The 72089-nt window shown below is 40.1% G+C and overlaps 1 protein-coding gene across 1 annotated transcript; it reads right to left on the bottom strand.

Annotated features, from left to right (window-relative positions):
• Nucleotides 1-33929: 33929 nt before the first annotated feature.
• LOC110726021 lies at nucleotides 33930-34415 on the bottom strand. Its single transcript, XM_021905491.1, has one exon. The coding sequence runs from the start codon at nucleotides 34413-34415 to the stop codon at nucleotides 33930-33932; it is 486 nt and encodes a 161-aa protein (XP_021761183.1).
• Nucleotides 34416-72089: the final 37674 nt, after the last annotated feature.

Below are 72089 nucleotides of genomic sequence, written 5' to 3' on the forward strand. Positions count from 1 at the left end.
AGTTAGTAATCAAGTCCCTAAGGACATCTACCTTTTCGATGTAATGATTTCCGAATTCAATAATATATCTTCTTCTGCTTACTCCTCGTGTTTTTCTTTAACCCAAGATGTCGAGAATTGCTTACCTAACAATGAAAATGACAAAGAAATTATTAAAGCAATGGAAACACTTGAAAAGAAAACACCAATAATTGAGGAAACTGAGACGGTTGATATCTCATATCATTCAACCATTAAAAGAGAAGTTAAAATTGGATTAACACTTAATGAACAAGAAAGAACCGATTTAATTAATCTACTTACAGAATTTATCGATGTATTTGGTTGGTCATATGAAGATATGCCAGGTATTAATAGAGAAATAGCTCAACACACTATACCACTAATTCCAGGAATGAAACCTGTAAAACAAAAGTTGTGCCGAACAAAACCCGACGTAGCTCTTAAAATAAAAGAAGAAGTTTAAAAACAAATAACAACAGGTTTTATCAGGGTATCCAAATACCCCGAATGGGTGGCCAACGTCGTCCTAGTTCCAAAGAAGGATGGAACGGTAAGAATGTGTGTCAACTATCGAGACTTAAATAAGGCAAGTCCAAAGGACGACTTCCCTTTACCACACATCCATACTCTGGTAGATAATACAACAAATCATGCACTTCTCTCGTTCATGGATGGATACGCGGGATACAATCAGATTCTCATGGCAGAAGAAGACATGGAGAAAACAACCTTCATAACACCATGGGATACTTACTACTACAAGGTAATGCCATTCGGGTTGAAAAACGCGGGTGCTACTTACCAACAAGCAGCGACCGCCTTACTCCATGACATGATGCACAAAGAAGTTGAAGTATACGTGGACGATATGATTGTGAAATCAAAAGATCGCCCAGGCCATCAAGTAGCCTTGAGAAAATTCTTTGAAAGGCTAAGGAAATACAACATGAGGTTGGGTCCATCCAAGTGTGCTTTATCACCTCAGGAAAGCTTTTGGGTTATGTCATAAGCTCTAGAGGAATAGAGATAGACCCAACCAAGATCAAGGCAATCATGTCAATGCCATCGCCCAAAACCGAAAACAAATTCGAGGATTTATTGGCCGATTGCAATATATAATTAGGTTCATATCAAAATTAACAACAATATGTGAACCAATATTCAAGAAGCTTAAAAAGAATGTACCAGTAATATGGGACAATGAGTGTCAAAAATCCTTTGAAAAGATCAAAGCCTATCTCTCAAATCCTCTAGTATTAGCACCAGTACTTCTAGGAATACCTCTTAAGTTGTACCTAACAGTCACCAAGGACACAATGGGAGACATGCTTGCACAAGAAGTAGAAGGTAAAGAAAATGCAATCTACTATACAAAAAGATGCTCTAGTATGAAGTACGATGTACACCGCTTGGGAAATTGTGCCTCGCATTGGTGTGGGCCACAACTAAGTTAAGACATTACATACTCGTGCAAAGAGTCTTTGTAGTTTCCCGAATGGATCCATTTAAGTATTCATTCGAGAAGTCTACACTCAATGGGCGCATATCAAGATGGATAGTCAACTTAGCCTAGTTCGACGTAAGATTCATGCCTCAAAAGGCTATCAAAGGATTTGTGGTCTCAGATTTCCTAGCAGATTTTCCAATAGAAGATTCAACGCCAATACACGATAATGAATTTCCAGACGAAGACTTGATGGTCACAGAAGATGATACTTGGACTTTATACTTCGATGGAGCCTCAAACCAAAAGGGATGTGGCGTTGGAGTATTATTAGTATCACCTAAAGAAGAGCATGTTCCAATCTCCATAAAGCTAGATTTCGACGTTACCAACAACGTTGCTGAATACGAAGCATGCGTGGTAGGCCTTGAAACAGCTTTGGCATTGGGAGTGAAGAAATTACGAATATTTGGGGACTCTTCATTGATCATCAACCAAATTTCTAAAAGAGGGAAAGTAAGGAGCGAAAATCTAGCCCCTTATCAAACATACCTGGAAACTCTTATCAATCAGTTAGAAAAGGTAGAATACACATATCTACCTAGAGAGGAAAATCAATTTGTTGATGCCTTGGAAAGACTAGCCTCAATGTTTAGGATTCCTACGGAAATCGAGCAAATGCCTCTAACTATAAAGAAAAGGCACAAACCGGCTTATATTAAGGCTATAGACGATGATGAAGTAATCCAAGATGAAGAAGAAGAAGAAGAACCGTGGTACACAGATATACTTAAATATGTAACCAAAGGAGAATACCCTCCTCATGCTGACAAAAGAGCAAAACGAGCGTTAAGACTCTTGGCTTCCCAATACGTACTCATAGACAACGAGTTGCATAAAAGGGTACCTAAGGGTCGAGCTCTCTTATGTGTAAGGAAAAAGGATGCTCAAAGAGCTATGAGGATAGTCCACGAAGGCATTTGTGGAAACCATGTTAATGGCAAAGTGCTAGTCCAAAAGATAATGCGAGAAGGATACTATTGGACTACCATGAATAGGGATTGCCATCAATATTTAAAAAGATGCCCTAAGTTTCAAATCTATGCCAATTTACAACATGTTCCTCCATCTCTACTCTACACCTACACTTCACCATGACCATTCTCTACATGCGGAATTGATATTATTGGTAAAATTACTCTTCCAGGAAAAGGCGGTCATGAATACATCCTAATAGCAATTTATTATTTCACAAAGTGGGTTGAAGCACAATCATATGCTAAACTCACTGCAAAACATGTAGCACTCTTTATTGAAATGAATATTATTTGTTGATATGAAGGCCAACATGAAATGATAAGTGACAATGGAACTCACTTTCAAGCTGAGTGTGAAGATTTGTTACAAAAATACGGCATTCAACACCATCATTCTTCTCCTTATAGACCTCAAGCAAATGGAGCAGTTGAAGCAGCTAATAAAAATCTAAAGACTATCATCGAGAAAATGAGAAAATTACAAGGATTGGCCTAACAAACTCCATTTCGCACTTTGGGGTTATCGCACGTCAACAGGACATACACCATTCTCCCTTGTTTATGGAATTGATGTTGTACAACCTGTAGAGCTAGAGATACCATCTCTACGCATTGCACTAGAGAGTAAAATTGATGAAATTGAATGGACTAAAGTGAGATATGAAGAGCTAGTTCTACTTGATGAAAAGTGAATAGAAGCTCTACATCATACTCAATGCTATCAAACTCTTATGGCTAGGCATTTTAATAAGAAGGTCAAGACAAGAAATATCAAAGTAGGAGACTTGGTGTTAAAAGCATTAAGGAAAAATGTTTTGAATCCAAAAGGCAAATTTAGGCCTAATTGGTCTGGACCCTATATTGTCAAAACAATACTATAAGGAGGTGCAGCAAAATTATCTGATATGGATGGCAACGAGTTCTCGAACATGACAAATCTTGACCAACTTAAAAAGTACTACCCATAATTACTTAAGTAGGGTACTCAAGAGAGCTACGTTTGGCCTAATTCCCTAAGGAAGGATACGTAGGCAACCCTTTACGGGTGCGACGTCACAGAAATTCAACAAACCTCGCATCCCAGATATAAAAAGAAATTCAACAGAAATTCGACGAAGCATCGGTGTCACAGAAAAAAGCTTGTCGCCGGTCGATGTACAACAGCGCCAGGCGACATCTTCAATCGCTAGACGCTAGACGGCTGCATCCAGCGCCAGTCATAAAGAAGCAGTGCCGTTTTTTCTAGGAATACCTAGGTATATTTCGGTGTTTTTCGAAAAAATATTCAGCTTCTGTACTCGAAAAAAATTTGGAAAATTAAATTTTATGTTTTTTTAATTTATTTAATAAATTAAATTTAAAGGAGATGATTAATTAAAAAGCTGAAATTTCATTAATGAAATAAACTAAGAAATTACATTATTGATAGAATTTAAATAAATCTTATAAAACAAAGGCAAATTTGTTAAAAAAAACCTTTTAAATACACCATTTTGCAAAAAAAACCCTTTTACAAGCTTTTTGGCAAAAGAAAACCCGAAGTTCAAATTTTTTTGTTGAAAACAACCCGATGCCTCTAATCCACATAGTTAACCTCTAATTCACTTAATTAATCTCTCATTTTTTCTAATTAACCTCTAACTCGATCTCACTTAACCATTTAATTATTAAATTAATTTATAAAAAAGAAAAAAGCAAAAACCACCACCCCCTACCACCAGCCAGCCACCTAATTTCTTTCCTCCTCCCCTGGCAGCAACCCCCCCAACTGAGCCGCCGCGTAGAATCCGCAACCCCCGACGACTCAACTCCACCGCCGACCGAGACCCGCGTTTCACAAAAACTAGAGACCTCAAAAACACTCAACAATAGTGTCCACTTCTATCAACATTTTCTCTCTCCTTTATTTCTCTCTCCTCATTCCTCAACTCACCTCCATTTTCGGCTTAAATTCCATGTCTCTAACCTCCCCTTTCGTCATAACCCCTCATCTCTTCCAATTCCATTTTTACCCTCGCTTCCATTCCTTCGTTGACCTTCAATCTCTTATGGCGCTCAATTCCATTTTGCCTTCCGATTTCGATGATGATGACGTTCAAGCTCCACAACTTCCCTGTTTTCGATGATGGGAAAAAGAGGTGGGTCGCCGGGGTTAGGGGATTCAAAGCGGTAGGTCGCCGGGGTAGGGAATTTAGAGCAGTGGCTCGGTTGAGGGATAGTGGATGCTGCCATGGGAGAAGGAAAGGGAGGGGGCGCGGCTTGCTTGTGGTAACAGTGGTGGTTTTTGATTTTTTTTGTTTTTATTTATAAATTAATTTAATAATTAAATGATTAAGTGAGAGTTAGAGATTAATTAGAAGAAATGAGAGATTGATTAAGTGAATTAGAGGTTAATTATGTTGATTAGAGGCATCGGGTAGTCTTCAACAAAAAAAATTTAATTTCATGTTTTCTTTTGCCAAAAAGCTTTTAAAAGTTTATTTTTCGCAAAATGGTGTATTTAAAAGGTTTTTTTTTTGACAAATTTGCCAAAAAGAAATTAACTTTAAATTTAAAATTAAATCTAATAAATTGAAAGTTAAGAAATACTTCAATCTTTCTTCTCTTTCTTTGATTTCTTCCAATTTTTATCTGAATTCTCTTCATCGTCCATGGCTTCAGCTAGTAGGCATCCTTTAAAGGACCTACATTTAATTTTGGAGTAAATAGTTTCTCCTTGTAGACACCCGTTTGTGTCTCTCCAAAACCAAACCCAGTGATGAGTACCTTTCGCGTCGAATCATAATCGAATGAAACGAAAGTGTGGAAAGTCTAGTGTTGTGGATAGTTTTTAATTTTGTTCTCTTCTCTCTGTTTTTTGAAAACCTATTTTAAGAGAACAGCCAATCTAGTTTGTTTTGGTCCATAGAAAGGGTACAATAATGGTATAGTTGGATGGGGTTTGAAAAGAGCTTTCCAACGATATATTATAAGCCCAATTCCGATGAATAATGAGGAAGTTATGGCCAAATTACTAAATTGGGCCTCGTTTGACACTTATATGCGGCCCAATGATCTAGAGGAGGGCCTAATATTGATTTATCACTCCTAATGTAATTAGAATTGATTTTAGTCTTCTAGATTCTTCTAAAAGGTTCTTTTCATTCCTAATTCAATTAGCATTGATAAATTGTCTTTGGTTGACTTTTTGGGGTTTTAATCAGAATAAAAGAGTGTTTTTAAGGAAAATACGATTTTGCCCTTCTGTACGGCTAAATTTTATCATAGTTGAAAAAACGCGTGAAAATAATAGTTAGCGCCTGACGAAAGGGATTAGCGCCTGGCGCTAATGCTTGGCGCCTAGCGCTACTGTTCAACGTCTGTGTAGACACCCATTTGTGTCTCCCCAAAACCAAACCCAGTGATGAGTACCTTTCACGTTGAATCATAATCAAATGAAACGAAAGTGTGGAAAGGTCTGGTGTTGCGGAAAGTTTTATTTCTTTTCTTTTCTCCCTGTTTTTGAAAACTTTATTTTAAGAAAACAACCAATCTAGTTTGGTTGGTCCATGATATGGGTCCAATAGTGGTGTAGTTAGATGGGGTTTGCAAAGACCTTTCCAACGATATATTATAAGACCAATTCCGATGAATATTGAGGAAGTTATGGCCAATTTACTAAACTGGGCCCGGTTTGAGTTTTAAGTACGGCCCAATGATCTAGGGGAGAGCCTAATATGATTTATCATTCCTAATGCAATTAGGAATGGTTTTAGTCTTCTAGAACATTCCAGAAGGTCTTATCATTCTTAATTCAATTAGGACTCTTCAGAGTTTTGATTAGATCAAATAGTATTTTCGACTGAAATTATATTATTTTATCTTCCAGTACGGGAATTTATCAGATTTTCGAAAACGCGTTGAAATCCAATTTGGCGTTCAACCTCAGGCCTTGGCGCCTGGAATCAGGATTGGCGCCAGACGCCAGCCATTGGCGCCTGGCGCTATCCACTGGTCCTGGCGCCAATGAGCCAGGGCTGGCGCCAATGTGTTTTTGTGGTCTTCAGACTCTATTTTGATAAATTATCTTTTTTGGCTGATTTTCTCTATAAATATCGTATCAAAAACTCCGGTTTAAAACATCAACAATAACTTTATCAATTACCAATAATTAACTCTCTCCATTCATTAATTCTCTTCATTCATCATCTACATCATTCATTCATCAATTTTCAATAACATTAATCCTTTAGTATTCTTTCTACTTTGCTTTTTAATACAAAATTCCGCATTCGCAAGATCTAGAAACACCTAGTCATATTCGAAGTTGTCTTCGCCCTAGACGTGAAAGGTTTTAATTTCTGAGGGTTTGGTCCCAAATCTCTCTTTCAATTATTTAGTGTAATTGTTTTGTTTATTATTTTCCTTGAAGTTACTAACGCGTGTATTTTGTAATTAGAAAGAGGTACGAGGCATCCAAGTAAGTACTTTAATGGTTTAATTGATATTATGATGTAGAAATCATGCTTAGATTGTTATTTTGATTCTTAGTATCATGTCTAGGGTATTTTTAATATCAAGTATGATTAAAAGTATGATGCTTCCTATATTCTCCCTAATATTTATGATTATTATGATTATGATTATTATTGATTATGTTGCTTGATACATTATTTATTCTTTATTGCTTGATCACACCTTTTTATGCATGTTTAAAGGGAATTGGTATTTGCAATCACGCTTAATAAGATAATTAATAATCTTGTTAGGTTAATTGTGATTATAATTCAAGTGATCGCCAATAATAGTTTATTTGTGCATTAAATTCAACCAACATAGATTAAACAGGTTTAGGGTTAATCCTATTGATTGTATGTTAGTCAGAAAGCGCACATGAATACGAGCTGAATAAAGTACAGGCCTATTATTAGGGCAGGTTCAATCTCTTATAGGTTGGATTTGTACCATCATCCCCAGACCCTTATTTGGTTCATGACCTTATGGATTTGACGATCTCTTGGATCGTTAAGGGGTGTAACCTTCATCCTATGAACGGTTTACAAGTTCCTTAAAAACTTGTTGGCGACTCTTTTGCTCTATCTTCTTCCCTTTTGGACGCCACCGTACTTTAGTGTATGATCACAGTGGGGTTCAAGCTAGTGGGATTTTTAAAGGCTTGAAATTATTCCCTACATTTTTTGGCGACTCCACTAGGGAGGATTTCTATTTTAATTCCTGAATTTGTTTCGGCAATGATTTAGAATGAGTGGATGAGACTCGAAAAGTTCTAAGTATTTCATGTGCGTAATTTTGATTAACATTGTGTCATATGCATAATAAGGTTCTCATTGGAAAGACCATCCGTAATGAGTCAAAAACATAAGGATTTTACACGTAGGAAATTTGAGAAATGTCTTTCACAACTAGGACTGAAATAACACCGCGCGGAACTGGATGATTTTATTGAGCACAGAAAGCTGCTGAGGCATGTGGGAAGTAGTGTCAGGGGCCAGAGCTTGGCGCCACACTTTTAGCCGTAGCGGCAGACGGCAGTATAGTTAAAAGTTGGCGCCAGTCTCTGTTTGCTGGCGCCAATTTCCCCCAATACCGAGCCAGAAATATGCGTTCTAATTTCGACCGGTTTTTCGTATTGTTTGCTCGATCCTGCTTCCTGATTGAATTTTTTCTCACTTTTCTGAAACCCATATGTGTTCTACATATGGACATAACCCTCTGGGAATTCATGCTCTATCTACCCGATTGAACGCTCCTGGAAACAAAGGGTACATCTGAGAGATTGAATTCACCAAACCATGGAAGTGAGTTTTTTCTAAAAAAAAACTCGCGGTGTTCTATCCACACGCGTTAACCCTTCACAATTAACCATGGACCCTATTTGACTAAACGATATCCCGAACTTTAGAGAACTAGAGCCATGGTTAGGTTGCGAACTCATTGCATCATATTGTGCTTACTTGACTAATTGTGCATTATTTGTTGTGCATATATATTCTATGCTCTTCCTGACCGTTTGTTGATTTGTGTTGAGATTATAATTAATGACTAAAAGAACTTTGCCTAATTAATTAATTAATTAATTAATTCGAGTCAATAAAGTTTTTTCTTCTTTTAATCGGAATTGACCTAATACGACTTTAGGTATACCCCAGTTGACTAATAATATCGAAAACAGTCCCAGACCGAGGCTCCAATATTGGTGCCAAAATCTGAGCTGTAGCGCCACTGTATGGTGTGTAGCGCCAGACATTTACTAAAAAGTCTGGCGCCAACCACCATATTGTGACGCCAGTCCTGTCGCTTGGCCGATTGTTCAGATTATTTGTCGAGTCATCACCTAATGTCTAATTAATTAGTTTCCTGTTTAATTCGGTTAATTTTGCTGGCAATAATGCTTAATTGAATTAATATTCGAGTTTAGGAACTAAGTCCCATGGTCTTACACAAGAGTCCAAGCATGTCACTTACACTCAATACACACGCCAAAACACATTCTTGACCATGATTAAGGGAGTCTTGTGTGCGCGCGTCATTTTTCGTCATTTTTTAGGGGGGTAAGTCGGGTATTAATCCTCCAATAAATAATAGTACTTAAGTTCCCTAAACACATGTACATAATTGCTCTCTAAAAATATGCATACTTTTTTTTTAAAATAAAAGCCATAAAATCAAACTGGTTCGAGTCAAGTAATTAAAACGCAAACTGGCTTAATCTACAGCGCATGGTTAAGAAAGGAAGGACGATTAATCAAAGATAACCTCTTCGTACAAGTCCAACTTTTCCAAAAACCTATAGCTCGCAAGAGGAAAGCAAGAGTCATAATGGCAACTCAGGAAGAAGTTAACGATCTCAAGAACTAACTGGCTACTGTAACTGAGACACTGAAGCTTCTCACACTTAAGATCAAGGATCCCGCGAAGCAACAACAAATGGACCTCATGCAAGAAAGCCTAAGCAAGTTGTCCAGCGACTACAAGTTTCAAGAACTCACATCCCAAGGGGTCTCGGTGGAAAAGGATCTTCTTCCGCAGAAGTTCAGTGCCAACGACATCCCAAAGTTTAGGGTAATCGACAACCCCTACTTCCATATAAGGGCATTTGAAACAATAATGAGTATCAAGGGTATCGATAAGAAAGTTTTCCCTTCTCTGTTCTCGCTATCTCTCGAGACCGTTTGCCAACAATGGTTCTTTTCTCTTGAAAAAGAAAAGACCTCTACCTGGGAATCCATAGAAAACGCTTTCGTCGATAGGTACAAGTGCAATGTTTAAGTCGAAACTGACCATAGAGAACTTGAAATTCTCAAACAGAAGGAGAATGAAGGCTTCACATCTTTCTTTAACAAGTGGAGAGAAACCTCAGCTAAAATGATTGAGGTACCAAGTGAAAAAGAGTCCGTGAGATTGTTCATTAAAAACCTCAAAGAAAAATATTCAAAACATCTTAAATATCAAAATAACCTTTATACCTTTAAGGCTGTTTATGATATAGGGATTAATATCGAAGATGACTTGGCTAAATCTAAAGCTGCCAACAATAACTCCAACAGTGGTTGGAAAGGAAAGAAGAACGACAATCCTTCTTCTTCCAAAACCGCCCACTCAAATAATGTTAGCACCTTTACTCTAGGAGAAGTCCTCGCCATGAACAATCAGGGACAAAAGAAACCCTTTAGGAGAAACTTCACTCCTATTGGCATGAGTTATGACACCGCGTTTGATCGACTAAATGCACAATGTCTTATAACTCCCATTGGACCATTTGGAGATCCACCAGTCGAGAAGAGGTCGCCTAATTGGAACCCCAATGCGCATTGCAAATATCATCAAGGTAGGGGCCATTCTACTGAAAGCTGTTGGAAGCTTAAGGAAGATATACAAGACCTAATTGACAGTAACAAGCTGCCGTTGCCCCCTGCCAGTAAGAAACCGAGTATTGACAATGCACCTCTAGCTCACACATTGGCTATCTCCAATGAAGAAAGTGAAGTTGACCCCTCACCTCTCATTAAACCTGTCAAAACAACCAACGTCAAAGAGGAAGAAGAAGAGACCTTTTTCGATGTCGAAGATAATCTTCCAGAACTAGCAAATGAGGTAGAGATACGAATACTCACACTGTATTTGAGGGAGACATCACAACTGTTACATGAAACTCTCAAAATTTTGAATGAACTTCACAAGGAATATGATGAAGAACCTAAGAGAGAATTCACACCAGTAAAAACGACTTATGAGGCAAAACACTTTCCCTTACAAGTCACTGAAAGACCCAAGAAGAGCAATAAAGTTTATACTCCAATTGGGATCCCGTATGCACAAATGTTTAAAATGCTCTCTGAGAGTGGTAAGGTCAAACCTCTCGAACCGAGACCATTTGAATCATTAAAAAGAACAGATAGATATTACTGTCAATACCATCAGTCAGGAGGACACACCCTAGAAAACTGCTTCAAGTTCAAGGATTTGGTGCAGAAAATGATTGATAGAAAGGAATTAGTCCAAGTTCAACAAGAAGAGGATAAAAATGTTAATGGAGTATGGGACAGTGATGAAGAAGATTTCTATCTAAAAGACATATTAGGACCTTCACCTTCTGTATCATACACCACGGATGACATTTGGGCTGAAGAAGATTCATCAATAGACGTTCTCACAAGAACCGGGAGAATACAACCTCCCGTTTCAACACAACCTATGCCTACTGTACAACAAATTCCCATACCTTCTGGCAACATCTCGAGAACATAGGTTAGCTGTGATGAATGCCTTGGACAAAATCGGGATAGATTCTGACACCACTCCTGAGGGACTAGCTAACTTCCTCACAAGTGATCTCCCTAGTCCAATTAATCTAATCACCTTCTCCGATAAAGATTTACCCCCGGAAGGTGACAAACACTACAAGGCGTTAAACCTCACGGTAGTCTGCAAAAGGATGAATGTTCCCATGACTCTTGTAGATAATGGATCGGCTATTAATGTCTGTCCACTTAGGACTGCAAGGATGCTTGGCATAAAGAATGAGGATTTAACTCCGTCCACACAAGGAATAAGAGCTTACGATAATACTCGACGTCAAGCTCTTGGCAAAATAACCCTAAATGTGACGGTAGGAGCAATAGAACATGCTACTACTTTTCAAGTGGTAGACATCAAAGCCTCATTCAATCTGTTGTTAGGAAGCCCTTGGCTCCATGATCTAAAGGCCATCCCTTCATCTCTCCACCAACAAGTGAAAGCCATAGTTGGAGGAATCCCCATCACCATTGATGCTTCACCAATGAGGATCAAATCAATAAAGAATCCAATCATCAACGTGGAGCATGACGAAGATGATAAAGACCTATGGGGCTTTAACGAAGAAGTCTCCTTAATCCAAGAGGATGAAAGGACATCTCTTTGCCACGACTCCCATTCCAACATGATTATCAACACTATGCTAAAGAAACAAGGACACTTCCCTGGGATGACCTTAGGAAAGAAGAAGGGGATAGCAAAATCAATAGAGTCACCTGGCCTCCCTAAACTAGATACTTTCGGACTTGGTTTCGAACCGACTCGGAAAGATCTCAAGCGAGCCCAGGACAAGTTGAAAGCACGTAGAGACGCTCGCATTCAAAAGAAAGCAATTCCAATGGTTCAGTACCCTCTTACGCTTAATGGATAGTTTATAAAACAAGGGGAGGCCTATCCATGCCATGAATTTCCCGAACCATTTGTTGTAAATGGCATACGACAACCAGGATTTGAGATTTTCTTGGATTGCTACTTCATTGACGAAATCCCAACTCCCGTCCATAAGGAGAAAGCACCTCCATGCTTTGACTTTAACGTCATGGGATTACTGTTTGGGCGAGAAAAGAATGAGCCAGTTTATGAGGAAGATAACTCCTCACTCATTCAAACGGTCCTACAAAGCGAAAACTTCGACCCCTCAAAGCTAATTACTCCAGCTGAAGGATCACTGCAAGGGTGGCGCAAGACTATCAAGGTGACTACTCCGAGTGGAAGGAAGATATCGATCACGACAGGGCGAGGGCCAATGTTTGAAGAATCGTCAGAGTCAGAGTCAGAGTCAGAGTCTGAGTCAGAGTCTTTCCCCACAGAATCTTCTAAGTCTTTAGCTATAGCACCTTCCCTTTCTATTTCTTCTCCGAGGATAGTTAGTGATCCAGTCCCTGAGGACATATCACTCTTTGATGTAATGATCTCAGAGTATAATAATATCGCTCATTCTCCTTACTTCTCGTGTTCTTCCCTAACCCAAGATGACGAACATTGCTTAGCTAACGATGAAAAAGATAAAGAAATTATTAAAGCAATGGAAACACTTGAAAAGAAAACGCCAGTAATTGAAGAGACTGAAACAGTGAACATCTCAAATGATTCAACTTATAAAAGAGAAGTTAAAATTAAACTACCATTGAATAAACAAGAAAGAACCGATTTAATCGATTTGCTTAAAGAATTTATCGATGTATTTGCTTGGTCATATGAAGATATGTCAGGCATTAACAGAGAAATAGCTCAACACACTATACCATTAATACCAGGAATGAAACCTGTAAAACAAAAGTTGCGTCGAATGAAACCCGCCGTAGCACTTAAAATAAAAGAAGAAGTTCAAAAATAAATAACTGCAGGTTTCATCAAGGTATCCAAATACCCCGAATGGGTCGCCAACGTCGTCCCAGTTCCAAAGAAAGATGGAAGGGTAAGGATGTGTGTCGACTATCGAGATCTAAATAAGGCAAGTCCAAAGGACGACTTCCCTTTACCACACATCGATATTCTGGTGGACAACACAGCAAATCACGCGCTTCTCTCATTCATGGACGGATACGCAGGGTACAATCATGTTCTCATGGCGGAAGAAGACATGGAGAAGATAACTTTTATCACACCATGGGGCACTTAATGTTACATGGTAATGCCATTTGGGTTGAAAAACGCAGGTGCTACTTACCAACGTGCAGCAACTGCCTTGCTCCATGACATGATGCACAAAGAAGTTGAAGTATATGTCGACGACTGGATTGTGAAATCAAAGGACCGTCTAGGCCATCAAGTAGCCTTAAGGAAATTTTTCGAAAGGCTAAGAAAATACAATATGAGGTTGAATCCATCAAAATGTGCTTTTGGAGTCACCTCAGGCAAGCTCTTGGGGTACGTCATAAGCTCCAGAGGAATAGAGATAGATCCAACCAAGATTAAAGCAATCATGTCGATGCCACCGCCCAAGACCGAGAAACAGATTCGAGGATTCATTGGCCGGTTGCAATACATAAGCAGGTTCATATCAAAACTAATAACGATATGTGAACCAATCTTCAAAAAGCTCAAGAAGAATGTACCAGTAAGATGGGATGACGAATGTCAAGAAGCCTTTGACCGGATCAAAGCCTATCTCGCAAATCCTCCCGTATTAGCGCCAGCACTTCCCGGAATACCTCTTAGGTTATATTTGACGGTTACCAAAGAGAGAATGGGAGCCATGCTAGCACAAGAGGTAGAAAAAAAAGAGAATGCAATCTATTACTTAAGTAAGAAGATGCTCGAATACAAAACACGCTATACACCACTCGAGAAATTGTGCCTCGCTTTGGTGTGGGCCACAATTAAGTTGAGACATTACATGTTGGTGCATATCGTTTTCGTGGTATCTTGATTAGATCCACTCAAATACTTGTTCGAGAAATCAACGCTCAATGGACGTATTTCAAGATGGATAGTCAACTTAGCCCAGTTCGATGTGCGGTTTATGCCACAAAAAGCTATTAAAGGATCCGTGGTGTCAGACTTTCTGGCAGATTTTCCATTAGAAGACTCGACACCAATACAGGACAACGAATTTCCAGATGAATATTTGATGGTCACCGAAGATGATACTTGGACCTTGTATTTCGACGGAGCCTCAAACCAAAAGGGATGTGGTGTCGGAGTGCTACTAGTATCACCTAAAGAAGAACACGTTCCAATCTCAATAAAGCTTGATTTCGACGTTACCAACAATGCTGCTGAATATGAAGCATGTGTGGTAGGCCTTGAAACAGCTCTGGCATTGGGAGTAAAGAAGTTAAGGATATTCGGAGATTCCTCTCTAATCATCAATCAAATATCTAAAAGGTGGAAAGTAAGGAGCGAAAGCCTAGCCCCTTACCAAACTTATCTGGAAACTCTTACCGATCAGTTAGAGAAGGTAGAATACACATATCTACCTAGAGAAGAAAATCAATTTGCTGATGCCTTGGCAAGATTAGCTTCAATGGTTAGGATTCCCACGGATATCGAGCAAATGCCTCTAACTATCGGAAAAAGGCACAAACCGGCATATATACAGGCTATAGAAGATGACGACCCAGTCCATGATGAAGATAAAGAACAAGAAGAAGAACCATGGTACACAGACATTCTCAACTACGTCACCAATAGAGAATACCCTCCTCATGCGGACAAAAGAGCAAAATGAGCCTTGAGACTTTTGGCTTCTCAATAATTACTCATAGACAACGAGCTACATAAAAGGGTACCTAAAGGTCGAGGCCTCCTATGTGTAGGGAAGGTGGATGCACAAAGAATAATGAGAATGGTCCACGAAGGAATCTGTGGAACTCATATAAATGGCAAAATGTTAGTCTAGAAAATAATGCGAGAAGGGTATTATTGGACTACCATGAATAGGGACTGCCACCAATATGTGAAAAGATGCCCTAAGTGTCAAATTTACGCCAATTTACAGCACGTTCCTCCATCTTTGCTCTACACCTACACATCACCATGGCCATTCTCTACATGGGGAATCGACATAATTGGCAAGATCGCTCCTCCAGGGACAGGAGGCCATGAATTTATTCTAGTAGCAATTGATTACTTTACGAAGTGGGTTGAAGCGCAATCATACTCTAAACTCACTGCAAAACATGTAGCACTTTTTATCGAGAGAAATATCATTTGTCGATATGGAGTCCCACATGAAATGATAAGTGACAATGGAACTCACTTTCAAGCCGCATGTGAAGAATTGCTACATAAATATGGTATCCATCATCATCATTCGTCCCCTTATAGACCTCAAGAAAACGGAGCAGTTGAGGCAGCTAATAAGAATTTAAAGACTATCATCGAGAAAATGACAGAAAATTATAAGGATTGGCTTGACAAACTTCACTTTGCATTATGGGGTTATCGCACGTCAATCCGTACGTCAACAGGAAATACACCATTTTCTTTGGTATATGGAATGGATGTCGTACAACCTGTCGAACTAGAAATACCATCTCTACGTATTGCGCTAGAGAGTAAACTCGATGAAGTCGAATGGACTAGGGCACAATATGAAGAATTGATCCTAATCGACGGAAAACGACTAGAAGCTCTATATCACACTCAGTGCTATCAAACTCGTATGGCTAGACATTTTAATAAGAAGGTCAAGACAAGAAATATCAAAATAGGAGATTTGGCATTAAAAGCGATAAGGAAAAATGTTTTAGATCCAAGGGGAAAGTTTAGACCTAATTGGTCCGGCCCCTACATTGTCAAAACAATCCTGTCAGGTGGTGCAGCAAAATTAACTGACATGGATGGCAATGAATTCTCAAACATGACCAATCTTGACCAACTTAAAAAATACTACCCATAATTACTTGAGTAGGACACTCAAGAGAGCTACGTTCGGCCTGATTCCTTAGGAAAGGATACGTAGGCAGCCCATTACCGGTGCGACCACTTTATTTTTCGACATCTCCGCGTTCCAGAATCAACAAAAAGTCAACAAAAGTCGGAAAAGCAACTGGCATCACAGAAAAGAGTCTGGCGCCAACCAAAAGCCATTAGCGCCAGACGATGGAATTGGCGCTTGGCGCCAGACCTCAATAGCTGGGGCCAATCTGCAATTATTGACGCCAATTCAGTCGTAAAAATCAGGGCGAATTTCGGTGTTTTTCGGAAAATTTTCGACTTCCGTACTCGAAAGATTTCCGAAAATTAATTTTTTTCGGTTTTTCATTGCTTTAATAAAATAAATTTAAAGTAACAATTTAATTGAAAGCTGAAATTTCATTAATGAAATAAAATTGCATTGTTAATGGAATTTAAATAAGGCTGAAATAAATTAACTTTAAATAAAAATTAAGAATCTAATAAATCTAAAGCTAAGCAATGTTCTAGTCTTTCTTCTCCTTCTTTGCTCTTTTCCAATTCTTTTCCGCCTCCTCCTCTTCGTCCATTACTTTAGCCAGTAGGCATCCTTTAGAGGACCTACATTCAATTTTAGAATAGATTGTTTCTCCTTCAGCTAGCAACCCATGTTTCTTTTCCACCCAAGCCTTCTTGTCTGTAGCTTTCCTTTTCTCCTTGTCTTTAGTATTATTCTTCTTCTTAGGCATTATAGGTGTTTTGAACTCAATTCTTGCACCTAAGCGTTCCTTGGCCGGTGTCACCCTTTCACCTAGACGATTCTTCACATCGGTTCTACCTTGATCAATTGAAGACTTCTTCAGCAACCACTTCTTTACATAATTAGGTAAAGAAGGGGGAACCTTTTGGGTAATCACTTCCCATAAAGGTCTAGCGCTCAGTAAGTGTCAAATTTATCTACTTCTTGAGATATGGGATACTCATAGGGAGGACGAAGATCCCCGGAAGGAATATTTTGAAGCAAGCCATATTGTCTCTTTACTCTGCAGGGGTAATAATATGTCATGCGAGACAAGCTTGGAAGACGGCAGAAAGGTTGCTTGTTAACACCGACCATCCTTTTTATTTTCCACCATGGGATGACCCACTTGATAGCGAAATCACGTGATTCAAAGACTTTCTTCCACCCATGGCGCCCAATTTTAGGGATGCCCAATTTAGATGGATATAACCTTCAATCGCAGTTGAAAGGTTTGGAATCTTGAGTCTCGGTCAAGAAACACTAAGCAACACGAGCTTAAAACCTAAACTAGTCCAAGAATACACAAGCACAAGCTTACGTAAAACTTTATAAATTTCAAATCAATCAATCATACTTTTCGTTAAACACCATCACGTATTTATAAGCTAAATAATTAGCCTAAAAATCGATAAAACAAATTCTAATCTAACTAGGAAACTAACTCTAACTTGTAAAGATAATATTTTGCAAATATGATCTTTAAAGTTAAGCTTATCTGATACTAACCGAATTAAACTAACAAAAATATCCTAGTAAATTCGGTCATCTAATAATAAACTAAAAATAACAATAAAAATAATTGTAATAACAATATTGATGCCTTGGAACCGCATCAGGCTAGTGAGTAGATTGCTTGCTAGGGTAATGGTGAAGCATGTATGAGTAATGGATTAATGCTAATTGGGGAAAATTGATGGAGTTGATGTTGTGATTAAATTGGTTGATGACCATGTGCATGTGTGTGATTAATTAAAGAGTAGCTAACATTGATTGTTGCACTAGATTGCATTGTAAGTTCACATTGATACGGACCATTGATTTGTGGCTTGCATTTAACGATTGAGGTGTCTTGTGACGTTCCTAGCTAGAGTTTATCGTAGTTGGCGCTAGTTAGACGTCTAGGAAAATAGCTTGATATGCTCTTTTGGTTGCATGATTGGTCTTCCCTCACATTGCTTGACTTAGTCACTTTGACCTCCCAATTAGTTGAATTCGTTACAATTACATGTGGATCCTAGCCTTAGAGTTTTACATACTTGATTTCAATTCGTTGTTTAGTCATCCTTGTCCTAGTTTACATACCTACACCCTACCATTTCGGAGTAGCTTGACTTAGGCAATAGATAATTGCCCAGCGTTCCTTAGTGGTTCGACCCTTAACTTACCATTATACTTGTGTAAGGGTGTGTTGAGAGATTACAAATTTTGTTTGGCCTTGGGTAGGGGGTAGTTTCAACGACCTAGTTCCGTCCCACGTCAAAATGGCGTCGTTGCCGGGGAATGGTGTTGTGATTGTGTATTGTTGTTGAGTCTATTCCATCTTATTCAAAAAGATTTTTCTTCTTTCTTTTAGGCTACACTTGTAGCCGCATTACTAACAATTTCTTTTGAGTTTTTGCATGCATAGTAGAACTCGTGATAGGTCCTTAATTCCTTTGGATCCGAAAATTGAAAGAACTCTTTCACGAAGAAGCATAGCCAACCGATATTTGAATCTAAGTTCCTCAAGTGAAGAAGAGTTTGAGGAAGAAGAAGAGCAAGTCATGGGTGAGAATCCAAGATTAGCTTTGAAGGAGTTGGGAATTCCCGGTGCTTATAGGTTTGAGAGCGGCATTGCTCCACCTACAACACCGGCGAACGATTTTAAAATAAGACCGGCCATTATTACTTTGATTGAACGGAAGAAATTTAGTGGAGCTAAGAGTGAGAGCCCGTTGAATCACCTAAAGTAATTTGAGAAGTATTGTAATACTATCAAGGTGAACGACATTTCTCATTTGATTCAGCTAAAGTTGTTTCCCTTTTCTCTTATTGGTCGTGCCTTAGAGTGGTTGGATAAGGAGGTTAAGCCCAATTCCCTTAGGATGTACGATGAAGTTAAAAAAGGCTTTCTTGTCTCGCTTTCACCTATAAAAGAAGACGGCGGAGGCTAGAGCCTTGATCTAAGGATTCAAACAAAGGCCTAATCAGAATCTCTATGAAGCATGGGAGAGGTACAGGGAGTATCAAAGAGAGTTCCCACATCATGGAATTCCTACCTATCAAGTGATACAAATTTTCTATGGAGGCTTGAGTTCCCAAGGCAAGTCATGCCTAGATGGAGGAGTCGGAGGTCCTATAATGAATAGGACGGAAGAAGAGGTAGTTGACATAATTGAGGATGTGGTGAGATACTATAGAGATTGGAAAGAAGTAGAGAGGGAGTCTACGAGCAAGAGTGGCTCGACGAATTATTCGGTGGATCATCTCAACGCGATTAACAACTTGTCCTCCCAAATTTCAAATCTAGGGAAGGAAGTGACATCGATCAAAGCAAAGCTTGAGAGTGTTTCTACGAATTCATTTAGTCTTCCCTCCCAATCCAAAGGGAGAGGTACATTTTCTAACTCTTCTCCTTCTACTTCCAATAACATGCCAAGTGGTTGTCTATTTTGTGATTCTTGTGGATCTTATGATCATGATTCTTCCATGTGTTCTCAAACTTTTGTTGATGGATGTGATGATGTTGAAAATAATGAATGTGAACATGTGAACTTTATGTCTAATTCCAATGGTGGTCAAAGGTTTGATGGACCTAAGAATTTTGGCAATAGGAATTCTCACCCCCAAGGTGGTTTTGATAACTACAACAACGGAGGCTATAGGAACCAAGGAAACCAAGGTTTCCGAGGTAACTATAACAACCAAGGTTATAGTAATCAAAACCCAAGCCATGGCTATGGAAACCAAAGTCAATCTCAAGGCTTTTGTTGCCATTACCATAATGGTGGCAATAATCAAGGCCGAGGCAATTGGAACAACAACCAAAATCGGGGAAGTTTTTAAAATAACAACCAAAGGGGACCCCCACCCGGTTTTTCTCCAAAGACTCAAGCCAATGGTGAAAATTCTTATTCCCAACCATCATCATTTAGGAAAAATTTGGAAGAAATGATTGATAACCAAACCAAGATAATAAACACCTATATAGCGGTGAGTGACAAGAAGTTTAATGAGATGATGACTCATAACAAAATGCTTGAGACAAAAATAACCCAACTAGCCAACATTCTAAAGGATTGTGCTAGTCCATCCTCTTTGCCTTCTCAAAGAGTGGAACCTAAGAAACCCGTGTATTCTATAACCACTAGGAGTGGGAGAGTTCTTAATGAGGGAGTTTCAAGGTCCATTGAGGAGGATGAGGATAGGAGTGACCCAAGAGAAGAAGTTGAGAAGGTTGTGTCTAAGAGTGTGAGTCATGAGGAGGTGCAAGAGAAAAAGAGGAGTAGTAAGGAAGAGCGCGAAGAAGTGTGGAGATGCGACCTTTAATACCCACAAAAATTCTTGAGGCACAAAACAAATAAACAATTCAGAAAGTTTCTTGCTATGCTCAAGGAAGTTCACCTTTCTATCCCTTTCACCGATGCAATTACCCAAATTCCTAGGTACTCTAAGTTCCTTAAGGAGATTTTGAGCGGGAAGAGAATGTGTAATAAGGTTGATTCGGTTGAAGTCGGGAGTTGTTGTAGTGCTTTCATTCATAATGAGTTACCCAAGAAGATGGAGGATCCGGGTAATTTCTCTATTCCATGTGAGATCAAAGGAAACATGTTTGATAATGCTTTTTGTGATCTTGGAGCTAGTGTAAGATTTTTGGTCGTCCCGAGCAAAACAAAATCTAAAAAGGAAAAAGGTGGGATTATTTAGAAAAGAAAAAGAGAGAAAAAGAATATACACTAAGACTCACTAACATAAGAATCACGGTTGTTTTTATCTAACAAGCTCTTTAAACCCCAAAGTCGCCTATGAGGTCGAGTGAGGTCTCGTAAGGGTTTCCTAAGAGTTTAACCCACAACTCTTTGAAATAAAATGAGGCAAAATCATTTAAAGAAAAAAAGAATGTAAAACAAAAATTCAAACAAATAGCTCTTGACAAGGACTTTCACAAACGGTCAAATACAAATGCATGAACACTTTTCTATATGTAATGGGTATGCATGCTTCAAGATATTCACGGTTGATTGAAACATAAGGTATATTAAGCGTAGAGAACTAATGAGGCGCAATCCACTTTCATCCCAACCAATATAGCCGCGTTCTCCCTATGGTTTCAAATCTTCCCGTAGTAAGCGTCTCTATGGTTCCTCGAAGGAACCGGAAAAAGAGTAGAATTTGAGGGTTTCTCGACATCTTGACCTTGCATACCTTTTCCTTAGGCTTTAACTCATAATGCCCTCCCTCGATATATAACTCAACAACTAGGTCGAAAGGACTTTCCCAAAGGTTGTAACGTAAGGGCAAAAGGTTAGGGGTAGGCTAAAATTTTCAAATTTGGTGATATCCCTAAAAGTTAAGCAAAGAAGGTGCCTTTCTTAGAATTACAATCAAGTAGTCACCAAACAAAAACAAACTAACACCCCCAAGCTTATTCAAAGCTATATCCACAAGTATATATACAAAAAGCGTAAACGCTTGTCCCCAAAGCTATAAGGAAGCATTGTCCTTAATGCTTGAAAAGGGAAAAGAAATTACATCAAAATATTTTTGAAATTTTCTTATTTTTACATCTCTTTTCACTTTTTTTTTTATTTTTTATTTTTGCATTTTCATTTATGTCAAAGCAATTGTCCATGCCTCTTAAATTTAGGACGACTTTTACAAATTTACAATTGCATTGTCCTTGCCTTTTGTTTTACTTTGGACGGCTTTTACTTTATTCACTTGCCATTATTCACACAAATATCACGAAAACATAAACTTGCTTTCAAGAGAACCAAAATACCCAAACTTCTTCACCACAAACTCCAACAATAATGATAAATTGCTTCACAAAAACAAAGAATGGAAACAAAAATGAAAAAAAGGGCTCAAGATCTAAAGATGTGGCTTGAAAAGAAGGGAAAAAGGCACAATTGGTTAGCAAGAGGGAAAATGTAAACCCAATGAACTAAAAAGAAAGAAAAATCCTAGAAATAAAAAATTACCACCCCGAAAAGATGCCTTTGTCCTCCCTAGTTGGTTCGGTGTCGTGTTTGAGAATTATGAGTCAAGATTCAAGATTAGGTATTCAAAGGTCAAGGATCCATGCCGCACAATCAAAACATGATGAAGGCTTCAAAAAGAAAAATCCTCACAGGTTGTAGCAAAAAGTTACTAAAGGTGTGAATTCCACCAAAGGAAGCAACTCCGTCTTAACACAAACCAAAAGATTCCGGCTTCAAGGCCCCAAAAGGTCTAAACCACTACCTTAGCATACCCTATCCTGGAGTCAACCACAAATACTCTCAAAGCATGCACACCAATAAAACATAGGATATCATACATGTAAAGGAATAATTACGAGTTGTAGAATGTCCAAAGAAAAGGGCTAAACAAGCAAAAAGAAAAAGAATAGCCTTGAAAACATTTTATTTTTATTTGAAAGAAAGAAAAGAACCAAAAATCAAAATAAAGAGAGAAAAGCACAAGAATGCAAGCAATCACAAGTAATACCCAATCGTTAAACAAGCGGTCATTCGGCAACAATGCCAATGATCCCAAACACGCTAGGTGTTACAAAGCAAACATCCTCGAACCGTTTAACTGAACCTAAAACTAATCCTAAACTAAGAATCCAAGAAAAAAAAGAGAAGAGAAATATAAAGATCTCACCGAGCACGAAAGCTATGATACTTACGAATCGTCAAAATCCAAAGCATAAGCAATAGAGCAAGGTGAGAAATAAAGAACTATATACAAAGAAAAATGTTAGTGAGTTCTAAACAAAATAAAATAAGAAAATAGAACTATGAAAATAAAGGAAAAGTAAGTAGTAATATCAACAGGAATAGTGTCCAATGAGACATCAGACCGAAACAGTAACAGGAAACAAGATATCGGATAATCATCATCAGGAATCATCATAAAAGAGATATAGAGAAACTCATCAGAGAGCGATCAGCGAATCAAACAACAAGGCCAAAAGCCGGGAAGAGAAATCAACAGAAGCACAGCATCATCATCATAAAACCAATGGACACAGAGATCGATACTAGAAGCAGAAGAGACCAGGAATGAACTACAAAAGTAAGGGAGGAAACAACGAAGCACAACAACAAACGACATAAAACACCCCCAAGCTTAAAATGGGCCGGCCCCCCTAACTCTAAACCTAAAGACAAGTACGTAATAGAGAAATATCATATAAAGCACATAAGAAGGGGGAGGGGCCATGGTAGTATCATTCCGCACAATGGTAAGGGGTAGAATGAGAACTCCCTTAACCGGTCTCCATCAAATGACTAAAGCTTGCCATCTCGCTCACCTCCATGGGAACCTTACCCCTTAACCGACTTTCCCTCCTAATTCTATCAACCTCAAAATAATGAGACCAATCATCTAAGACCGGCTCACCCGACCTATCCCATCTATCAAAAGTCTCGGGGTCCGGATAAGGCAAAGGATTAGCCGGATCATATGCCTTATCACAACCACCGGGCCGCCTATAGTCGTAAGTGCCCGGGGTAGTGCCTATGATAGAACTAGGGTGAACATGGGGGCCCTCGCAATAAGGGTAACAAAGTCTAGGACCCACAGTAGGATCAAAAGGCTCCCATTGAGGGACAAGTCCTTGTTAAAACGGGAGGTACAAATAGTTGACATAAGGTTCTATCTCCCCTCTCTAAACATGTAAATCATATAATTGATACATATGGTAATCATAACAAAGGGAAGGGGGTTGCATAGAAGGCATGGAGTACAACACGTTAGCAATAGAATCAAGCTTGGCATGAATGGTTGACATATCAAAAGTAGAAGGAGTGGGAGAGGGGGAAAGAGTAGTTGTACCTCCCGGTTTAACCAGGGGAAGAGAATGAGCATTCGATGAGCACGCATTGATTGAACGATCTCTTGTACAATTTTTCCTTCATCAGATAGAAGGATTAATATCACGCACCGGGGGCCTCCAAGACAAGGAATCTCTCTCCTCGGGTCGGGTAGTTGCGTCCTTGCATGGGATGAGTAACCATTCCTTAAACCGAGAAACTTTCCAAATGAAAACATCATCCTTCTAAGTTCAATCGAGAAACTTTTGATTCACAAGGGCGGAGATGTTGAGGAAATGAGAGGGAGACTTTTCTCGAGGATTGATAATCGGGGGCAGCTCATCTAACAAAAACTTGTAGTCATCATTAATGCTAAGAGCTAGGATAGAAATCATCCCACCCAATTGGATGCACCCCGATAGGCAAACTCCATCACGAATATCAAAGAATCGAGTGATCAAATGCTTTGTAAAATCCACCGTCTCAATCTCAAAGTCGTTTTTGTTGGTTATCCACAACCAACAAAGCTCCTCACGAGAGATAGATCCCAAAGAGTCCTTGGAGCAAAGAGCATACGCGAGGATTCGGTTGAAATACCGCATAGCTGGATGAATCATGGAAGCGGACTTTGAAGTTTGGGGGTCACACTTTCCTTCCTCCAAGATACTCCTCCACCAACGTTGCTCATCATATCCATGATCACTTGCCATTCTACTATGTGCTGGATAGATACAATGATCCGGATCCTCGGCCCAAGGAAACTTGAAATATGAAAATAGTTGAGCATCCGTCAATGAGTGATCAATGTTGAAGAGTTGGAAAGTCAAAATCTTTGAGTAATTTGCACCCGGTTCTTGGACAACTTCAAGAGAAGAAAGGAATTCATAAGTCACCCTAGCATAAGTAGGGGCACTCAAATCCATAAACTCTAAAAGATTAAGGCCCTCCGCAAGTAGGCGAACATCGTCATCTATCCCTAGAAACTTGGTTGTTGCTTGATCGTAGAATCTCGTTGGTCTAAGCTTCCTCTTGGATAGACGCTTCAAAAAATCCCAATGCGATTCTTTTGAAAAGTCAATGCCATAAGTTTCTTCAACCTTGGATGGAGGTGGAAAAACATACCTAGGCTTGCTTGAACTTGCTCTAGCTCGCTTCTTATGACGGAGTGTGGCCATCTATAAAGTATCAAGACTTAGCATAAGTAGTTGTTAAACCTTTAGGCTTTAACTCATAATGCCCTCCCTCTATATGTGACTCAACCTCTAGGTCAAAAGGGCTTTCCCAAAGGTTGTAATGCAAGGAAAAAAGGTTGAGAGTAGGCTTAAAATTTAGAATTTGGCGGTATTCCTAATTAGTGAAGCAAAGGGTGATCGATCTCCACACCATAATCAAGCAATCGCCAAACAAAAATAAAATAACTCCCCCAAGCTTATTCAAAGCTATAACCACAAGTATATATACAAAAAGCGTAAACGCTTCTCCCCTAAGCTTAAAGGAAGCATTGTCCTCAATGCTTGAAAAGGGGAAAAGAATCACATCAAAATTTTTTTGATTTTTCTTATTTTCATTTCTTTTTAATTTTTTTTTTTGATTTTTTTTATTTTCATTTCTTTCAAAGCAATTGTCCATGACTCTTTAACCTAGGACGGCTTTTACAATTTTGCATTTGCTTTGTCCTAGCCTTTTTTTAAAAAAAAAAGTTTGGACGACTTTTTCATTTATTCATTTGCCATTATTCACACAAAAAATCACAACACAAACTTTCTTTCAAGAGAACCAAATATCCAAACTACTCCACCACAAACTCCAACAATAATGATCGATTGCTTCACAAAAACCAAGAATGGAAACAAGAATAAAACAAAAGGCTCAAGATCTAAGAATGTGGCTTGAAAAGAAGGGAAAAGGCTTAAATGATTAGTAAGAAGACAAATGTAAACCCAATGAACTAAAAAGAAAGAAAATTAACCTAGAAAATAAAAATTGCCACCCCGAAAAGATGCATTTCTCCTCTCTAGATGGTTTGGTCTCGAATTTGAGAATTATGAGTCAAGATTCTAGATTAGGTCCTCAATAGTCAAGGATCCATGCCGCTCATGCAAATATATGTTGAAGGCTTTAAAAATAATGAACCTTACATGGATGTAGCAAAAACTCACTTTTGGTGTCAATTCAACTATTGGAAGCAACTACCAACATGCCACAAACAAGTAGAATCCGGTTTTATGGTCCTAGTAGTTCTAACCAACTACCTTAGCATGATTTATCCTAGAATTAATTAAGCTTACTCTCAAACGGTGCACACCGTTACCATTTAAGAAGAAAAGCATTCAACTATACAGGTCCAAAAGTATTATGTCCAAAGCAAAAACAAAACAAAGATACATTGCAAATTTGCCTTGATAAAAACAAAAATCTTTTTGGAGGTTTTTTTTTTCCAAAATAAAGAACATGGAAATGCATATACAAATGTGCATGGCATATATGAATCAAAATCCCATCATACATGATAGAATACCCTCCCCAAGCTTGAATGAGACATTACACTCAAACATAAATCAAATAATCCATAGGAGGGGAGAACAAGGAGATCAATCTAATCAAACCAACATATGTCCAACAAGTCATCATCCACCTGAGAAAGAGCAAGGAAGATTATTACCGGATAATAGGTGGGTGTAAATACCCGCAAATGACCCAATTAAACCTTTCAAAACTAATTTCCTCAAGAATTGAACCTTGCCTTCCATATGCTAGCAAATATAGGAGTCAAACTTTCTTGATTCTTGATCCAAATCGAAGCACCAAAGTATATCAAGTCATGTACCTAGAAAAAGGCACACAAATATTTCCATGAGAGAAAATCTATTCTAAAAAGAAATGAAAATTAAAGCAATAAAACACGGGTTACTTCTCGAGAAAGGCTTGCTTAAGGTCCAAGCTTGACCGCTCTAGAAAATAATAATTCAACACAATCAAGAGCATGTCAAATGCACTACTACACATGTCATATGATAAGAGGTAGGTAAATGACGGGAAGAGTACATGCAACAAGGATAGTGCATACAAATGAGGAGAGAGTGATCGCGGGTAAAAGTAGGTCGTTTGGACTACTAACCCTAACCAAATTATAAATTTATAATACCTAAACTTACACTAAACTAGTTAGTGGAAAGAAAAGGGTCGAACCACTAGGGAAGCACGCTAATTCAAAAACAAATATCACTAATGCAAGAGTAAAAAGGGGATTGTTTTTGTCGGTTTTGTTGAGTAGAACACTAAAACTACAAGTAAGCAAGAAAATGATGATTAAAATTAATAGAAAATGACGCTAGGGATACGGGGGGTGTCCAATATGATTAGAAAGAGGGGAATAATGATGATTATCATGAAACATATGCCAAAGAACACAAGATTCTACCTAAACAATTCATTCTCATGCAATAGTCTAGACAAATCAATGAAAGAGGTCTACACTATTAAGGATCATTCTCATGCATCCTATTAGTTACAATCAAATCAAGAGAATAAAGAAGCACAATCCATTAAAACTCCACTTTAATAACTCATTCTCATGCAATCATTAAAATAGAGGAGATTCTAAACTAGTTCAAATCATTTTCATGCATTTAAACTATAAAACATCAAATAGAGTGCAACAATAATCCCAAGCTAATAAAAATCATGTCTTTCATCAATATATGGCATAATTTCAATCCAACCATCATCATTCATCCAATATCAAGTCATATCTCCCACCCCCCTTTCCCTAGCTAAAAGTTTAGCCTAGAGAAGGGAGATTAAACATAATATCAAAACTAGAAATAAACTCAAGAAACTCAAAACAAAACATGATTGAAATCAATGAAATCAATAATAACCAGATAAACTAATAAGATTGGCAAAAATGAGTAATAATAAAACAAATAAATAATATTAAAGGAAAGGAGAAGAGATTACTAAAGAAAGGATTAAAGAAAGATGAAAACTTGGATACTTGCTTGATTGATGGAAGATTAAAACTTGAGTAAAGTTGAATACGATAAAGGATGCTTGAATAACAATCTATTTTTTCTCTCTCGATTAGGCTAATGTTCTATGGAATTAGTACTAAGTCTTTTCTATTATAAAGAGTCCCGTCGATATATATGTGGCTCCTCCCAAAAGAAAGAGACTTGGACAACAAGGCGCAAATAAATCAGAAACCCAGCCGTGCGCGCCCACACACGACATATGCGCGCCCGCGCAGTAGGTGTATGTGCCCTCTCAGCGTAGTGCGCGGCCGCAACTTTGAGGGTACGGGGAAAATAAGCGCGCCCGCACATTAGGCTTGCGCGCCTGCACATCAGGTGTGTGCGCCCGCACAAAAGACGCACATCAAGTCGCGCAAACTCTCTTGTTAGGCACTGTTTCTTCAGTCTTGTTGTGTGGGTTCTGACAGGGCTGCGCGCCCGCACAACCTAACATGCACGCCTACAAAGAAGCCGCACAGCACCCCGCGCACAACAATTAGCTTGGCTTCTTGATATCCTCTTTCTTTCGGCACATAATACCAAAGCATAGAAATCAAAATAAAAACAAAGCAAGAAGACTAAGAGAAGGGAAGATAAGGGAGAAAAGAAAAGAGGAAGAAAAACTAAGTAAAAATATTTAGAAAAAGGGCCAAACAAGTGCAAATGAGGGGAGAATCCTTAGAGAAAAAGGAAAAAAGAGTGGCATAAATGCCACTCATCAAAATCTCCCACACATGCCTCTTACTTGTCCTCAAGCAAGGAAAACCAGAACAAAGAGACAAACACAACAAACATAACATGAAAAGGTTTTCGCAAAACCAATCAAACCTCAAGGTAATGGAATGCTCAATTTGGACTCATTTGCGAATGAATTCACCAAAGAATACTTATCTTTCACAATTTAAAGAGGGAAAACACGTTCTAAGATGCTCAAGGTTGAACAAGACAAACCTAAGCTAAGCGTAGAGAACTAATGATTTCATTCTCCGCCCTAGCCCCAACCAAGACGGTCCGCGTTGTCTCCATTAGCTTCAATTCATCCCCTAGCTAGCTCCTCATGGTTCCTCGAGGGAATCGGAAAAAGAAAATTTTATGTGGAGTCATAAGGTCATCCTGACATCTCAACTATGCATACTCTCTCCATAGGGTTGGTATCTATCTCCCTCCACCGTTCTTTGACCACGCTCCTCTAGAATCCAAGGGTCTTAAGTAGGGTTGTAATGTCATGGCTAGGGGTTATGGTTGGGAAACAATTTGAAAATTTTGGTGACAATTCCTAAGTGAAGCATAAGAGTGGCCATCTCTCAAGAACATCCTAAGAATTGAACCTATTCTTCAAACTTACAACCTTTCAAAACAAACCACACCACATTACTTCGATCTTTTTCTTTTTTTTTTCTTTGCTTGGTTTTCATGAGTTTCAACTTTATTGACAAGCTTTTTTGCGTACTCTTTTCATGAATAACCTTTCAAAACCTTATTTGAATCAAATTACACAACTTTCTTGCTCAATTTCAACATTATCATACTCGAACCTCACAAGCCAATGCTTCAATAACTACAAGGGTTGGTAGAACATAGACCGATAGGTTTGTAATATGGCTAAGTCAAGAAAGGGGAAATAAGGCTCAAATTGGTTAGAAAGAGGGTGAATGTAAAAAAGAAAACCAAATTTGTAACTAAACACAAAGAAAACAAAGAAAAATTAGAAGAAATACCCTCTTCCTCCTCTAGAGTTATACGGTCACGATCTTGGGAGCCAGACGCCAACACAAAGATTAAGACATGCATAGTTAAGGATCCTAAGTGCCGCTCACAAGAATGATGAAGGCTAGAACAAATAACGCTCACATGGGATAAGAAATATATCAAATATTAACCAAGAAAATCCTATCAACTATAGAGAGCAACACCATCTTACCAGTTTCCCGTGAACTAGGGTTTCAAACGTCCTCCAAAAAGTTCTAAACCGAGCTACCTTAGCTTACAATATGTCTAACTCAACCCAAAGCATTCTCAAACCGTGTAAACCCTCATCAACTAGGAAGATAAGCATTCAAAGACACATCGAGGCAAACCAATCTTAAAGAGTGAGCAAATTACACATCAAAAATCATTTCAAATTGTCATAATTATGCTTGTAACACAAAAAATGAGAAACAAAACAATAGAAAGAGGAAGAAACCAAAAAGGTTCACATACGAGGCAAATAATTCAATTAAATCCCAATCGTCATACAAGTGATCGTTCGACAACAACATTTACGATCCCAGGTTCTATAGAACCAAAAGTAAACATCCTCGAATCATTCAACTTCTTCCTAAGCTAAACCTAAGCTTAACACCCAAGGAAAAAGACAATAAAAGAGAGGAAAGGTCTCACCAAATGCCGCTTGAAATGAAGACATGATAAATTATGCAATCTCACTGAGGAGGGCTCGAATTGCCCTTTGACTTCCTTTATCTCCATTTCCAAGCTTCAAAAGTGAGCCAAAATGAAAGAAACGACTAAGATGAAACAAAAATATAAAAAAAAAGTTAAAAATCAAAGAAAGAAACAGAATTTAAACAAAATGAAGAAATAGAAATAAAATAAAATAAACTAAAAGAAATTTGGATTAAGGGAAGTTTGGACTATCGGGAGTTTGGATTTTTCCTCATGGGAGCGCCATCACCTACATAAACACTTGAAAATTCATTAGCAAAAACTTATCAAAATCACTCAGGGACATAATCATCAGAATCAAGCAGATAAATCAACATCAAAAACATGATAAAGCCAACCGAACCATGAGAGCTCTACCACCTACAATGAAACCCCCCCCCCACACTAGCATGATGACAAGCCTTACCCCACACCATAAAAAAAATATCCCTTTGCCTCTTACACACCCCCCCAACTAAAACAATGCACCGTCCGCGGTGCGCCAAATTAAAACATAGGGAGGGGGCAAAGGGGAAAAATAAAGAACAAGGGGGGCTAGTGGCCACTAGGGCCTGCTTTGTCATCATCTCCATCATCATTAGTGTCGTAAGAGAAACCGTCCGGAGGGATGCCGTGTGGGTCCCAACCACCGGAGTAACCTGGAGGCCAACCATAGTGACCTCGGAAGAGGTGTTGTTGCCATTGAGGCAACGGGTCGAAAGGGGCCGGAAGCTAAAGAGGGGAAGAGTGGGTAGGGTCTACATATGGATAGTTGGGGTCACCCCAAAAATCGCTCCCCCCGGGGGCACGATAATCGTACCCGGTTTCCGTCGGGTAGTCTACCCGGGAAACACCGTGGGAGGAGGGCCCTTGCCAATAGGGCCAAGTAGGTTATGATCCCTACCACCCTGGAACCGGACCTTGTTCAGGTGGCCAATAGGGGTAGTTTACCGGGGGGGTGACCTTACCCCTATCCACGGCCGCACCATAAAGGGCTTGGGTTTGCATAAACATACCCTATTAGTTCTCCATTATGCTCTGCATTCCAAGTTGCATGCTCATCATTTGTTGTTCAAGGCTACTCATGCCTTGATGATGCTCCTGTTGCTGATGATGTTGTTATTGTTGTTGTTGCTACTGATGTTGTTGCTGTTGTTGTTGGTGGTGGTGTTGCTGCTGTTGTTGTTATTGTTGTTGTTGTTGTTGCTTTTGTTGCTGTTGCTATTGTTGCTGTTGTGGGCCGACTTCCATATTCCTTACGCCACCCAGAGCAGTGGGTAGCACACCATTATCTCGCGGAATCTTCCATACATTCATTGCGTTCCGCTCCAGGGATGTACGGCTGGGGTATGGCAAGATACAATGGTGCTCTCGGTCAACTATCCAGGCATGAAAATTGTTGGCATCTGAAGTTAGTTGGAGGAACCCCGACCTTCTAATCTGTTGTATGTTGATGAATAGATCTTTGTCGGCCCCAACTTGAGTGCACGAGGGGAAGAAGCGTTCATAGTTGAGCTTCTTGGCAATCCTTGTAATCATCCCACCGAGGGCAATTTCTCCTGTCTTGTGGTCCGACTTGATTGCCTTGCAGCACAAGACGAACCAGTACCCTATATTGAGCCGCCCTTTCAATTCCTCCCTAGTTGCAACCCACAAAGTAAATAGCTCCTCATGCGAGAGCTTGCTCAAGTCCTGCTTGCTAAACATCGAAAACCCCAGAATGCGGTGTAGAATACGGAGCACATGGTGGATAATATGGTTGGCCACCGAATACCTAGTGTAGAATTCTTCAAAGTCGGTAATCGTTTGCCACCATCTAAATGCATCAGGGAACAGGTTCAATGAAGGGGCAAGGAGGTCTGCCTCAGGGTTCAAATCCAACAATACATTAAGATCACTAAGAGTCATAGTGTGCTGGTTGTTGAACAGTTGGAAAGAAATTTTGAAGTCGTTCCCAAGAGGCTCTTTTTCAAAAGAGGCCAAGAATTCTAAGGTGGGCTCCTTATAAGTTCGGAATTGATGTTTGATGAACTCACTCATCCCCAAGTTATCAAGGAGCGACCTTATATCGTCGTCAATCCCCAAAGCTCTCATGGAGCGTTGATCATAGTGCCTGGAGGGATTTAACTTTCGTCCGTGAAGGTCGTTGAAGAACGTAGCATGGACCTTGTTCGAGAATCTCAATCTAGGGGGAACATTAGGTCCTTGAGCTTGAGTTTGTTGGGTACTCGGTTCCTCAACCCTTAAACTGGGCTCCTTTCTGCTCTTTCTTTTGCTCATTATGTTCAAGCAATACAAATAACCCAACCAAAAGGAGAACTACCTTCGAACTCAACCAACAATTGGAAAACAACAACAACAACGACCCAAGTCTCAACGATGTGCAAAAAGGGTTAGTACTAACAACTAACCACACAAATATAGTGCCCAAGACAACAAGAATCAACAATAAAGCAGTCAATCAAAACACATTATGATAGCAAGCAATTCTCATGAAAGTAGTTGCATTATCATCAATACAAACACCAAATTTCTCAACTTATTTTCATGAAAATGGCTTCCAAAACAATAGTATTAACAACAATGTCCCCAAAATCACTAAATTTCACACTAATAACCAATACAATCCTTCACAAAGAAAACCAAAATCTCATGCAATTCACTCAAGCTAATTCATGTTTCATAACTCAAACAATAGTATAAACAACTAAAATTAAGAAATAGCAAAATTTAGAGTTATACCACTTTGTAGAAGCTTGAACACCACTAAGAGCCTCCAAGAACACCACCTTCAATGAAGCTTGCAAACCATGAAAATGGGGGATTTTTGGGTATTTTGGAGAGAGAAAGTGGGTGAATTTGTGAGTAGAGTGAAAGTTTTTGATGGATTTGAAAGAAAATCAATGGAATTTGTGAGAAATGGGTGAAATTTGAAGGTTAGGGTTTGGGTTTGTGAGGATAGAGAAGAGAGCATGAAAATTGGGTTTTGAAAATATGAGAATGAAATCGGGAAGAAGAGGGTTAAAACCTGATTTTCCTGCTCTGCGCGCCCGCAAAGGTGAGCTGCGCGCCCGCACAGAAGTGGCGCACTAGGTTGCGCAAACTCTCTGTCTTGAATCTCAAATTTTGATTAAATTTGTGCGGGTTTTGACAGTGAACGCGCGCCCGCACACAAACCATGCGCGCCCGCACATAGGTTGCACATCAAGTCGCGCAAACTTTCTGCCTCAAGCTTTAATTTGTGAATAAATCTGTGCGGGTTCCGACAGTGCCTGCGCGCCCGTACAGATCACACTGCGCGCCCGCACAGATGTCGCGCACAAGGTAGCGCAGAGTAAAATTCGATTTATCCTCACATCTTCGAAAAAGAAAATCCTTGTTCCTTTATCATCCTAACACCTATCAACCAAAAAGGTGAAAAATCAAATTCAAATTCAAATTCAAAAAGGAGAAAGTGAAATCGGAATATTCTAAAAAAAAAGTATAGAAAGGAGTTAGAAACTCGGGTTGCCTCCCAAGAAGCGCTTCTTTATGAGGTCACTAGCTGACCAAGAGAAAAATTCTTCAAGTCAGAGGCTTGGGATCCAAAGGGTCAAGCATTATACATTCGATGATACCAACTTCTTCCTTGCAAAAGTAATGCTTTAAACGATGACCATTAACCATAAACTTGTTACCATCCGCATCTAACTCAAAGGAGCCATAAGGAGTAGTCTTTGATATCACAAAAGGACCCGACCACTTTGATTTGAGTTTACTAGGAAACAAACGAAGCCTTGAGTTGAAAAGTAAAACCTTGTCTCCAACCTTAAAGTTCTTGTTTCGAATATGTTGGTCATGCCACTTTTTGGTCTTCTCCTTATATAACCTTGAGCTCTCATAAGCATCATCTCTAAGCTCTTCAAGTTCATTGAGCTTGAGCAATCTCTTCTCACCGGCCAACGATAAATCCATATTGAGCTCTTTGATGGCCCACCAAGCCTTGTATTCTAACTCAACTGGCATGTGACAAGCCTTTCCATAGACCAACCTATAAGGGGTCTTGCCCATTGGAGTCTTGTACGCCGTCCTAAGAGCCCATAGCGTGTCATCAAGTTTGAGAGACCAATCTTTCCTTGATTTGTTCACCATCCTTTGAAGAAAATTTTTTATTTCACGATTCGAGACCTACACTTGTCTTTGAGTTTGAGGGTGGTAAGGTAATCCAACCTTGTGATGAACGCCATATCTCTTGAGAAGAGCTTCAAATTTCTTTTTGGCGAAATGGGAGCCTCCATCACTAATTAGCACCCTCGGAACTCCAAACCTAGGAAAGATGATTTTTCTTTAGGAGCTTAAGCACAACCTTGTGATCATTGGTAGGTGAGGGTATGGCTTCAATCCATTTTTTCACATAATCGACCGCTACCAAGATATATAGATTCCCACAAGAAGAAACGAAAGGCCCCATAAAATCCACCCCCCAAACATCGAAGGGTTCAACTTCTAAAACACTTTGTTGGGGCATTTCGTCCCTCTTGGTAATGCCTCCGCTCCTTTGACATCTATCACATTGCGCAACGAATTGGTGGGCGTCTCTATGCATTGTCGGCCACCACAATAAGGATTGAGAGATTTTTGCCACTATTTTGTCAACACCACCATGTCCTCCACATGGTAGTGAGTGGCAATGCTCAAGAACACCTTGAATTTCATGATCTGGAACGCACTTCTGCTAAAGGCCATCTCCACATTTCTTGAATAGGTATGGGTCATTCCAAAAGGATCTTCTCACCTCCTTGAAAAACTTCTTCTTTTGTTGAAAAGAGTGCTCCGGGGGAACGACTCCGCACGCAAGATAGTTGGCTATATCCGCGTACCAAGGGATACAAGTTGACACCAAAGCCATGAGAGCCTCGAATCCTATCTCATAATTAATCGGTACATCCTCCTTGTTCTCAAATGGTAGCCTAGACAAATAATCCGCTACATAGTTCTCCGCTCCCTTCTTGTCCCTCATTTCCATGTGAAAGTCTTGGAGAGAGAGAACCCAACGGATTAAGCGAGGCTTTTCTTTTTTCTTGGTCATCAGATACCGCACCGCGATGTGATCCATGTACACGATAACTTTTGAGCATATGAGATAGGACCGAAACTTATCGAATGCAAAAACTACTGCTAACATCTCTTTCTCCGTTGTTGTGTAATTCCTTTGAGCCTCATCTAGAGTCCGACTTGCGTAGTAGATGACACATGATTTTCCTTGTTTCTTTTGACCAAGAACGACACCTACTGCAAAGTCACTAGCATCGCACATTAGCTCAAAAGGCAAGCTCCAATCCGGAGCTTGCACAACGGGAGAAGAAATGAGAGCTTCCTTGAGCTTACGAAACGCCTCAAGGCAAGCCTCATTGAAGTAAAAAAACAACCTCTTTTTTGAGCGATTCGGTCAAGGGTTTGGCGATTGAAGAAAAATCTTTGATAAACCTCCGGTAAAAACCGGCATGCCCAAGAAAAGCCCGTACCCCCGTGATGGAAGTACGAGGGGGCAACTTTTCAATCATCAAAACCTTGGCCGGATCTACTTCAATGCCATTTTTTAAAACCTTATGGCCGAGGACAATGCCCTCCTCGACCATAAAATGGCACTTTTCCCAATTTAAAACCAAACTCGTCTCTTAACACATTTTCAAAACTTTTTCAAGGTTAAAAAGACAAGTGTCAAAATACGGTCCACCAACACTAAAATCATCCATGAAAACCTCAATTTATTTTTCAAGCATCTCAGAGAAAATGGAAGTCATGCATCTTTGAAAAGTAGAGTTAGCATTGCATAATCCGAATGGCATTCTTCGGTATGCAAATTTCCCATATGGACATGTGAAAGTAGTTTTCTCTTGATCACTTGGATGGATAGGGATTTGGAAAAATCCGGAATACCCATCCAAAAAAGAAAACAAAGCATGGTTAGAAAGCCTTTCAAGCATTTGGTCCATGAAAGGGAGAGTAAAATGATCTTTCTTGTTGTTTTTGTTCAATCTCCTATAATCAATGCACATTCTCCACCCGGTCACCGTCCGGGTGGAGATTTCCTCTCCCTTTTCATCCTTGATTATGGTCATCCCACCCTTCTTTGGAACTACATGAACCGGGCTAACCCATTTGCTATCGGAGATAGCATAAATGATGCCCGCCTCACGTAGTTTCAAAATTTCTTTCTTCACAACCTCTTGAAGGTTGGGGTTTAACCTTCTTTGAGGTTCAATGGAAGTGGAATGATCATCTTCAAGATGAATACGATACATGCATAAAGAAGGGCTAATACCTTTAATATCATCAATGCTATACCCTATCACATCCCTATATTTCCTCAAAACATCAAGAGGTTTTTCCAAATTAAGACCATCCAGGGTAGCATTGACAATAATAGGGTATTTTCCCTCCTTATCAAGATAAGCATATTTCAAAGAAGGGGGAAGGGGCTTGAGTTCTACCTTGGGAGGAGGCTTAGAACTCTCCTCAAATTTCTCCTCCTTGGACTCAAGCTCGACCTCAACTTGTTGTTCAACTTCCTCCTTTGAGGATTCCTCCATTTCCATGACAAATTCTTTAGCATCTTGAGAGTGGAACTCTTCTTTTCATGTAAGGGCTTATATCATTGGATCTTGAGGACTCATCACGACCCTCCCCAAGCGATCTAGCTCTTCAGTCACGACATCAACTCTATAGCATTTTTCAACCATGGGGGTCTTGAGCAACTTAGAAAACTCAAAGACAATCTTTTCATCGGCCACCTCACATGTGATGGTGTTGTTCTTGCAATTAATGACCGCCCCCAAAGTTTTAAGAGCTTCACGTCCTAAAATCAAAGGAGTGTTAACATCCTCCTCCATATCCATCACTAAAAAGTCACAAGGCACGTAGATGTGTCCCACTTGAATTGGAACATCCTCAAGCTCTCCACAAGGTAATTTCACTGATCGATCGGCCAATTGAATTGTCTTCTTTGTAGGGATCATCTCAATATTGAGTTTTTGAGCAATGGATAGAGGGATTAAACTAACACTTGCTCCAAGATTGGCTAAGGCGCCCCTAGCTTCCATGTTCCCAATTTTCACCGGAAAAGTGAAACTTCCCGGGTCTTTTTCCTTCTTGGGCATCTTATGTTGGACAAGAGCACTCACTTGATGTGGAAGGGTGATAAGCTCATCATTGAGCTTCCTCTTGTTGGTGAGAATATCTTAGAGGAACTTGGGATATGATGGCATTTGTGTCACAACTTCAAGAAAAGGGAGGTTGATATGCAAATTCTTCATGACACTATGAAATTTTGTGAACTTGTCATTCAACTTCCTCTCCACAAGCCGACCGGGAAAAGGAACCGGTCCATCAAGATTCCTAGCCTCACTAGGAATTGAAGTTGTCTTCTCATTGTCAAGCTTCTTCTTCTCCGATCCTACTTCTATCTCATCACCTTTTTCTTTCTCACCTCCCTTGTTTTCATTCACACTCTCCTCTCCTCCCGTCTTTTTCTCACTATCCCCTTCATTTGGCCCTTCATAGGAAGTTCCTGACCTCAATGCGATTGCCTTGCATGTATCGGGTTTTGGATTGTGAGATGGGTTAGGTTGTGGTTGTCCGGGTAGAGTGGATGGTGAATTGAAAGGAGTTCTCTCGGCCAATTGAGCTAGTTGTGAATCAACCATCTTGTTGTGAGCTCTTATCTCTTACATTTGTTGCCCAAAAGATTTCATTTGTGCATGCATGGCTTGGAGGAGTTGAGTTTGAGTTAGCTCCGCTTGAGGTGCTTGTTCTTGATGGTTTCTTTGAGGTTTTTGGGTTTGATTGTTGTATTGGTTGTTCCTTGGATAGCTTCCTCTTGGGTTTTGGGGTTGAGATGGAGGTGGATTTTGATATTGAGGGTTGGAGTTAAAGGAAGGTTGAGCTTGTTGGTTCCATTGTTGAGGTTGAGGTACAAACCCGGGTGGTGGTTGTCCCCAAGCTACTCCACTGCCGCCTCCTCTAAATCCCTCTTGCCTTGTGTTGTATGCCGCTACATGTTCGGGGCTTAAGCCTCCACAACAGGATGTATCATGGTTCGTTCCTCCACAATTTTGACAAGAGAAAGAGTTAACTTGAGAAGAGCTTGCTCCACCACTTGAACTTGCATTCACACTCGTATTCAACTTGGAAAGACCTTTTGTTAGTTAATCAATTTGATGTTATAATTGATCAACTTTCTCTAATTCGTAAATACCACCTCTATTTGGAGCGTTTCTTCTTCGGCCTCCCCAAGAGTAGTTCTTTGCTACCTCTTCTATTGTGGCTTCAACTTATTTTGAGGGATCTTGATTAATTGACCACCCGCCCTCGCATCGAAATTGGCTCTTGACATGGGCTCCAATCCGTCGTAGAAAAACCGCATGAGCAACCCTTGATTGTACTCATGGTGGGGACATGCTTGCACCAAGACTTTCATCGGCCTCTTGCTCAAATGATGCAATTTTTCTTCTCATTTTGGCGGTCTTCTCTTCGGAGATAAAGCGCTTCAACAACGCCTTTACCACCTCCCTCCATGTTGTGAGAGTGTTAGGCTTTACTTGCTTTAGCCATTTCTTTGCTCGTCCGGTGAGAGATTGCCGAAAAAGGTGCATACGAATATAGTCTTGACTCACTTCATTGGTTTTCATCATTGCGCACAATTCAAGGAATCGGTCCAAATGTTCAATAGGGTCCTCACTTCCACTTCCGGAAAATTGCTTCGATTGGACCATTCGAGTATATTGTGGATGGATTGAGAAGTTAGTTTCCGTGACGGGTAGCAAAATCCCTCCCGTAAGCTCAAAATCCTCCGGATTTCCGAACTCACGAAAGAAGACGTCATTCTCTTGTCCCACCATTGATTCGCGTGGTGAACTTGAAGAGTAAGTATCACTCTCACTATCAACTATATCACCAAAACCTCTTCCCTTGTCTTGATAAAGCCTACGGACTTGTCTCAAGGTTCGGTTGATTTCGTGGTCAATTTGATGTGAGGGTGCTCCTTGAGACCTATTCACCAACTCTAAGCAAACAATTAGCAATGACAAGGATGATAAAACAAAAAAAAACAAAAAGAAAAGAAAGAAAAATGACTCTAACAAAATCAATAATAGACGCTAAACAAGCCGCATCCCCGGCAACGGCGCCAAAATTTGATCGCGGGTAAAAGTAGGTCGTTGGGACCACTAACCCTAACCAAATTAGAAATTTATAATACCTAAACTTACACTAAACTAGTTAGTGGAAAGAAAAGGGTCGAACCACTAGGGAAGCACGCTAATTGAACAACAAATATCACTAATGCAAGAGTAAAAAAGGGATTGTTTTTGTTAGTTTTGTTGAGTAGAACACTAAAACTACAAGTAAGCAAGAAAATGATGATTAAAACCAATAGAAAATGACTCTAGGAGTACGGGGGTATCCAATATGATTATAAAGAGGGGAATAATGGTGATAATCATGAAACATATGCCAAAGAACACAAGATTCTACCTAAACAATTCATTCTCATGCAATAGTCTAGGCAAATCAATGTAAGAGGTCTACACTAATAAGGATCAATTTCATGCATCCTATTAGTTACAACCAAATCAAGAGAATAAAGAAGCACATTCCATAAAAACTCCACTTTAATAACTCATTCTCATGAAATCATTAAAATACAGGTGATCCTAATCTAGTTCAAATCACTTTCATGTATTTAAACTAGTAAACATCAAATAGAGTGCAACAATAATCCCAAGCTAATAAAAATCATGTCTAACAATCCAACCATCATCATTCATCCAATATCAAGTCATATCTTCCACCCCTTCCCCTAGCTAAAAGTTTAGCCTGGAGAAGGGAGATTAAATATAATATCAAAACTAGAAATAAACTCAATAAACTCAAAACAAGACGTGATTGAAATCAATGAAATCAATAATAACTAGATAAACTAATAAGATTGGAAAAAATAAGTAACAATAAAATAAATAAATAATATTAAAGAAAAGGAGAAGAGATTACTAAAGAAAGGATTAAAGAAAGATGAAAACTTGGATACTTGCTTGATTGATGGAAGATTAAAACTTGAGCAAAGTTGAATACAATAAAGGAAGCTTGAATAACAATCTATTTTCTCTCTCTCGATTAGGCTAATGTTCTATGGAATTAGGACTAAGTGTTTTCTATTACAAAGAGTCCCGTCTATATATATGTGGCTCCCCCCAAAAGAAAGAGACTTGGACAACAAGGTGCAAAAAAATCAGAAACCCAGCCGTGCGTGCCCGCGCCGTAGGTGTGTGCGCCCTCTCAGCGTAGTTCGCGGCCGCAACTTTGAGGGTACGGGGAAAATAAGCGCGCCCGCGCATCAGGTGTGTGCGCCCGCACAGAAGACGCACAGCAATTCGCGTAAACTCTCTAGTTAGGCTCTGTTTCTTCAGTCTGGTTGTGCGGGTTCTAACAGGGCTGCGCGCTCGCACAGCCTAACATGCGCTCCCGCACAGAAGTCGCACAGCACCCCGCGCACAACAATTAGCTTGGCTTCTTGATATCCTCTTTCTTTCGGAACATAATACCTACAAAATCAAAGCTTGGAAATCAAAATAAAAACAAAGCGAGAAGACTAAGAGAAGGGAAGATAAGGGAGAAAAGAAAAGAGGAAGCAAAACTAAGTAAAAATGCTTAGAAAAAGGGCTAAACAAGTGCAAATGAGGGGAGAATCCTTAGAGAAAAAGGATAAAAGAGTGGCATAAATGCCACTCATAAGAGAAATGCAAAGAAAAGGAAGAAGAATCAAAAGAAAATTCAACAAAATAAGAAAATGAAAAAGAAGAAGAAGAAGAAGAAGGCCAAACTCTCCTCAAAATATTTTTGGGTGGCTACATCACCCCTTTCCTCAATAGAAGACAAATGAGGGATATGAAAATCATCATATACAAGGGGCTCCCCAATAGGCTCATCAACAAAGGAAGGGATGGATATAGGAATTAAGGGGATGTGGTTGAAATTGCTTGAAAAAGGGACATGAGAGGAAGGAATAGGGGCTATGGTCTCACAAATGAACTCTTTCTCACCACCATGCCTCAAATCACCAATAAGAGCATGAAAATTAATCATAGAATCCTCAAAAGAAGAACACTCATGGTCATCATCTCCCTCAAACATCCAACATCCAAGAGGAACTACATAATCCCCTTCACTACAACCATGAACAACAATTTCATCAACATCCTTAAAGCCTAAAGCCTCAAATCCATGCATGAATGGATGAAAATTCATTTCAAATTCATCTCTCTCCCATGAAGCATTCTTAATCAACTCACTCAAAAGGCTATGGGTTTTCATTTGACAGTCAAAGAACACATTGGTCACAACCTCAATCGAGTCTAAATACTCATGGATAGAAGAATCACAATCATGCATAAGAGACTCATCAAGATGGGATGTAGGGTTGAGGTTATCAAAATCAACACTCTGTTCATTCTCAACTCCTTTACCATCACTCAAATGCTCACCAATGGGATCCTCACACTCTCTTTGTTGCTCAAAATCATCATCATCATCTTCCTCAACACACTCGTTAAATTGGGATTTTTCACAAACAAGCATCAAGGATGACAATTGGCTTTCTTACTCTTCTTTTCTTCTCTTTTTCTCCTCAATACGCTCCTCAATCTTTTTCATTATCTCTAATTGGTCCCACATAGAATTAAGAATCATCTCCTTACTAGGCCCAAGCTCATTATCAAGCTCAATGCACCTAATATGAGAATCAAATATAACAACTAGATTTTTTAAAAGATATAGAAGGTTGAGGCTCAACAAGAGAAGAAGAAGTAAAACCAAGATTGGAAGAATCAACATTAAGACCATGAGCATATACATCACATTGGGGAGTGGGGGCACAATCAAACACATTATATTTATCATTAAAGGAACAAAGCACATCACAAGAAGGCATGGTAAATAATGAAGAATATTGAAATACACAATTAGCATCAACTTGAGCATGCACTTCATCATCATGAACAAAAAGAGAAATAAAGTTGAAATCATGTGTTCTAGGTTCACTTAAGGTATCATATGACAAATCATGGGATTCATGCTAATATTAGAAGAATCAACACATTCCATATCAATATTAGAATCATTATTAACCCTTATAGACATCCCTAGCAAACCAAACATAAAAATCCCAAGAATCATCAATTAACAATGCTCTAAATTCACCATTATGCATGCATTCAACTTCATCCATAGTTTTCTCATTCAAACCAAAATAACAAATCTCACAAGCCTCCCAAATATTACAACAATTATGGTCTAAAAATCCCTTAAGTCTATTGAAATATTCACAAAAAGGCTCATTGTCAAATTGAGGAAATGATAGACATGCTACTTTTTTTTCACAAAACAAACAAAAATCAAATAAAAGAAAAGTATACACAAAGACCTAGACTCAAGCAATCAAAAACACTCAAACATAGACACTATTCCCTGGCAACGGCGCCATTTTGACAAGGGGTAAAACTAGGTCATCATATAATTCTCCCTTTGTCAAGCTAAATTTGTAAACACTTAACAATCCTTATACAAGTACGCGGTAAGTCAAGGGTCGAACCCAAAGGAATGAATTGGAACTATGCTATAGTCTAATGTTAAGCTAAATCGAAAAATATCAATGGTTGAGTTTTGTAACTAGGATAACATGAATCAAGACAATTCTATGAATTCATCAATATGTTAAACACTAGGGATATAGGTTCTACATGCAAGCTCAATAATCATGCAAATTGATAGATCACTGAATTGATTCAAACATTGCATTGGACAAACAATAGTTGAAATCAAAGGAATTCAAAGGTTATCTCCTATAAACCAAGTTAGGGTTTAAAAGGAATGATGTCCTTCGAACAAGTGTATTATTCTGATAGCGGGTTCAGAATTATTAGAAAGCTAATATATTCAGTAAGCTCAAGAGATCGGAATGCTTGGGTGCAGGCCGCTTCCGATCAGTAATATTAATATAATTAATATTACAGCTTAATCTTCACTGAACCCTTCGGGTCACACCCAAGCAAAATATACGAACCGACTCGACAAATTAATTCGGAAGAAATTAATTCGTCGCCTGAGTGTTAAATATTTAGACGTCGGTAATTCGAGCTTGGAGCGTCGAAATCGATCGTCGGAAGTCGAGTCAAAAATAATAAAAAGACGAGACACGCAAAATAATAATAAATCGACCATATTCCCAAAATACCCCTGGCATCGGAATGCCCCGTGCATCCGAATGCTAGAGGCAAAAATGTCCAAGCATAGGTGGCTAGCAAGCGCACCAAGCCGAGCCTAGCATTGCTGGCTAGGTGCATGCTAGCGCACCGTGCTAACAGCCACACACAGCAGCAGCTAGCAGCCGCGTGCACGTGGTGCGTGCAGCAGCTACCTGCCGCAAGCTAGGCGTGCTAGTAGCCCACGCACTAGCATCCACGCACAGCAGTAAGCCCACACCAAGTGCGTGGCTTGCGTGCACAGCAACAGCCCGCATCTTGGTGCGGGGCTGGACTCGTGGCTGGGCTCGTGGCTGGGCCATAGGGCCGGTCACTATGGGAAAGCTTGAGGAATATGGGAGCAAGTGGGTAAGGAACCACCCTTGGCTAGCTGGGCTGCATAGCAGCCCGCATGTGGCTGCCAAGGTGGCTGCCCTGCCTTGTGTGGGGCCTCACGCGCGGCAGCAGCACACGGCCGCAGCAGCCACGCACCAGCAGCCATAGCTGTGCGTGCGCGTGCGTGGGGGCAGTGGCAGCAACCCATGGCTTCTTGCCGCGGGCCGTGTGTGCAGAGTTTTTTGTGTGTGCATATGCTTGGTGCGGTGAGGTGTATAGTCGTAGTATGCTTGGTTTGCATGAGCCGCGATTATTCGAGTTTCCTTGGCAAAACGCTTAAAGCGAAAGCCACTTGAAATGCGGTTGGCTTAATATTGCTTATTTTGCCATTTTATTTATTTTAATTAATTTTTTTTATTTTAATTAAAATTTTGCGAGGCTAGGCCTCGGTTTTGAGCGGCATTGGCAAAATTTTATTTTTACAAAGTTTGGGTGCTACCGACTTAATTAATTGGATTAATTAAGGGAAATGCGGAATTTAGTGGGAGCTTCAATTAATTAATGACGTCAAATTACATAATCGGTTAAACAACTTTTACTAGCTTTAATTAGGCGTGTTAATCGGATTAACCAACTAGATTAGTTACTAGTGCGCGCGTTGTTTAAATGCATTTTACTTGTTTGATATTGTAAATTGCATGGGAAATTCACAAATAGTGAATGGATGAATGGAATATATATTCTCTCTCACAGGTTTTATGAAATGGCAACTAGTGGGACCCGATTCGGATAGAAAATACGGACTACGTGTCGTTATGTATTTTTGTAAATCTAAATACGGTCTACGCACCGTTAAGTATTTTTATACCTTAATATTTAGATTATTCCTAGTCGTAGACACTAGTATTTGCATAGTTTGGTTAAGTCTTGAAGACGGCGTATCTTGGAAGACAAAGCCTTGAATTGCAAATGAAGACCTTTTGAAGATTTGAAAAATTCAAGGGGTCATGCTAGTTGCCAATATGCATCTATAATTCCGCTTTATATTTTATGCTTATATACATGTGAATTATTCGTTAGATGCATGTTTAGGTTTTCTTTATGTTGCGATGATTAGTTAAGTTCACTTAAATCAACCAACATAGAAATCCTAGGTCCCTAATAATATTGAGTCAAACTTGCCTTTCCAAAACAACACTTACCAACGGAACGAGGGTGATAGTAGGCTACGCCAAAGCGAGGTGCCATCACTTCTCCAAGGCTCATAAGGCACACCGGGTGTGCACGTTGGTTTTGGTTAACTCATCGATATGAGTAAGGAGTCCTCACATACCGTGGAAAAAGAGATACACCGTCAAAGATGCATTAGATGCGACGATTGTCTAACCAAGAGTGGCTTAGAGCCATTAGCAAGGCAATGCTTACCTTAGAAGATTGAGTGTTAAAACAAGCCAAAGCATGCTTATCCATTCTTTGTTTCTTCGGATCTTGGAATCGCCTTATTTTCACAAAATAGGGACAATTTTACGTGTAAATAAGACGCTAAATAAGTATTGAAAATTTGCATGATTAAAATTCAATCTTATTTAAGTAATTTTGAATGGTTTTCATTAAAATTCTTTCAATTGTAGAATCATGTCTTCAACTTATGACAACGACCTTATGCACCCGGAACTTCCCGAAAAGTTACCATTTTTGCTCAATTTGGTGAACTTTAAGGAATGGGAAGATGAACTCCGAAAGACACTCAGAAATTGCTACCTAGAGCATATCTTGGACACTCCGATCCCCAGTTTCTACTCGAAAGGGATCATGAGCAATGAAGCTCATGAAAAATGGAGCATGGATTGCAAGAGAGTTTCGAAACTCATGGCAAACTCCATCCCGGTTCAATGGAAGGAGATTTTCTCCGGCTATTTTCTGGACATGATGCTCAAAGCTCTTAAGGATGTAGTCAATTTGAGGTTCACCAAAAGTGCTAGGGGCAATTATGAAAGTCACGTGGAGGATGTGACTAGGTCACACTCCAAAATGAGGATCAAGCCACCCCAAGATGGTTGTCTCTCGAAAGAAAGACAAGAGGTGTGGGGAAAAGTCTACAATGCGAGACTTAGGCCCGGAGTGCCACTTCAAGCTCATGTAATTAACATGACAAGTCAATTCAACCATCTGAAGCTAATTGGCAAACCAATGGAAGACGAGCAAGCGGCTCACATGCTTCTTAGCTCTCTTCATTTGGGATATGTGGGGCTGAAAATGCGTCTCACCGCCAATAGGGATACATTGTCCTTAAGGGAAGTCATCCAAGAGCTCCAAATTACCTATTCTTGCAAGAAGGCTAACTTTTCCCTTAGACCAAGGAAGAAGGAGTTCAAAGACAAGAGGAAGATGCGTTGCTTCTATTGTGGTAACCCCGGACACTACGAAAGAGAATGCAACAAGTATCTGGATGATGAGGCGAAAGGAAAAGTAACCTCAACCTCAGGTATCATCTTAAACACTTGAATATAAGCAATTTTAAAAGGTATTAGATACCGGAAAATTGACTCACAATACACTCCTTTTTCAGGAACCAAGTGAGCGGTGCTTTTTCATGTGGAAATGAGTACACAAGTAGGAAGAAGGTGATATATCCAAGAAAACTTGTAATCTCATGTTTTTTCTAAAGAAGTAGAACTTATTTAGTTTTATGCACCATACTTTTGATGTATTTCCGACGTTCGACGTCGTTTTCATCAACCAAGACTTTTGTTTTGATGTCTTGAATATATTTATGGAATGACACTTTCACGTGTTTTTTGACGAAAATGTTTGATACCAATTCAAAGAAAGCTAAGACTACACCGTCTAGTCAAACTTACTTGTGGCATTGTCATCTTGGCCACATTACCACCAAACGTATCAAGAAGCTTCTTCAAGAAGGTATTCTTGACTCATTGATTTAGAATCCTTTGAGAATTGCGAAGGATGTTTATTAGGCAAGATGATAAAGCAACCATTCTCCAAGTTAGGAGAAAGGGCCGGTGACTTGTTGGGACTAATACACACCGATGTATGTGGGCCAATGAGTACACCCGTAAGGAGTGGTTATCAGTATTTCATAACCTTCACGGACGACTACAATAGATATGGTTATGTCTATCTAATGTCGCACAAATATGAATCGTTTGATAAATTCAAGGAATTTCAGAACGAAGTTGAAAACTAACTTGGCAAGAAAATCAAAGCGCTTCGATCGGATCGAGGTGGGGAACATTTGAGCCAAGAATTCGATGACCATCTGAAAGAACATGGAATACTTTTAGAATTGACACCTCCGGGAAATCCTCAATGGAATGGAGTATTTGAAAGGAGGAATCGAACCCTGTTAGACATGGTCCGATCGACTATGGGTCTTAGTGAACTTCCAATCTCTTTCTAGGGACATGCACTTTTAACTGCGGCACTTACACTGAATCGTGCTCCGTCAAAGGCAGTGGAAAAGACTCCATATGAATTATGGACAAATAAACCTCCAAAGTTGTCTTTTCTTAAGAGTTGGGGATGCGAAGCATATGTCAAGAAACTCATTTCTCACAAACTTCATCCAAAATCTGACAAGGTTTACTTTGTAGGTTATCCAAAAGAAACCAAAGGGTATTACTTCTACAACAAATCCGAGAACAAAGTGTTTGTTGCTCGTGATGGTGTCTTTTTGGAGAAGGAGCATCTCTCCAAAATGACAAGTGGGAGGAAAATCAAACTCAACGAAGTTCGAGAGGACGAGCAACAAGGACAAGTTGACAATCAAAGTGCTCACGAAGCATATGTTGACATTGGTCAAAGTCAAAATATGCAAAGTCAAACCGACAATGAAAATGCTCAGTCCATTACCCTACGTAGGTCAACTCGGCCAAGATCTCAACCTGACAGATATCTAGGTGTTGTATTAACCGAAGATCAGGACATCCTAGTAGTGGATGGAGATGAGCCGGCAACTTACAAGCAAGCTATGACGAGCCCCAACTCTGCAAAATGGCAAGAGGCCATGAAATCCGAAATAGACTCCATGTTTGAAAATCAAGTATGGGACTTGGTTGATTTACCCGTAGGTTACACACCTATTGGATGTAAATGGATTTTCAAGATGAAAACCGACAAAGATGGAAATGTATTCATTTACAAAGCAAGGATGGTAGCAAAAGGTTACAGGCAAATTCACGGCGTTGATTATGATGAAACCTTTTCTCCAGTAGCTGTGCTTAAGTCCGTTCGAATTCTTCTAGCGATTGCTACATATTACAATTATGAAATATGGCAGATGGACGTTAAAACCGCCTTCCTTAATGGAATTTTGGAAGAAACTATGTACATGACACAGCCTGAAGGTTTTGTCGACCAGAACAATCCTAAGAAGGTATGCAAGCTTAAGAAGTCCATTTATGGATTAAAGCAACCAAGCAGAAGTTGGAATCTGCAATTTGATGAAGCCATCAGTAAGTTTGGTTTTATCAAGAATCCAGATGAGTCTTGTGTTTACAAGAAGGTCAGTGGGAGTGACATCGCCTTCCTAGTCTTATATGTCGATGACATTTTGCTCATTGGAAATAGTATTCCGTTGTTAGAGTCTGTAAAGGCTTGGCTCGGGAAATGTTTTTCAATGAAAGACTTGGGAGAGGCTCAGTACATACTGGGCATCAAGATCTATAGGGATAGATCAAAGAGGATGATAGGAATGAGTCAAAGTACTTACATTGATAAGGTACTAGCTCAATTCCAAATGGAAGGAGCCAAGAGAGGGCACCTACCCATGTCACATGGCATAACCTTAAGCAAGAAGCAGTGTCCAAAGACACCTGATGAGCGAGAAAGGATGAGTCGTATTCCATATGCTTCGCTTATTGGATCGATCATGTATGCCATGATATGTACTAGGCCGGATGTATCGTATGCCTTGAGTGCTACGAGCCGATACCAATCAGACCCAGGAGAGGCGCATTGGACTGCGGCCAAGAATATTCTGAAGTACCTGAAAAGGAAGAAGGATAAATTCCTGGTCTATGGCGCTAAAGATGAATTGGTTGTTGAGAGATATACCGACGCAAGCTTCCAGACATACAGAGACGACTCCAAGTCACAATCCGGATACATATTTTGTCTCAATGGTGGAGCGTTTAGTTGGGAGAGTGCAAAGCAAAGCACAAGCGCTGATTCTACAACTGAAGCCGAGTACTTGGAAATGGCAGCGTTTGAGGCAGCTAAGGAGGCAGTTTGGATTAAGGGTCCAATAGACCTCCATTGTGACAACAATGGAGCTATTGCTCAGGCTAGAGAGCCACGAGAACATCAGAAGGTCAAACATGTCAAGAGGCCATTTCACATTATTCAAGAATGGAAGATAGAGGGTGAAATCAGAATTTGCAAAGTGGGAACGGATGACAATGTAGCCGATCTACTTACTAAACCCTTGTCTCAAGTGAAGCACAACAAACACATTGAGGCAATGGAAATCAAGCATGTCGCGAACTGGCTTTGATTTCCATATTATAGTGTTTTAATTAAATTTTGGACAATGTTAATGTAAAGCACTATGATGAACCATTCAGTTTTTGGAGTAATTAAAATTTTTCATGCAATTTAATTCACTCCGTCTCTATTTAATTGTGGTTTAGAATTAAATATTACAGCTTAATCTTGACTGAACCCTTCAGGTCACACCCAAGAAAAATATACGAACCGACTCGACGAATTAATTCGAAAGAAATTAAATCGTCGCCCGAGTGTTAAATATTTTGACGTCAGTAACTCGTGCTTGGAGCGTCGAAACCGATCGTCGGAAGTCGAGTAAAAAATAATAAAAAGACGAGACGCGCAAAATAAGAATATATCGACCATATTATCAAAATACCCCTAGCATTGGAATGCCCCGAGCATCCGAATGCTAGGGGCAAAAATGTCCAAGCATAGGTGGCTAGCAAGCGCACCAAGCCGAGCCTAGCATGGCTGGCTAGGTGCAAGCTAGCGCACCGTGCTAACAGCCACGCACAGCAGCAGCTAGCAACCGCGTGCACGTGGTGCGTGCAGCAACTAGCTGCCGCAAGCTAGGCATGCTAGCAACGCACACACTAGCAGCCACGCACAGCAGCAAGCCCGCACCAAGTGCGTATCTTGCGCGCACAGCAGCAGCCCGCATCTTGGTGCGGGACTGGGCTCGGGCTGGGCTCGTGGCTGGGCCATAGGGCCGGTCACTATGGGGAAGCTTGAGGAATATGGGAGAAAGTGGGTAAGGACATGTGGCACAAGGAGAGTATTGAGTGGGGAGCAAGTATGGTCCCCTACTCTCCATGTGGTCCTCACCAACCCTTTCACATGGTAATGCCACTTGTAGATTTATTATTAGTTTGCAATTTTAATTTAATTTAGCTTTAAATTAATTTGTGGAATTTCATGATCCCACATTGATGGGATAGAAATTCCCACTCATACTTTCCTCTATAAATACCAACCTTGGGATTTGGAGTAAAGTGCTTGAGTGGGAGTTAGAAAGAGCATTCCATATTTTGGAAAAACTCTTATACTCCATTAACACTTGGGTTTTGGTCGAACCTTGCTAACTCCAAGGTAGCGGACCTAAAAAGTCGTGTTCGTCCTTTGTGGATGGATACCGTTGGAGGCATGGCATTTGCGGTGCTCAAGGCTTTCAAGTAAGAGCCCGTTTTGAGAGGGCGAAGCTCGCTTCAAGGGTATGATTCGTTCTTCCTTTTCTTGTGCTTATTTATTTATGCTTTATGGTTTTATCAATTACGAGTGGTTCCTTGGGTCGAGGTTGTTTCCGCGGTGAGTCGGACTCACCAAACCCCAACAAGGTTCACTATGAATGGCTAACAAGGAGAATTACAATCAAATTTAATCAATTAAAGCTATTCTCAAATCAAGGGTTCATGTCATTGAAATTCGCAATGCAATCTAGGTTAATCTTATAGGTTAATTACTCCTAGTCTAATTAATTACATGCACAACTATGTCAACCAATTTAATTGCAACAATTTAATCAATTAATGATCATCAACTAGCAAAAATCATCAATCAAGCATGCTTCCCCTTCTCCCTAGCAACTAACCTACTCACTAATCATGGTGAAATTTAAAGCCAAAACAAATTAAATCACAAACATATTCATCTCAAGCTAAATCAAAAGGAAATACAATTAATCAACAAATTCTCAAAACTAAATCAAAATCCAAACCAAACATTCAAGCATAAAAGAAAATTGCAATTGAAGTAAATTCAAAGGAAAGAAATCTCACAAACTTTCATTGATATGAAGAAGAATTCCAAACTTCATTGAAGAAGCAATGTTGAATTACAAATCAAATCCAAGGATTACAATCTCTACTTTCTCTCTAACTTTTCTCTAGTTTCTCTCTCTAAAAACTAAGCAAATGAAATATTATCTAAAAATTAGCCTTCAAAAGGATTTACAAGAGTCTTGGGCACTGTAGCCCGCGCCCGTGGCAAAGTCACCCACGCCCGCGGCTAAGGGCGCGGCAGGTGCCCTGTTCAAGGTGAGGACAAGGGGGCTGCGGTCTCTCTATCTGGAGCGATCTCTCCAGATTCTCCGCGCCCGCGGCTAGAACGCGGCTAGGGCGCAGAGGGTTCCTGCCCAAAATCACCAAATTGATGCACTTAACCCGCGCCAGCGGCCCTCAGGATCCGCGCCCACAACAAAGAGAAGAAGTAGAGCGCCCTCTCCAAGCCCTCTTCAAGAGGCTTGAATCTCCTCTGCTTAGCTATTTTAGCTCCTCTTAATTCCTTTGTGAAGCTAAGTCCTTAGGTACCAACAAAAAAAACCAAAGAGAGAAAATATAGGGGAAAAATAGCAATATAAAAGAGAAACACAAAGAAAACCACATAAGGGAAAATAAAACACGAAATAAGAAGAAATAGTGAAACTAAAGGAAAAATAATCAAAATGATAAAAGAAAAGCATGAAAAATATGGTGAAAATATCCTAAAACACTACCCTATGAGTGCCATAAATGACACTTGTTTAGGGTAAAATTACCCATGACAAATGGACCAATCCGGACCTGCCACGTGTCCACCACGTGGGCCAATCAGCGTCCGCCACTTGTCACCCTAAGAGGTCCAACATGGACTAATCAGGTCACATCATGTGGCCCATTATCCGCCAACCTGGAAAACGGCCATCGCAGGCCCAATTCCCGAGGCAAGCCCAATCAGTCCTAGGTTTTCCCAAAAAACCTAGTATTGGGCACGTACTTCGAGGCTATATAAACATGTCATTAGCCTCCATAAAGAACAGAATTACTCTCACCTAGAGAAAACCTAAACACATTGATCACTCCTCCCCTAGAGGAACCAGATCTCCCACCTTTACTTTCCGCATTTATTACTCCTCAAACAAGTACTAACTTGACCGTTGGAGGCGGAGCTCCCACCAGAAGGAGTCTCCGTTGTTTTGCAGGTACAGGCGCAAGGATACTTGTCCCGGAATTGTAACTCTCCCGCAGGACATCAAAAAACCCCGAAACATTTTGGCGCCGTCTGTGGGGAGAGTACTTTCGAGATGGAATCACAATCTGTACCGTTTCTAAGTGACAAGCGTCCCATGGACGACCCCCAGGTCTACCCAGACCAGGATACTCACCATGAGACTGAGGTTGAGGCTCACACGGCCCTGACGGGTCCCTCAGAGCTCGATGTACCCGTCCCACCGAAAGGAGGGAGCGGGAGGACGGCCAGGTTGGTCCCAGCCAACTAGCCGGCCCACCGCCTGAGCATCAACAGGCGGTCGAGGGATCTGCTCCTATTACTAGGAACAAACTCATGACCCTCATGAGTAGTTTCAAGGGGGAGATCCAAGACTTAATCAATAAATTGGCGCCTGTTCCACCAAAGGAACAGTCGGCCAGAAGACCCTCCCATCCTGGAAGGACGAAGATAGTTAAGGAGCGGGAGGCGACCCCCTACCCTAGACCTGGGGAGGGGCAGACGCCTCTGATCGATTGGACTATGTATCGCTTTCCCACGACAGTGAGGAGAAAGCCCATACGCCTTGCTCAGCCGGCTAGGTCTAACCCTCCCGATTTAAGTTACATGCGCCTAGCATGATCCTCAAGGGGAACAGCCGACAAGATACTAGCCTCCGAACATTCGGCCAAGCAGCCAAGTACTACAACACCATACGGTCAAATAACAGGAGTCGGATGGTCAAGCTTGTAAGGCTACAATTATTATCAAATCATTATTATGATTTTGATTAAAAAAAATAATAAAAAAATAAAAAAATAAAAAATTTGCGGCCATGTAGCACTTAGCCATGCATGGCCTAATGTTACTCTTGACAGCTAAAGAGAGCATGCAACATGCCAACATTACATAAGTATATTATTATATAATATACTTAGCATATAAAAATCAAAGTGCCTTCCGCATTTAATAATGGTTTTGTGTAATTGAAGTGTCCAAGCAACCGGCATACTGCCTCTGTCCAGGCTAAGGTGAAACAGGCGGCATAAGAAAAAATGCAGCCAGCCTTCAAAACAAACGGCAACAATCCAGTAACAAAACATACGGCCTGCCAACTTTAAACAATCGGTATGCTTTACTTGAAAGCTCAAAATGAGTGCTTCTTGAAATTTCGAAGTATCATGGGCAAACAGTAAGAATCAAACGACATCATGCTGGCTCCAAGCATCTGGCTTGATTGTTTGTAAGGAAACAGCCGGCCTACGCCCAGCCACGTAGCAGCAAGCGGCAGCCAGCGGCAGCCAGCGGCAGCCAGCCACGTTAAAAACAGGCGGCAGCCAGCCATGTTAAAACACTCGGCACTCCCAACAAATGCAGCAAGCTCGCAAACGTGAGTAAAACGTGAGTAACACTCCCAAAGCCGACTCGGTATGATTCCCAAAGCAGTCGGCATGCTCCACATGTAAGCTCAAGCAAAGTAATTCTTGGAGTATCCTTGGTATGCAGCAATTAATGGCTGGATTACGCTAGATGCTCAGCAAAATCGAGCAAAAGTAAGCGGCATCTATTCCACGTCCCTCAAAGCAAGCAGGAGATAGCAGCCTACCTAACAAGGTAGCCGCCTAAATTCTTGCGAGCCACCCAACTCTACATATGTAGAAGGCTCCCAAGATGTGTTGAGCATTTGAGTACTTAGGCGACAGTCAAAAGTAACAGCCCTCATACTACGTATATACGGCTTCAATATGGCATTCCATAGGTTTATAGTGCAAGATCTGGTAAGGTGCAAGCAAGCCCCTTGTTATCTAATAGACAACCGGCCTAGTCCTAGCACCGAAGCAGCAGGCGGCAGCCTGCCCTCATCCCAGCCACAAGAGCAAGAAACCACTCGGGCACCTTAATGAATCATGCAAAGATAAAGCTATCTTTATCATGGTTTTATGATGCATGATGATATATTATAATTTCTAATTAAAGGAATTATTATATAATGCAAACTAGTTGTATGTCATGGTCTAGCCTGGAGAACTCCAAAACATCTCCACGGTCATCCAATTACAAAAACAGCCGGCACATATTACAATCTACGAAGTCAGTCGGCACTCCTAGCATAAATCAGCCGGCCTTATCACCGTCTGCATTACTTGCCTAGCTCACCGACTGAATCAATAACACAGATGGCGCCCAGCCCCAGCCAGGTGAATGTGTAAAGCGCACAAACTCACCTAAAACAGTCGGTTAGCAATATAAACTGGCGGACTCTAAGAAACTCTAAAAGCCGAGTCGAATGAGTGTTTGTAAGTACAAAATAGGCGGCTAGGCGGCTGTATGAGTCTAGGGGAACACTGTACCACCGGTTGTTAAGCCATTTTAAGAAGCTAATAAACCCCCTTTCTCTCATACAAGCAGCAGCATCATACCATCCGTCTAGAAATACAAGCGCCCCTATTGACGAGTCGAAAGGCACTATATTTTCATGTGTTCATGTGCTCATATAAAGAAACCATATATGCTCCGGCCGAGTGTAAGTGAAGCTTAGAATTTGGTCATGAAATCAAGCAGCTATAGGCGCATGACCCTACTACACATCAAAAAACGATCCTTGAAAGCAAGGGCTGAAATGAACTTTGCTTCGAAATGCCCGCATGGTTTTAGCTCAATTCAATGATTATGGTGTCGAGCATACTTTGATGCAAATGAGTTTTGGTACCAGCTTGCATAATTCAAGGGACAGCCAAGCACGGATGACCGAATATAATTATACAACCGACCCTCATAAGGATTATGTGACTTGCCTTGAATAAAAAACTACTATACCATGCGACACCCTAATTATAAAAAAGTATGCTTGTCCAATCTCGAGTGGGGCTAGACGGCTGGTCACCTGCATATCCCTTGCCACAAGGGGTCTTATCATTATTATGATTATTATGATTGTATAGGCGGCACCCTATGGAAGACGGAAGACCGTTTTATTTATGACTGTTTAGGCGGCACCTTATTGAAGACCGTCTCCCTTCGTGGATTACCTCCACTTGTTTGCATGATAGTCTATCAGGCAAGAAAGGCGGCATGAATAGTAGCGGACCCCCTATACGACGAAGTCTCGTAGCTATGAAAGCAGCCAACCCTTATTAATGGCAATAGCCAGCAATTTCACCAAGGGGCTAAAGACCAGTGACAAATGTGTGGGCCGAGCAGCGAGGTCGCAAACCACATTAAAACAAGTTTAGCACGACCACCTGTCCCCATTTGAAGAAAGTAGAGTCATCAATCCTCCATGGAAGGGAGCTAAGTGATCTATCTACTCTAACACTTGAAATTATTTCAATACTTGATACTAATTCAGAGGGGCATGCCGCCTGTACCTTTACAGTCGGCTACTTTCCATTGAGTATTTCACTCTATGATCAGAGGGGCATGCCGCAGTACCTCTATAGTCGGCTACTCTCTGCTTTGATTATTTTACTCTATCACCAGAGGGACATGCCGTCTGGACATACAATCGGCTACTCTCCATAGAAGATGGTCAACTGGTTCCAAAACAAACGGCCACCCTCCTATACTTAGCTAAAAAATGATCAGGGCCTGGCCGACCCTGTGCCTAAACAGGCGGCTACCCTCCTCTTACTTAGCACCTACGTTCACCAAGAACTATCCAAGGCCACAAGCCGAATGATCAGTCCAGGCGCCAAGCTAACTGATCCAATCTTTAAACTAATACGACTTGTCCCAACATCATAGCAGGCGTCCGACGGCATCCCTCCGGATGAAATTCGTCGCAGAGAGAAGCTCCCTTTTGGGTGGAACATTGCTCTATAAACTAATTACACGGCACCTATACGACTGTCCCCAAGGGTAACCACGTAGCTGTTTTTGAGACAAGGATAACTCTATCACTAACCAAACCAGTGGTAGCAGTTGACATCTGAGTCAGATGACCGCCTGTATTACTTGGGATAAATGCAGGGGGTACCTCTTGAGTTAATAGCCAAAAAACATTGGCGAATCAAGGGGATCAGCCGGCCTCCGCCGCCTGGTACCTCTCCTACTCAAGCTAGAGTGTGACGGAGACTGAGTAACACCAACGTTAACTCATAGTCACTCCCTCAAACTTGGTATGGAACCTAAAAGGTTTGAGTAGACCGCCTGTTTTTTGGAAAACAGGGGCACTCAAACCCCTATTCCTACTAGGTAACCACTCCTTGGGTTAATAGCCAACAAACATTGGCGAATCAAGGGGATCAGCCGGCCTCCGCCGCCTGGTACCTTTACTACTCAAGCTAGAGTGTGACGGAGACTGAGTAACTCCTATGTTAACTTATAGTCACTCTCTCAAACTTAGTATGGAGCCTAAAAGGTATGAGTCGCCCGCCTGTTTTTAGAAAACAAGGGCTCTCAACCACTACTCCTGCTAGGTTAACAACCTTTGAGTTAATAGCCAAGAAAAACTTGGCGAATCAAGGGGACTATCCGGCCCCCGCCGCCTGGTTTCCCTACCACTCAAACAAAATAGGCAGTGATTGACTAACCGCAAGGTTAACCAGTCGCCCTCCTTAGTACGGAACCTAAAAGGTATGAGGAGTCCGCCTGTTTTTTGGTAAACAGAGGTACTCGACCACTATTCTTACTAGGTTGGATATACTTAAAGCTGCCGTCTGTAACCCAACAGGCGTAGCTACTTTGGTTGGACGTCCTGTCTGACACCTGCTTCTATGCAGCCACCAAAGCAGACGACCAGCCATCCCCCAACGAAATAAACTAAACGCTTACCCCTTGTGCAATAGTTGACAGTCCACCTGATCAGGGGCTATCTGCATAGTAGGGCAAAGAATCGGCATCTGTCTAGTTCGGCGGCAATCATTATTATGATTGATTAACTTTGAAAATGTCATACCGCCCAAGGTATCAAAATTTTCTAAGTTAATCAAGTCCATCTCCCATTAGAACTAGACAAGATGCCGACCTAGCAAAGCTTCGAGGGTCTAACTTTCGAAAGGAGCAATCCCTCCTGGAAAGAGAAATAACTCCTTCCGAGGGGCAAATGTTTAGGGTAAAATTACCCATGACAAATGGACCAATCCGGACCTGCCACGTGTCCACCACGTGGGCCAATCAGCGTCCGCCACTTGTCACCCTAAGAGGTCCAACATGGACTAATCAGGTCACATCATGTGGCCCATTATCCGCCAACCTGGAAAACGGCCATCGCAGGCCCAATTCCCGAGGCAAGCCCAATCAGTTCTAGGTTTTCCCAGAAAACCTAGTATTGGGCACGTACTTCGAGGCTATATAAACTTGTCATTAGCCTCCATAAAGAACATAATTACTCTCACCTAGAGAAAACCTAAACACATTGATCACTCCTCCCCTAGAGGAACCAGATCTCCCACCTTTACTTTCCGCATTTATTACTCCTCAAACAAGTACTAACTTGACCGTTGGAGGCGGAGCTCCCACCACAAGGAGTCTCCGTTGTTTTGCAGGTACAGGCGCAAGGATACCAGTCCCGGAATTGTAACTCTCCCGCAGGACATCAAAAAACCCCGAAACAACACTCATCACAAACACATTTAAACAAAGCTTTTTGAATCAAGTTAAAGTCAAACACGTTCAAACAAAGCTTTTTGAATCTAATAAAAGTCAAACACATTCAAACAAAGATTTTTGAATGAATGAAAGTCAAATGCATTCAACGAAGCTAATTGAATCAAACGAAAGTCAAACACATTCAAACAAAGCTTTTTGAATCCAATGAAAGTCAAACACATTCAAACAAAGATTTTTGAACCGAATGAAAGTCAAATGCATTCAACGAACTAATTGAATCAAATAAAACTCAAACCCATTCAAACAAATCGTTTTGAATCAAATGAAAGTTAAACACATTCAAACGAAGGTTTTTGAATAAAATAAAAGTCAAATGTAATCAATAAAGCTAATTAAATTAAATGAAAGTAAAAAACATTATAAAGCTTTTTGAATAAAATGAAAGTCAAACACATTCAAACAAATCTTTTTAAATCAAATGAAAGTCAAACACATTTAAGCAAAGTTTTTTGAATCGAATTGAAAGTCAAACACATTCAAATAAAGCATTTTGAATCAAATGAAATTCTAACACATTAAAACAAATCTTTTTAACTCAACTGAAATTCAAACACATTCAAACAAAGCTTTTTAAATCGAATGAAAGTCAAATGCATTCAACGAACAAATTAAATCAAATGAAAGTTAAACACATTCAAAAAAAGCTTTTTGAATCAAATAAAATTCAAACAAATTGAAACAAGTCTTTTTAGGTCAAATTCTAGTCACACAAGTTCAAACTAAGCTTTTTAAATCAAATGAAAGTCAAACACATTGAAACAAAACTTTTTTAATCAAACGAAAGTCAAACTCATTTAAATAAGCTTTTTGAATCAAATTAAAGTCAAACACATTCAAACAAAGCTTTTTGAATCAAATGAAAGTCAAACATATTTAAACAAAGCATTTTTGAATAAAAAGAATTGAAACACATTTAAACAAAGCTTTTAGATCAGAATGAATTCCAAATGCAATCAATGAATGAAAGTCAAACACATTCGAGCAAAGTTTTTGTATCAAATTAAATTAAAACACATTTAAACAAATCTTTTTGAATCGAATGAAAGTGTAACACATTCAAACAAATTTTTTGAATGGAATGAAAGTCAAAAACACTCAAACAAATCTTTATCAAATGAAAGTAAAACATATTCAAACAAATCTTGTTGAATTGAATGAAAGTGTAACACATTCAAACAAAGCTTTTTGAATCGAATGAAAGTCAAAACCATTTAAACAAAGCTTTCTGAATCAAATGAAACTTAAAAAACATGCAAACAAAGATTTTTAAATCAAATAAAAGTCAAACACATTCAAACAATGGTTTTTCAATGAAATGAATGTCAAACACCTTCAAACAAAGATTTTTTAATCTAATGACAACAAAACGTATTAAAAAAAGCTTTTTGAATCAAATTAAAGTCAAACACAATCAAAAAAAGCATTTTGAATTAAATGAAGTAAAAACACATTTAAACAAAAAATTTTTGACTAAAATGAAACTTAAACACATTCAAACAAAGCTTTTTCAATTTAATGAAAGTCAAACACATTCAAACAAACCATTTTTAATCAAATTAAAGTCAAACACATTCACACAAGGCTTTTTGAATTAGATGAAAGTCTAAGAAATTCAAACCAAGATTTTTGAATTAAATGAAAGTCAAATGCATTAAAAAAGATTTTTAAATTAAATGAAAGTCAAACACATTCAAACAAAGCTTTTTGAATCAAATGAAAGTTAAACACCATCAAACAAAGCTTTTACAATTAATAAAGGTCAAACACATTTAAACAAAGCTTTTTAAATCGATTGAAAGTCAAACACATTCAAACAAAGCTTATTGAATCGAATGAAAGTCAAATACATTCAACGAAGCTAATTGAATCAAATGAAAGTAAAACGCATTCAAACAAAGCTTTTTGAATTGAATGAATGTCAAACACATTTAAATAAACCATTTTATTCAAATTAAAGTCAAACACATTCACACAAAGCTTTTTGAATGAAATGAAAGTTTAAGAAATTCAAACAAAGCTTTTTGAAATAAATGAAAGTCAAATGCATTCAGACAAAACTTTCAATAAAAAAAAAGTCAAACACATTCAAACAAAGCTTTTTGCATCAAATGAAAGTGAAATGCATTCAATAAATCTAATCAAATAAAAGTCAAACACATTAAAACAATGTTGTTTGAATTAAATGAAAGTTAAACACCACCAAACAAAGCTTTTACAATTCAATGAAAGCCAAACACACTTAAACAAAGCTTTTTCAATCAAATGAAAGTCAAACACATTCAAACAAAGCTTTTTAAATCAAATGAAAGTAAAAAACATTCAAACAAATCTCTTTAAATCAAATGAAAGTCAAACAAATTCAAACAATGTTTTTTAAATCAAATGAAAGTCAAACTTATTCAAACAAAACTTTTTATATTGAATGAAAGTCAAACACATTAACAAAAAGTTTTTTTAATCAAATAAAAGAAAAAATCTATTTGAATCAAATGAAATTCAAACACATTCAAACAAAGATTTTTGAATCGAATAAAAGTCAAATTTAATCAATAAAGCTAATTAAATTAAATGGAAGTAAAAAACATTATAAAGCTTTTTGAATAAAATGAAAGTCAAACACTTTCAAACAAATCTTTTTAAATAAAATGAAAGTCAAACACATTTAAGCAAAGCTTTCTGAATTGAATTGATAGTCAAACACATTCAAAAAAAGCTGATTGAATTAAACAAAAGACTAACACATTCAAACAAATCTTTTTAAATCAAATGAAAGTCAAACACATTCAAACAAAGCTTTTTGAATTGAATGGAAGTCAAACATATTCAAACAAAGCTTTTTGAATCAAATGAAATTCAAACACATTCAAACAAATCTTTTTGAATTACATGAAAGTTGAACACATTCTAAAAAAGCTCTTTGAATCGAATGAAAGTCAAATGCATTCTACAAAACTAATTGAATTAAACAAAAGTCAAACACATTTAATAACCTTTTTTGAATCAAATGGAAGTCAAACACTTTCAAACTAATCTTTTTTAAACAACTGAAAGTCAAACAAAGCTTTTTGAAACAAAGCTTTTTGAATCGAATGAAAGTCAAACACATTCATACAAAGCTTTAGAAATCGAATGAAATTCAAACACATTTAAAAAAAATCTTTTTGAATCATAAGAAAGACAAGCACTTTCTAAAAAAGCTTTTTGAATCAAATGAAGGTCAAATACATTCAACGAAGCTAATTGAATCAAATGAAAGTAAAACACATTCAAACAAAGCTTTTTTAATCGAATGAATGTCAAATGCATTCAACGAACTAATTGCATCAATTGAAAGTTGTTTGGGGTAATTTTACCCTTCCACGTGGTCCAACCAGAGGGTGACAATTGTCTCTTCAGGGTTAGACCAAAATGGACCAACCCCTGTTTAACACGTGTTATTCCAGAGAAAAGGGAAAAAAGGCCGCATTCACGGCCCAAATCCCGAGAAAGCCGTCATACGGCGCAGCCCACCAATGATTAGGGCTTGATGACCTAATCAGGGCACAAATCACAAGGACCCTATAAATAGGGAGAGTTCCTCCATTTGGGGGCACGTTTTTTACCATTTATAACACATTTACTCTTTGAAAGAGACATCTCGATCTTAGAATCCGAGTAGATACCCACCTAAATTTCCGCACCTTTTTACTCCTATTTAAGTTACTAACTTGATCGTCGGAGGCGAAGCTCTAACCACCCAGAGTCTCCATTTCTTTGCAGGTACATCTCACGCCGGACAAGACTTTGTGACGGAACTCTCTCGAGGGACAAAAACACCCAAAACATTTGGCACCGTTTGTGGGGATAGTACCTCAAAGATGGTTCAAGAGTCTATACCACCTACTAATTCAAATAACCCTCAACCTATTACCCGACTGGGTAATACAAGCATTTCTTAACCGGTTAACCAACCGGGTTGTTCGAGTCTTCCTCCACTGGTGCGTCAGCTGGAGGTCTTCACTGAACAAGAAGATGATGATGTGGAGACGTATGTGGCCAAAGATGGCTCATTCATCTCCAAACACACTCGTTCTAAAGATCACCTGAAACGTGAAACATACCAGGCGGGTCGAATCAGACCCACTGGGATGTTAGAAGGGGAAACCCAGAAGGCCAGAGGCTCATCTCCGGTCACCCGGGACGAGCTCATGACTTTCATGAACTCGTTTAAGGGTGAAATCAAGGAGATGATCAACAAAAACAAGGCTGGTCCCAGCAAGGGTCAACTAGCAAAGAAGACACCTTCATCTTGGAGGAAGAAGCCGGTCAAGGACAGGCTGCCTACTCCTCATCCCAAGGAGAAGGAGAAGGTAGCCACAAGACTTGACTGGACTAAGGTCCTTATGCTTAAGGGTCCTTAGAGGCACACCCGGCAAGAGCAGCCGGGGGCCACAAAGAAAATTGTTTCTGATACTCGACAAATCATTGAGCGGAGGAGACACCAGCAGCTGTCTGAGTCAGCTTCCACCTCCAGATTTCCAGACAACTTCAAACAAACCTCTGTGAGGAACTCACTCTCTTTAGATGAGAGTGGGACAGGCAACAAGTCTGTCAACACCGATCCTCAAATGATGCTAGGGTTTGTTCTGTTTGCACCTCAGGCGTGACACGGGCAATATGGTTTTCCATTTATGCAGTCGCTTCCTTTTGGAGGACAGGCGCCATTCAACAACGTCCAACCCTTGGACTGGCATCTGTGACTGCTCAAACTTAGTGAATAACCCTCTGCGTTCACCAAGAATATAACCGAGGCGGCACAGCCAGCCAAGGTTAAGAATGTGTTGTTAGGTACTTACGATGGTACCTCCAACCCAGAAGACCACCTGATGGCATACACCAATCTCATGTGTCTACAGGGGTGGGAAGATGCCACTTGGTGTCGATGTTTCTCGGCTACAATGAAGGGTATTGCCCAACAATGGTTTGGCAACCTGCCAGCCGGTTCTATTGATTGCTTCAAGAAGCTAGCCTTCTTGTTTGCCACAAACTTCTCAATGAACATCCCTGCTAAAAAAACGAGCCTTGATTTTAGCACCGTTAAGCAGGGTAAGAGAGAAGGGCTACGCTCATATGTCAGACGGTTCAACATGGTCAGAATCCAGATCCAGGGTCTTTTTGACGAGGTAGCATTCACACACTTCTTCAAGGGTCTTAGAGACGAGTCGAACTTTAATTTTGACCTCGTCAAAAAAGGGGCATTTATGCTGAAGGCAGCCTAAAGGGAGGCGGAATGCTATATTCAGGCTACCGGCCTTTGCACGCCTAGCAGCCAGTCAGACTCCAAGAAGTCTGACAAACAAAAAGAAAGCCGGAATGCTAAGCCGGCAAAAAAGAAATAAGAGAGCAAAACGAGAAAAGAAGTCTGGGCGGTTAGTGATTCTGACCAGCCGTCTCAGAATAAAAAGAGAGAGTTTAAACCATACGTCCCTAAGTACTAGTTTAACAAGGACTCTAACTCCATCCTCATGGAGATTAAGGACTAGTAGACAATTCAGAAATCGAATCGAATGAAAATTTTCGTCCAGTCACGGAACAAGAACAAATTTTGTCAGTACCATGATAAAGTTGGCCATGACACCAACGACTACTTCAGCCTTCAGCTGGCGTTGGACCGTCTGGCTGACAAGGGGATGCTAAAGTCCTACATTTCTAAGTCTAAAGGGACTAATAAGAAGAACAAGGGACAGTCGTCCAAGAATCCCCAGCCTACTAGTAGTTCGGACACCGATAAGGAGTTGGTCTACACCATAGCAGGCGGGTTCTCAAGTTGTGGCCCTACCATCCGGGGCACCAAGAGCCATCTTCGAAAGATAGAGAAGGATGATGATGAGCAAGCGTCTTCCAGCTCCTCCTCCCCAGACGTCGTGATCACTAAGAAGGACAGGGGCAGCGTCCGTCGTCCGCATGACGACCCGATCGTCATTGAATGTAAGGTCGCCAACTAGCTGGTTGGCCTAATCCTTATTGACACCGGCAGCTCGTCGGACATCATTAGCCTCCAATGTCTGCAGAAGCTGAAATACAAACCCAGCAGCATGCATCCGGTTACGCAACCCTTGGTTGGTTTTGGGGGTGGGATGGTTTACCTAGTCAGTAGGATTGACTTACCTATCCGGCTGGGAGAAAAAGAAGAAGGACGACACCTGGTCGTTAAATTCTTGGTCGTTGAGGAGGTGACCGCCTATAACATCATTCTAGGTCGTCCAGCTCTCAATGAAGCCAAGGCTGTAATCATCCCTTCTCTCATTCTCATTAAGTATGAGAAGGATGATGGCTCTATTGGTTCCCTGAACGGGGATCAGAAGACGGCCCGGGAGTGCTATCTCTCAGCCGTAAAAGACACCGTGGACCAAGACGGCTAAGCACAGGAACTAATATACCTTGACAATGTCAAGGATGCCAGCCAGCCCCACCAGCAGCCGGAAAGAAAAGAAAAGCTATCTCTCAGCTGGTGGAGGTAAAGAAAGAGAAAAAATAGCAATCACTGAGCGTTGAACGGTTAGACGAGCTCCGTCTCCAGCCAGCCGGAGAGCACATGGACCTCGCTTTGGATGAAAGCCGTCTAGAGCGCACTGGTAAGGTGTGGACGGCTGCTCTTGCTAAGATGGGTGCAGACTTGCACCATCTGCTGAAAGAATTCAAAGACATTTTTGCCTTTGAAGTAGAAGAGATGCAAGGCGTCAACCCGGATCTTGCTGTCCACAAACTCGCCGTGGATCCTAAAAAGAAGCCCATCCGGCAAAAGAAAAAAAATCACGACGAGGAGAGAAGTCAGGCGGCAGCTGCTGAAGTTAAAAAGCTGTTGGACGCTGGGTTCATTCGGCCACGTAGTTTCCTTGACTGGGTGGCCAATTTTGTGCTTGTAAAGAAGTCGAATGGTACCTAGCGTATATGTGTTGATTACACAGACCTCAATAAGGCGTGTCCCAAGGACAGTTATTCGCTTCCAAAGATCGACAGTCTGGTCGACTTTACAGCCGGCCACGCCTTGATGAGCTTTATGGATGCCTATTCCAGCTTTCATCAGATCTCCCAATGGAAGAAAGATCAAGAGTATACGGCCTTTGTCACTGAGCAGGGGTTATTCTGTTAAACTGTGATGCCGTTTAGCTTGAAAAATGCGCCTGCCACTTTCCAACGGATGATTAATACGATCTTCATTTATCAAATCAGAGGAATGTGGAGGCATACATTGATGACATGATAGTCAAATCCAAGCTACAAACGGATCATCTTACTGATCTCTGAGAAACATTCACCACCCTCAAGCGGCATAAGGTCATGTTGAATCCTAAGAAATGCGTCTTTGGTGTTGAGTCTGGGAAGTTTCTCGGATTCCTCATTGATCAAAGGGGATAGAGGCTAACCCCGGGAAGATACATGCTGTAATTGACATGAATTCACCCCGCACTGTTAAGGAAGCTCAAAGGCTTACCGGTTGTCTGGTGGCATTGGGGAGATTCCTCAGCCAGCCAGGCGGCAAATGCCTTTACTTCTTTCAAGCAATCAGGAAGAAGACTAGATTTGAATGGGGGGATGATGCTGAGCCGGCCTTTCAAAAGCTAAAAGAGCACTTGCACTCCTTGCCGAGGCTCGTTATTCCTCTGCCTACAGAGACGCTGCACATGTATTTAGTCGTCTCAAATCATGCCCTCAGTGCCGTTCTCCTTGCTGAAAGAGACGGCGTCCAGCTCCCGGTTTATTTCATTAGCCATGTGCTAAAAAATGCTGAACTCCGGTACCCCATGGTTGAAAATTTTGGCCTTGCTTTGTATATGGAATTCAAGAAATTGAAGCCTTATTTTCTGGCACATCCGGTGGTGATATACACCGACCAGCTACTCAAGCGGCCTATGTCCACCTTGGATTCATCCGGAAGAATGCTGAAAAGGGCTATTGAAATGCAAAGTCTTGAAATCACTTGCGAACAAAGAAAGGTAGTGAAAGGTAAGGCTTTTGCCGACTTCATTGTTGAAATGACCCGTCTGGTGGCTCCGGATAATCTTGACCAGGTTTGGAAGGTGTATGTAGACGGGAGTTCAACAAAGAACGGTTGTGTGACGAGGGTTGAGACTAGGTCGTTGAAACTAACCCCTACCCGAGGCCAAACAAAATTTATATACACTCAACACATCCCTACACAAATATAATGGTAAGTTGAGGGTCGAACCCAAAGGAATCGTGGGCGATTATCTATTGTCTATTGTCAAGCTATTCCGAAATGTAATGATTGGGGTGTGAATGCTATGCTAGGACAAAGACGACTAATAAACGAGAAGAAATCAAATGTAATAAACACTAGGGCTAGGATCCACATGTAATCATAATGGATTCAACTAATTGGGAGGTCAAATTGACTATGTCAAGAAATGTGAGGGAAAATCAATCATGCAACCAAAATAGCATATCAAGCTATTTTCCTAGAGGTCTAACTAGCGTCAACTACGATAAACTCTAGCTAGGAAACATCACAAGACACCTCATTCGTGTAAATGCAAGCCACAAATCAATGGTCCGTATCAATGTGAACTTACAATGCAATCTAGTGCAACAATCAAAGTTAGCTACCCTTTAATTAATCACACACATGCACATGATCATCAACCAATTTAATCATATAGTCAACTCCATCAATTTTCCCCAAATAGCTTTAATACATTACTCATACATGCTTCACCATTACCCTAGCAAGCTATCTACTCACTAGCCATTGAAATCAAAATCAAAACCTAAAGAAAAGGACATCTTACAATCTCGATCAAAGATCTAAGGAATTAATGAAAGCTTCAATCATCAACAATCCACCATGAATTTCTCTCACTAAAACCTAAAGTTACTCTCTCTAAAAATCTCTCTAATTTTCATCAAAAACTAATTCTAATTCTGTTCTCATTCTCTCCCTCATAAAATATAAGGAAAAGCTATATTCGGAAAGATACAAAAAAAGATTTAGTTAGATTGTCCCAAGAGAAACCCCGGAAGGCCAGTCGCATCAGAGGAGAGGCGCGGCCGCGGGAAAAAGGGTACTAAACAGGGGCCCTGGCAGGCACGCCCGCACCCGCACTAGGCTCGCCCGCGCCACCCAGGTGCGCGGCCGCACCACCCTCGTGCGCTAACACCTGGCAGCAGGGGAGCCCCCCTCTTTCTTCGTCCAAGCTCATCCTCGTGGGCTCGACTTTATGATGATGATGAACACCAAGGTGGGCAGTCTTGAGAGGGACATTTTGGTGGGTTCATGGAAAAGATGACGCCCCCACCGCATACGCGCACCGATCTCTTGACTTGCTCTTTGCGTTCCTTCACACTTGAAGTTCTAAAAGGCAAACATGAGGCATCCAAATTGATGAGAGGAAGGCTCGGGAATCCTTGGAGACACGATCATAACCTAAAAACAAACGAAAACAAACAAATAAAAGGGAAAAAGAACAAATAAACAAATAAATGCACAAAACAAGAAAACTAACTAAGAAAAGCACAAAATAACGAAATAAAGAACAAAATTAAGGAAAAGCTAAGGAAAAGGGCTAATAGAGCATGAAAATCATCCTAAAAGAGGCCAAATGAGTGCCATAAATGACACTCATCAAATTCCCCCAAGCTAAACCTTTGCTCGTCCTCGAGCAAAACAAAGCAAGAAAGAATAAGGATGAAAGACTTATTCAAAAAGAAAAAGAAAGACTCAAGAAGAGAATATACACTAAAACTCACTTTCGTAGGAATCACGATTGTTTTTAGCTACAACAAGCCATTTTAAACCCCTAGATCGCCCTAGAGGACGAGTAATGCTCTCGTAAGGGTATCCAAAGAGTTTACCCATAACTCTCCCCCGACATCCAAGAGGCAAAACCATAAAAAGAAAAGAAAAAGGGAAAACAAAACCTTTGCGAAATGGACTTACAAAGAGACTACAATGCAAATGAATGAAAATCATTCTCAAGTAGTCAAGGTATGTGATGAGTGACATTTATGTCACTCTTAGGGGTAGTATTTAGGTCTTTTTCCTCTTATTTTTCTTAGGTTTTTCCACCTCATTTATCCTCTTATGGCTTCTTTATGTGTTGATGAAAAGTAATGCTTATTTGCGCTTATTTTGATAATCTTTATGCATTATTTTATCATCCCCATGCTCTCGTGAACTTTGGTATCTTCTGCAGGTTCCATGACGGTCCTATGCACGGTGGGAGGCCCCTTGGCCAAGTATGGAAGCCATGGACAAAGGCAAGAGGAGCAAAAGGGAAGGAGAGGAAGCAAGAAAAGGAAGTGCAAGAGGAGGTGTGGCCGAACCTCTGAAAGGTCCGGTCGAACCTAGGTGTGGTCAAACTTTTGAAAAGTTTGACCGAACCTCCAGGGTGCAGTGAAGGCAGTGTCAAACCAGTTTTCACCAATTTTGCAGGAGAGGTCGAACCTCAAAAGTTCGACCAAACAAGGATCAGGGAGGTTCGACCGAACCTACACAGGGTTCGACCGAACCTACCCTGAGTCCGACCGAACCTACCCAGAGTTCGGTCGGACCTTTTCCCGATCTCAGCCAATTTTGTACGGACTATTTAAGGTCCTTTTGAGATCGTTTTTCGAAGAAGAAGAAGAAAGACAGTAGCCTAGTTTTCAGAAACCTCTCTTAGTTTGAAACATTCCTTAGGATTAATTTAGCTTAGTTTTCATCAAATCAAATCATTGTATTAGTGAAATTCAAGAATTATTCTCAAAGTTTGGCAATTTGTATTAAACATTTGAAGCTTCAATTAGTAATTTCTCCAACCTTCTTCCTTTTAATTTCAGATTTTATTTGGTATTTGCATGTTATTTAAATCTTCTTAGTTCTTGGTAATTTGTTATTGGATGATAGTTATTTCAATTGTTAACCACTTTTCCCCCATTTTTTGAAGTATTTAGAACCCTAATTCTTGATTGCAAGTTGATAAACATGACTTGTGAGTAGTCTTCTTGCTAGGGGTTGGGTGAAGCTCGACCTTTTGGGTTAACTATGCAAATTTAGGAGAAGCATTGATGTTTGTATTGCAATTAAATTGATTATATGAGATTGCTTGTTAGTTCCTCAAGATAGGTTTAGCTACCCTTGACTAAGGAGCTTGATAGTATGATATGCCTAATTTGACATGGAAGTGTAAATTGAGTACGTTATTACTTATTGTAATTTGATTATGTATCATCTATTGCTAAACTAATGAGGGATCTAAGTTTAGTAGTGTGAGTTGTTTTCTAATTGCATGAGGTTGATTTTACATATAGTCCTTGCTATATCTTGTCTATTTTACTCCCCGTTTGCCTATTTGCCTTGGTTGAGTGGATCTCATTCCCTAGTATCTTTAATTCATTGATTTAGAACCATAGTTTGTTTGTCTTCTTGACGAACCCCAATTCACCAATTGACTTCGAGTTAGCTTAAGTGTAAAGATCTTTGGCAATCATATCCCGTTCCTTGTGGACCGAACTCTTACTTGTCATTATGCTTGGTTTTTAAGGTGTTTGTTAATAAATGTGTTTGATTGAGTGTGGAATGTACGACCGTTCTAACGCCCATCAAAATGGCGCCGTTGCCGGGGAACGGTGTTGTTGATAGCTAATTGATTACTTGAGTCTAGTTCACCATAAAATAATTTCAAAAAGATTGTTTCTTTTTGGCTACACTTGTAGACTTGGTACTAATTGCGTTTGTTGAGAGTGTATGCGCAGAACTCATAACAGGATCTTGGTACCTTACTATCCCGAGATTGAGCAAACTTATAGAAGGAGAAAAAGAGCCGGTTCTAGGCCGTTTACTACTCCCCCAGCTAGAGAGACCAATTTCGAGGAGGATCGAGATCAAATGGGTGACGCGGAACCACCACCTCAAAGACCTTTAAAGGAGTTGGGAACTCCGGGAGCTTATAGAGCTTCAAGCGGCATTGCTCCACCCGTTACTCAAGCCAATGACTTCGAGATTCGGCCCGCAATGATTAATTTGATTGAAAGGAGGCAATATAGTGGAGCAAAACATGAGAGCCCTCTTGCACACTTGAACGAGTTCGAAAAATATTGTAACACGATCAAGGTAAATGGGGTAACTCAAGAGTTTTTGAGACTAAAGTTGTTTCCTTTTTCTTTGATAGGAAGAGCTCTTGAATGGCTTGAGAAGGAGGTGAGGCCTAACTCCTTGAGAACTTGGGACGAGGCCACCACGGCTTTCTTAGGAAGATTCTATTCCCAAAAGAAGACGACCGAGGCAAGAGCTTTGATCCAAGGTTTCCGTCAAAAAGCTAGTGAACCCATTTATGAAGCATGGGAACGATAGAAGGAATATCAAAGGGAGTGCCCTCATCATGGCATTCCGTCATATCAAGTGCTTCAAATTTTCTATGGGGGCTTGAGCCCACAAGGAAAGACTAGCTTGGATGCAGGAGCGGGTGGCCCGATTATGAACAAGACGGAGGAGCAAGTCATAGAGATAATTCATGTGGTGAGGCACCACATGGATTGGCAAGAAGGAGAGAGAGATTCTCTAAACAAGGGAGAAAATGCGGTTTACTTCGTTGATCACCTTAATGCCATCAACAATTTGACCTCCCAAATTGCCAACCTTGGAAAGGAGATGACGTCCATTAAGGCAAAACTAGAGACCTCTAGTTCAACACAAGAGCATCCCTCCCAATCTAAGGGGAGAGGTATGAATTCTAACTCTTCTCCCTCTACTTCTAATAACATGCCTCATGGATGTTTGTTTTTTGAAAATTGTGGGTCTTATGACCATGATACCTCTTCTTGTAATTATGATTTCCAACCCCAACCCCAATACGAAGATGGTAATGAAAATGAAAATGAACAAGTCAATGCCTTGTCTTATGATAATAGACATAGGAATGAAAATCAAAGATACTTACCACCAAATAGAAGAGAACAAGGGGGGAATTCCTATAACCAAAGAGGAAATGATTACGATTACCATAATCAAAATCAATGGGGAAGTAGGAACCAAAGGGACCAAAATCCCCAAGGTAACTACAACCAACAAGGTGGTTATGGTAACCATAATCATAATAATCAAGGAAACTATGGGAATCAAGGGCAATTTCACCAAGGGGGAAACTCTAATAATCGGAACAATTGGAACAACAATAATAATAGAGGTTCTTCTAATCAAAATACGTCCAATTCGAATGTTAGAGGTAATAGGGCTTCCCAAGACAACCACTATGCTCAAGCACCACATAGTAGGTCTAGCTTGGAGGAAATGATGGAAAATCAAACTAAAATGTTCAATTCTTTCATGGCCTCAAGTGAAAAGAAATTTAGTGAAGTGATGACCCATAATAAAATGCTAGAGACACAAATTTCACAATTGGCCAATGCTTTGAAGGAAGGGACTAGCACTTCTAAACTACCACCCCAAGGACTAGATCCTAAGAGGCCCGTAAATGTTATATCAACAAGGAGTGGTAAAGTTTTGGAAGAAAGTGTTCCTAAAAAAAGCAATGAGAGAATGAACATGAGTGAGCCTCCCTTTAAAAGTGATTTTGAACAAGAGAGAGAGCAAAACCATGAGAATGAAAAGGAGAAAGAATGTGAGAAAAAAAAAGAATTTGAGAAAGAGAAAGATTTTGAAAAAGAGAGTGAAGAGAGAAGAGAAAAAGAGAGAGAAACAAAACAATTGCAAAAACTACCATATCCTCACAAATTTGTTAGAAACAAATTAGATGTGCAATTTGGAAAATTTCTTGAAACATTGAAACAAATTCACCTTTCAATTCCTTTTACCGATGCTATCAAGCAAATGCCTAACTATGCTAGGTTTTTGAAAGATATTTTGAGTGGAAGGAGAAAGTGCGAATTGGTTGAAACGGTGAGTCTCACCGAGAATTGCAGTGCAATTATCATGAACAAGATGCCACCAAAATTAAAAGACCCCGGTAACTTTTCTATCCCATGTGCAATATACAAGATGCAAATTGATAATGCTTTGTGTGACCTAGGGGCTAGTGTTAGCCTAATGTCATAC

The sequence above is a fragment of the Chenopodium quinoa genome, unplaced genomic scaffold (assembly GCF_001683475.1).
Source record: "Chenopodium quinoa cultivar QQ74 unplaced genomic scaffold, ASM168347v1, whole genome shotgun sequence".
In the NCBI taxonomy this organism is placed as follows: domain Eukaryota; kingdom Viridiplantae; phylum Streptophyta; class Magnoliopsida; order Caryophyllales; family Amaranthaceae; genus Chenopodium; species Chenopodium quinoa.

What these genes read in the sequence shown, in the direction of transcription:
- LOC110726021 (XM_021905491.1), bottom strand. Translation starts at nt 34,415, where the DNA reads ATGGGCAAGACCCCTTATAGGTTGGTCTATGGAAAGGCTTGTCACATG.